General features: G+C 37.7%; 1 protein-coding gene, 1 long non-coding RNA gene and 1 pseudogene across 2 annotated transcripts; 1 reads left to right on the top strand and 2 right to left on the bottom strand.

Moving 5' to 3' along the window:
* The first annotated feature begins 20,872 nt into the window (after nt 1-20,872).
* Nucleotides 20,873-20,972, top strand: LOC130471027 (uncharacterized; annotated as a pseudogene).
* Nucleotides 20,973-38,422: 17,450 nt separating this feature from the next.
* Nucleotides 38,423-38,878, bottom strand: LOC110801318 (vacuolar protein sorting-associated protein 32 homolog 2-like). The gene is made up of 2 exons (XM_056839192.1): nt 38,636-38,878; nt 38,423-38,533 (listed from the first exon to the last, which is right to left on the bottom strand). Exons 1-2 carry the CDS (start codon nt 38,876-38,878, stop codon nt 38,423-38,425), a joined length of 354 nt encoding a protein of 117 aa, XP_056695170.1.
* A 15,599-nt stretch (nt 38,879-54,477) lies between these two features.
* Nucleotides 54,478-55,783, bottom strand: LOC130469080 (uncharacterized). The gene is made up of 3 exons (XR_008929459.1): nt 55,537-55,783; nt 55,027-55,124; nt 54,478-54,718 (listed from the first exon to the last, which is right to left on the bottom strand). It is a non-coding gene; the product is annotated as an uncharacterized lncRNA (long non-coding RNA).
* Nucleotides 55,784-72,089: the final 16,306 nt, after the last annotated feature.

Below are 72,089 nucleotides of genomic sequence, written 5' to 3' on the forward strand. Positions count from 1 at the left end.
CATGGGTAGGTAGCCTCGCTTGGAGTCCGCCATCTTGAACCTATCAAGCACCTTATTGATATAAGTGCTTTGACTAAGTCCAATCATCCTTTTAGATCTATCTCTGTAAATCTTGATGCCCAATATGTACTGTGCTTCTCCTAGATCTTTCATCGAAAAACATTTCCCAAGCCAAATCTTGACAGAGTTCAACATAGGAATGTCATTTCCGATAAGTAATATGTCGTCGACATATAATACTAGGAAAGCAATTTTGCTCCCACTGACCTTCTTGTATACACAAGATTCGTCTGCGTTCTTGATGAAACCAAAGTCACTGACTGCTTCATCAAAACGTATATTCCAGCTCCTGGATGCCTGCTTCAATCCGTAGATTGACTTCTTTAGCTTGCATACCTTTTTTAGCATTCTTTGGATCCTCAAAACCTTCAGGCTGTGTCATAAACACAGTTTCTGTTAAAACGCCGTTTAAGAAAGCAGTTTTGACATCCATCTGCCATATTTCGTAATCGTAATATGCAGCGATTGCTAACATTATCCGAATAGACTTTAGCATTGCAACTGGTGAAAAGGTTTCATCGTAATCCACACCGTGGACTTGCTTGTAACCTTTTGCAACCAATCTAGCTTTGAAAACTTCAAGTTTCCCATCCTTGTCCTTTTTCAGTTTGAAAACCCATTTGCTTCCAATGGCTTGGTAGCCATCTGGCAAATCGACCAAATCCCATACTTGGTTTTCAGACATGGAGTCTAATTCAGATTGCATGGCTTCTTGCCATTGCTTGGAGCTAGGGCTCGTCATAGCTTGTTTGTAAGTCGCAGGTTCATCACTTTCAAGTAATAGAACGTCATAGCTCTCGTTCGTCAAAATACCTAAGTACCTTTCCGGTTGAGATCTATATCTTTGCGATCTACGCGGGGTAACATTTCTAGATTGACCATGATTCTCACCAGATTCTTCTAAAGATCTCTGAGTTTCATCCTGAATGTCATCTTGAGCATTCTCTAGAGTTTGTTGTTCGACTCGAATTTCTTCGAGGTCTACTTTTCTCCCACTTGTCATTTTGGAAATGTGATCTTTCTCCAAAAAGACACCATCTCGAGCAACAAACACCTTGTTCTCAGATGTATTGTAGAAGTAATACCCCTTTGTTTCCTTTGGATAGCCCACAAGGATACATTTGTCAGATTTTGGATGAAGTTTATCTGAAATCAATCGTTTGACGTATGCTTCACATCCCCAAATCTTCAGAAAAGACACATTTGGAGGCTTTCCAAACCATAATTCGTATGGAGTCTTTTCAACAGCTTTAGACGGAGCTCTATTTATAGTGAGTGCAGCTGTATTTAGTGCATGTCCCCAAAATTCTAATGGAAGTTTGGCCTGACCCATCATTGACCTGACCATGTCTAGCAAGGTTCTGTTCCTCCGTTCTGACACACCGTTCCATTGTGGTGTTCCTGGAGGAGTCAATTCTGATAGAATTCCACATTCTTTCAGATGGTCATCAAATTCATAGCTCAGATATTCACCGCCTCTATCAGACCGCAGTGCCTTAATCTTCTTGCCTAATTGATTCTCTACTTCACTCTGAAATTCCTTGAATTTGTCAAAGGATTCAGACTTATGCTTCATTAGGTAGACATAACCATACCTACTGAAGTCATCAGTGAAAGTGATAAAGTAGCTGAAACCACCTCTAGCATTTGTACTCATTGGTCCACATACATCTGTATGGATTAAACCCAATAGTTCATTTGCTCTTTCTCCAACTTTAGAGAAAGGTTGCTTTGTCATTTTGCCAAGTAAACATGATTCGCATTTACCATAATCCTCTAAGTCAAATGGTTCTAGAATTCCTTCCTTTTGAAGTCTTTCTAAGCGTTTCAAGTTTATATGGCCTAATCGACAATGCCACAGATAGGTGAGATTTGAATCATCCTGTTTGGCCTTTTTGGTATTTATGTTATATACTTGTTTGTCGTGATCTAATAAATAAAGTCCATTGACTAATCTAGCAGATCCATAAAACATCTCTTTAAAATAAAACGAACAACTATTGTCTTTTATTGAAAAGGAAAATCCCTTAGCATCTAAGCAAGAAACTGAAATGATGTTTTTAGTAAGACTTGGAACATGGAAACATTCTTCCAGTTCCAAAACTAGCCCGGAGGGCAACGACAAATAGTAAGTTCCTACAGCTAATGCAGCAATCCGTGCTCCATTTCCCACTCGTAGGTCGACTTCACCCTTGCTTAACTTTCTACTTCTTCTTAGTCCCTGTGGATTGGAACATAAGTGTGAGCCACAACCTGTATCTAATACCCAAGAAGTTGAATTAGCAAGTATACAGTCTATAACGAAAATACCTGAAGATGGAACGACTGTTCCGTTCTTCTGATCTTCCTTTAGCTTCAAGCAATCTCTCTTCCAATGCCCCTTCTTCTTACAGTAGAAGCATTCGGATTCAGAAGTGGGTTGACTGACCTTCCTCTTTACAGATTTGGCGCCAGTTTGCTTAGTTGGGCTGGCCTTGTTGCCACCTTTCTTAGCATTCCTCTTCTTTCCAGATTTCTTGAACTTGCCCCCACGCACCATAAGCACATCCTGCTTATCACTTTTGAGCGTCTTTTCAGCGGTCTTCAGCATACCGTGAAGCTCAGTGAGTGTTTTGTCCAGACTATTCATACTGTAGTTCAGTTTGAACTGATCATACCCGCTATGAAGAGAATGGAGGATGGTGTCTATAGCCATTTCCTGAGAAAATTGCTGATCCAGCCGACTCATATTCTCAATGAGTCCAATCATTTTGAGAACATGTGGACTTACGGGCTCGCCTTTCTTAATCTTGGTCTCAAGAATTTGCCTATGAGTCTCGAATCTTTCGACTCGAGCCAGATCTTGGAACATGTTCTTCAACTCACTGATGATTGTGAAAGCATCTGAGTTGATGAACGTTTTCTGCAGATCCGCACTCATGGTGGCGAGCATTAGACATTTCACATCCTTGTTGGCATCAATCCAACGATTGAGGGCTGCCTGAGTGACCCCGTCGCCTGCGGCTTCGGGCATCGCCTCTTCTAGGACATACTCCTTTTCTTCCTGCATAAGAACTATTTGCAAGTTCCTTTGCCAGTCAAGGAAGTTTTTCCCGTTCAACTTCTCCTTTTCGAGAATTGATCGAATGTTGAATGAATTGTTGTTTGCCAGATTAAAAACTACAATTGAAAAGAATAAACAAATAAATAACCATTCACAGTTTCTCTTAATAAACTTAAATTCTAGCATACATGCATAATTCAATGTTTATTAAGCATTTTATTCAAGTTATGTGTTCCGGCAGGTGTGAATAAAATGATTCCAAGATCCTAAAATCATTGAAGAACTAAGCACAATTTGTCGACATAATCCTAAAACATCTTAGGTAAGCAAAAGCCTTTTGCTAATAGTCTAGAAACTATTCTTGGTTGATAGGTACGTCTAAGAACTTATTAGGTAAACCTATCGATTTTGCCACGACATAAAAGGACTCCTTACTTATATCGTTGAGTTTCACCAAAACTAACATGTACTCACAATTATTGTGTACCTTGCCCCTTTAGGACCAATAAGTAACACCTCGCTGAGCGAAAACTATTACTAGATTGATGTAAAGGATATCCAAGCAAGTGTATATTTTGGCATGGCACCTTATAACTCAATTTTTAAGTTTGGAACTTAAGGCTCTTACTATGTTGGTTAGATTTTAAGTGAACTAAAATCCTTAATCATGCAACATAATCAAGCTTATGATCTCATGCATTTTAAGACATATTTAAAAGCAATAAATAACTTAAAACATGCATAAGATAAATGTGATCTAGTATGGCCCGACTTCATCTTGAAGCTTTGACTTCAAAGTCCGTCTTGAAAATCTCCGTGGGAGGCACCATTTTCTTCAAATAGGATAAGCTATAATTAAAACTAATTACAACTATTTGATGGTACGCAGACCATATTTGAATTGAAAAACGACTTTGGTACTTTAGACCAATTACATTCAAATTAATGGTACGCAGACCATATTTTCTATCCTATTTGGGCCATAGTAGTCACTTCATAACCTGCAAAACAGTACATATACAATATATACCATTCACCCATTCATTATCATGAATGGCCCACATAGCTGGTTAGTAAAACACATTATGCATCACGTAAACATTTGCAGCAATTAATCAAGGGCACCAATAATCTACCAATTATTCAGTCCTTATTAATTCTAATCAAGTTATTTTAACCTTAAGGATTTGTAGACCTAATCAAGAGTTTATGACTAAAAAGGGCTCCCACTCAAACCAATAAATTCATATGCTTTACTAATTTTAAACATAAAAATGTATTTCTAGTCTAACCGGAAACATACAAATTTAATTAAAATTTAAAGCTCATATAAATTTATAATTGAATCCAAAAAGTTTAATTTAATTTCAGTCGTATTTAAATTAATTCATGATTTTAATTTTAGTAAAATAATTAGAATAAATAAAATTTATTATAATTACAATATTCAAAATTAAAATCCAAGAAAATAATTTAAATTATTAATTTTAAAATTAATTAAAATTACGTAAACTGAAAATTTCAAATTAAACATTCAAAACGATCTAATCGCAACGCAAACACCCTAAGCATCGCACGCCCATGGGCCACACGCACACATCCATCGCTGGCCATGTGCGCGCAGCCCATGCGCTGCGTCGCATAGCTGCTGCTCCTACCCTTCGCAAGCAATCGCGCGAGTTGGTGCTCGCTGCGCGCGCGCCAGCGCTCGATGCACGCGAGCCATCGCTCGATGTGCGCGCTCGCCAGCGCTCGATGTGCGCGCTTGCCAGCGCTCGCTTGATGCGAGCCAGCGCTCGCTGCGCGCGCTCGCCAGCGCTCGCTGCGCGAGTCATCGACGCTGGGCGCAGCACTCGTGGCACGCGAGCTTGCGCTCGCTGCGCGTGAGGCTGCGCGCGCTTGCGCGAGGCAGTGCGCGTTGTGGCGCAGCTCGCTTGCTGCCCACACGCGACTGCCGTGCCTTGCCTTCACCCATGCCCATTCGTCCATTGCTCGTAGCCCACGACACAAGGCAGGGCTGCTGCCTTGTGCTCGTGCACCATGCCCTTGCTCATTGCATTCGTGCCGCACGGGCGACGAGCTCCCTTGCTCGTCGTCGCATGCCCGCACTATACAACACCCCTTAAGGGTAACACGTAGCGTCCATTGCTTTGTGCGTGCAAGTTATATGAACGAATCGCATAAAATTTAAAAAATTTATATTTAAAATTAATGACAAATTAATAAATTAATATTAATTTCATAATTTTAGGGCGAAAAATCGAAAATTTATTATTCAATTGATTTCCGATTAACATGGATTCAAGTCTAGGTCATAAAAATTCAAAATTATCATAAATTTACAATTTTTATGGTGGTTTTTAATCATAGATATCTAATTAAATTATAATTAATTATGAAAATCAAATTAATTCTAAATTATTCTAATTTTCAACAAATTAATCATAATTACAAATTAGATTGCATAATTAACAAGGCTAGGCATTCAAACTTGTTAAACATATACAGTAGGTCAATCAAAAATTCAAGATTTATCAACAAGAATCGCAAATATTTAATTTAACATCTTAAATTTACGAAATTTTGCATTCGAAAAACTAAAACCTTCGAAAAGTCATAGTTAGGCTTCGAATTTGAGAATTCTGGGTTCGGCCGAAAAATACTAGTTTTGTCAAAATTTTAGAATGCCTTTTACATGCGGAATTGACACAAAAATCACTCGATTTGGATGAGTAACGAAGAAACTGCCGAAAAACTGCGTACGTATAATTAAATAAACGCAATTTGCAATTAATTAACAATTACGAAAATTAATCACCCCTTTTAATTCTTGCAAATTTGTAATATTTAACCATGTTCATGCAATTTAGATTATGAAAATAATAAGAGGCTCGTGATACCACTGTTAGGTTATGATACATATGACAATTCATAAATCATGCGGAAACAACCATTAAGCCAGGAATACATATTATTTACACATAATCATTTAGCATAGTTTAGATGCATACTCTTTGTTGCGTGCCTTCCCTAGCTGCGCCCGAACCGAACAAGAACAAGTCTTTAGGACTCCAAGTGTCGTCCCTCCGTAGATAGTCCACAGCACGTCCGGATCCGCCTTAAGATTGACCAACTAGAATCGCCCTTAAGGTACTAATAATTTTCGGCACTTTTAGGCAAGATATGTGACTGAATTTTTCTCTCAAAAACTCATTTTGAATACTTGAAAACTCGTTATAAATTGTGAACCCAGGCCACATATTTATAGGGGTATGGAAAGAGAATTGGAATCCTACTAGGATACGAATTAATTAAATTAGAATCCTAGTGAAACTCTTATTTAATTAATTTATCAAATAGGATTAGGAATTTAATCATTAAACGAATCCTGTACGTTTTAGGTTTCGTATGTGAACACAAACACCCACGCACACACAGCAGCCCACGAGGGGCGCTATGCGTGCGCGCGCACAGCCCGAGCATCGCAGCCCACGACTGCCGCAGCCTTGGGCGCGCTCTGGGCTTGCCTTGCGGTGGGCCTGGCGCATCCTTGGGCTGGCGTGTTGTGGCGCGCGTTTCCCTTGCTGGACGTGGGCCTGGCTTCGTGCTGGGCCTTCGTCTAGCAAGCTCGTCCGATGCTAATTCGTACGACGCGCTTCCGATTAATTTTCCGATTCCGGAATTCATTTCCGATACGAACAATATTTAACATTTCCGATTCCGGAATTAATTTCCGTTTCGAACAAATATTTAATATTTCCGTTTCCGGAATTATTTTCCGATTCCGATAATATTTCCGATTCAGACAATATTTCCGTTTCCGGCAATATTTCCGATTCCGGCAATATTTCTATTTCCGATAATATTTTCCGATACGTACCATGTTTCCGTTTCCGGCAACATCTACGACTTGGATAATATTTATATTTCCGATACGATCCATATTTCCGTTTCCGGCAATATCATCGTTTCCGGAGTATTCTTTTTTTGCCTGTGACGATCTCAGCTCCCACTGAAACCAAGATCCGTCGATTCCGAATATCCATAGATGGAGTATTTAATGCCATTAAATACTTGATCCGTTTACGTACTATTTGTGTGACCCTACGGGTTCAGTCAAGAGTAAGCTGTGGATTAATATCATTAATTCCACTTGAACTGAAGCGGCCTCTAGCTAGGCATTCAGCTCACTTGATCTCACTGAATTATTAACTTGTTAATTAATACTGAACCGCATTTATTAGACTTAACATTGAATGCATACTTGGACCAAGGGAATTATTTCCTTTACTTGCAACATCGGGATAAATGCATATTTAGATTAAACCAACGACTCTTTATTATGTTCGAAAAAGTCTTTGAAAATTATTTGAAACTTATTAAAAATCCGAATCCTACTGTGTACAGTCCGAGGTGTCCTAAGTAAGTTGACTTATAGAAGGGTTCGTACAGGATTACATGAATGAATCAAAATACTGTTACGATTTTTGGAATGCTATCTAAGGATTTGCTGGAAGCCAGGGTGCAGGCGTCAAGATATTACTTGTGCCTGTTCGGCATATGCTTTAGGCTTCAGGGCCATCTTTTCCAGAATTGCGGGAATATAAACCGTTTTCAAATTGACTTAGATTTACTTGGCGTATGTCTGTACAAAAGGTTAAGGTATACTTAGTTCTTTCCCTAGCTCTTCCATTTCAATTTTCTTAGCCCCCAGTTGCTATTATGTCTTCCCATTAATGATGCTTTCAGATTACAATTTTAGATGCCCGTGTCATATGTCTGAGTAGGGTGAGCCTTGGTTAAGTGCCAAGTCCCATTGACAATGTCTGTTGTTTTTTTTTCAAAGGGGATTCGCAAGCATTTGAATTACCATGAACGGGTGCCCTGAGTTCGAAGGAACGATGGGGCAATGCCGTAGAACAATTCTCTTTTTTTTTTTTGCAAGCTTACTGCCTTTACTACTTGTTGGAGATCATGACTGTGTCTAGTGGTGAAAGAAGGTCTTTAAGCGGACGACTATGTCTAGTGGTGAAAGAAAGTCTTTAAGTGAGTTAGTTCGCTTTAGGGAGGGTCAAGTCGAGTACTTTAGAGGTCATGGACGCTTGCGCTAGCCCCCATTCAATTGAGGCAAAGCGATCTTTTTTTGAGTCTTGGCTAAGTGCCTAGGAGTGTGAGTGCTCCTTCCGGCAAGGGTACGTGCCCTTTATTATTTTTCGATGTGTGCTCGTTTTGGCATCTTGGTGACTTGGATTCTTCCTTTGACTTTTCTTTCGACTTGGGTTGCAAGTAATTAAATTTCAATAAGGGACTTCTATTCTTTATTCTTGTTTTTCTATAGGCTTTAATATTTTGCAAATTGGTTGGACCGAATCATGGATTGCCTACGTATCCGCCTTAAATAGATTTAATTTGGAATCAGGTCTTGCGTAGTTCTTAGCCTAGAAAACGGTTTTTTAGAATGGCGATTTTAAACAAGTACGTTCTGAAGTGAAAACATATTATTTGAAACGGTAGAATAAGTGAAGTTTATTATTATTTTAATCTGCTGCCTTGCCGTAAGCCAAAAATTTGTTTTATATTTTTTTGAGTACATGTATTTTTCTGTGGTACGTATATATGAATACGTGCTGTACCCCTCCAAGTGTTCGTTACTTTTCCGTGCATGTGCGGATAAAATGACGAGCACTTCTGGACAAAATTTGACGAGCAGAGAGAATCAGCGCCCAGGCTGGGGCGCTAAAGATTTCGGCGCCCAGCTGTGGGCGCTGAAAATTATTTCTGGGCGGATCTTTTTTTTGTGCGCTAAATGCTCCTTTTTCTTTTTAGACTAACTTTTAGAGGCGCTTTACAAAGTTTCTTTTTTTTTTTTTTTTTTCTTTTTTTTTTTAACGTTAAGCGTAGAATGTACTTTTCATTTGTCCTTTTTTATTTGTGACTCAAGACGGTTTGAAAGATGGGTTGAATGAGATAGGGTAATTTGTATAGGTATTGGTCAAGCATGAGGATTATATCTTCTAGGACTCACAATTTGCAGTCTCAAACTAGTGTCATGAGTTTACATCAACCAAGGCCAATGAGTAGCATGGGGACGGCTTAAGGGTATATCAACAGGATGTATCCAAACAAGTTATATGGTCATTATGCTAATGGTGGTGTAAGAGCAGGTTTTGGAAATAATGGGTATGACGCACGTGTCAATGGCCTTGCGTGGTTTGCGATTGACAATAAGTTCAAGAACAAGAGTCGAGGTAATGGTTTCTTGGGTTATGGCAATGAGAACATGGATGGGTTAGATGAGCTGAACAGGGGCCCCAGAGCGAAGGCGTCTAAGAGCATAAGGATTGGAAAGGGTAGACATCGTAGAATTTTATGATTTGGATTGGTTGACTTAATTCTTTTCCTTCGTTTACTTGGGTAGATTTCGCACTTTGGGAGGTACGGGCTAAGTATTTCATGGCTCTTTTCGCTCTCCCTTTTCTCTTTCCCTTTTTTTCTTTTTGCTTGGGATTTCTCCCCAACATAAATCCTTCAATCAATTTTTTGTTTGGGCTAAAAGGTAGATGGTTGTGGTCTTTGAGTCACGAGGCGAGACTGAGTGAGCCTCGTTTGGTAGGCCTATAGTGGACCTTTAATTTTATTGGGCCTAGGGTGGACCTTTAATTTTAGTAGGCCTAGGGTGGACCTTTTAAATTTTCTTACTTTGCAAGCGTATTTAGTCGTTTCTTAAAATGTGCAAATAGCGTAGATTCAAAATGTTATTTTTACCTTATTGAAATTTAACGAAAGAATTACATCGAAAATAATTTTTTGCTTCTTTTCAGATTCCCGGGATTTAATTGGAAGTTATGATTTAGATTCGAACTTTCATTAATCCTTCTGATTATAACCCGTGTATGAATACAAGGAGGTGGCCTAGACTCAAAATAATGACATAGCGTAAGCCTATAATACTTGACCAAGCGACTCTCAGACTTAGGCTAATTGGACCATAACTTTTGTTGGTTGACACTTTAGATTTTAACCCTTGGGTGTTCATTTGTCATGCGCCATTTTTCTTAATGTTGGCAAGGTAGTTAATTGGGGAGATCGAATTTCCATTTTTACAAGGCTAGAATCATTAGTGCGGCTTCTCTCTTAGTGTGTATTGCTTTACCCCAATGGTAGCCTTATGGTATGCCGATTTGGGTATTTTCATGGTTGGTCATGTTGCATTCATGGAAAATCTTTTAGTCCGTACTTAGTAGTATTTCAAGGAGCGAGTGACTCGAGAGGACTATGATAGTCGTGACCCAATGTGATTATAAGCCTTGAGGCTATTAATTTTGTGCCAATGGTATTGATACCTTAGGTTCACTTTGGGGGTTGTGCGACTATGGGGGAACGATTTTCAGAATGTGACTGTTTCCATTTTGCAAATACTATAATATATTCTTTTTATTGGTGAGAGAGAGTATTGAGGCCGTGGATTCTTAGCAAGGGATGACAATTGCATATGGGTGCTTATTGATTTAAATGTTAGGAGGGGAGACTCAATATGGTTTAACCTTTTAACTTGCAGAACGACACCAAGCATTAGGACCGATTCTATGGACAAGACAACTAAGACTTAGGATTTGGATTGTACTTTGGCATAGCCTAGTCTAGACTCAGATTTTTTTTTTTCTTGAAGACTTTATTCGAACATTATTTTTTGAATATTTTGCCCATGTGACATTAAAGGTCGTTTAATTAGCATGCTCGGTTTTGGTGCCGAGCATTGTCGTTGTAGGAGGCCTAACAACGACACAAAGAGTTATTTATTTTTATTTTTTTAGTCGCTTTTAGAGTCGAGTGCCTTTTCATACGCCCTTGCAGCAATTTTTTTCGAAAAGTTTTTTTTGCTACGTATATATTTTTTATGCGCGGGCACCGAGGCTGCTGTGCCTGACCAAAAGGCCAGGCAGCAACTTCAGCGCCCAGCAGTGGGCGTGAGAAATTTGGGCGCCCAGCCAGGGGCGCTGAAAATGCGTCCCTGACTGGTACTCGTATTCTGTTCGCGTATATTTTTTGTAGATGCGACTTAATTTTGCGTGCTTGCCTAATAACGTCCTTTACGCGTTGCAGCGTTTGTGGGATTCGTTACAGGCCATCCCGAGCGTCGCTTATTTTTGTGGCGATCGTTCGGGTTTGCGGAACACGTGTTTCGGTATAACTCTTTGGCAAATTGGTTTATGAATGTTTGGGAAATTTTTAAGGTCGTTGGTTTTTCTAGGATAGTTTGTCTAGCATTATTTGTACGCACAATCATAACATAGTCACATAGTTCGCTACACATAACTACATTACAAACATGGATTTGAAAATTAAATATGTCACGTAGTTTATGATAGGCTTCTATGGGTAGTATTTGCGCCTGGCTTGGTACCGCTTCTATCGTAGATCCAACACATGCCCCGGTCGAGGTAGTGTCTTCAACAGACGAATTTCGCTCAAGAGGCCAACCCGCAAGTGCAAGCCAAGGGGGCATGCAGGCGAGAGGGACCTAATGAGCGAGCGATTGGGTTCGGGATAGGTGTACTACCTGCATAAGTACCGAGTGGGCAACATGCGCGGCGTATGCACCCCCCTATTGGCGAAAAAAGGTATCCTTAGTCCCAACTCCCGAGGGAGCCGAGATTCGTTATGCGGTTCTGCCCGTTCACACTAATATGCTGATTTTCAGGTCGTCCCAACTTGATGGGGAAATAAACGCGGGGTAGGATCGTTTCACCCTTCGGCTATTTTGATTACCTACAAGCACGAGTATTTCCTTCACTATCCCAAGTGGAGTCGCCACTGTGAGGGGGTCAAAAAAGCACGAGGCTAATGCGTGACCTCGTCCCTCGTGGGTGTGACGATTCTTTTTTATTCAATCAAGTGTAATTGGATTTCCTGTGAGTATACACCCAATTGACTAGTAATATAGGAGTGGCCATTCAGTTTTTAACAACAATGAGAAAAACTGACAAAACCCGGTTATCGTGACATAAAGGGAGTGCAATTATGTTTGACCACGACGGCCGTAGGTTCCCTTGTGATCCCTGGTGTGGGGATCTCTCAACATACACCCGCAAGGTAGAGATTGAGGGTTCGGGGGACTGTAACTACCGAGAGGAGTACTTCGCCCGTCGATAACTCCAGAGGCAGGATATCCTTACTAGCTCAGCATAAATAATTGAAGGGACATGCGTTAACTATTAAGCTAATCTGAGTTGATTTTAGCAATATGCAACATATAATACTAGATCGATCGTGATTATCTGATTTAAATAGCATTAAGGGACCTAGAATGATAATCCAATTTCCCAAAAATATTATATTTGTTAGGCGTGGTAGAACAATCAGATTTAGTTAGTTTAACAGTTCATAAAAAGGGCGAGGAAAGCAATTAAATCATCGAGAAGGGGCACATTACGACGCACCCTTGAGAGGTGCGTCACGGTTCTCAGAAAACTAACCACTTTGACTTTGCTATTTCTCCTTTTTATTTAACGAATCTCAAATTATGGGACAGGATACGTTCTGTTCGATTTATGGATCGATTGCGACAGAACGCGTGAACAATTTCGCAGCGTGAGGCTTAGGCTAAGGGTTGGAGTCAATACTAAGAATATGAATTGTGTGTTGTGTGTTTTCACGTCGAATTTGGGGCTGTATTTATAGGGAAGAGTTCGTGGAAAGATAGAATTGTAGAACTCTAATCCTCGAGGAATTAGGAAAAAACACGTCCCAGGTATTTTCAGCGCCCAGCTCTAGGCGTCAAAGATTTCGGCGCCCAGCTCTGGGCGTTGAAAATAGGACCCATGCAATTTCAGCGCCCAGGGCTGGGCGTTGAAATTGATGTTTGGGCTATTTTTTTAGTCAGATTCGGATTCCTGAAATCCGTTGTGTTTGAGACTTAATCGAGTCTTTTAGTGCGTATCAATTTCATGACGGAATGCGTCTGGGCCCGTTACGAACTCTAGGCTCGTTAGGATTTTAATTAATACGTACTCCCTCCGTCCCGGAATACTCGACCCGGTTTGACCGGCACAGAGTTTAAGGGACTTGAATTGACTTATTTAATTTAATAGGTAGTAGTTGATAGTGGGGTATTATTTTAATGTAGTTAGTGGGAAATGTGTAAAGGGGTGGGGTTGGGGGAGAGTAGGGGTTGAATTTTTAATTATTTTTTGTATGGAGTAGGGGGTATGTGGGTTAATAGGAGTGGAGTGAGAAATAATATAACATTGTTAGAATATTTCCATTTTTAGAAACAGGTCAAGTATTAAGGGACGGCCCGATAAGGAAAACAGGTCAAGTATTCCGGGACGGAGGGAGTAACTCTTATTTCCGAATCACATTAGGAATAGGATTCTCGCAGTTTTCTATCTCATTTAGGATTTATGTTGGAGTGCAACACCTAATTCTGACAGGTTTCTATCTTTTATGACTTGCCACTTTTAACAACTACCCAATACGGCAGTTACTATTTTTAGCAGGTTTCCATAAATAGCAGGTTTCTATAAATAGCAGGTTTCGGGTGAAATGAAGAGGGTGATTGAGATTCGTTATTTTATAGGAGATGCATTGTCAAGTGGAGATTTACGTTCTCATCATCGAACCTTTCCCTTTCGGGAATGGGGACAAAAGTAGGTGTCTACAGGCATACTGATCATAGATAGGGAACATGGCCCTTTGGTGATCACTCGCGAACTCATGAAAACCGATCTCAAGCCTGCCCAACCTCATGAACGGACTCTTGCTCCTCCTCTAGTGTCGGGCCACCCTGAGGCCTCCCCTCATCCCCTCGAACGCCCCCTTCTAAAGTAGGTGCGAGGCTCGGGCTGAAACTGGTGGGGCTCTGGCTGTGGGTCAGGCTGGGGCTGTGGGTCAGGCTGTTGTTCTTGCTCCATCCCAACATATAAATAGTGAGTCTAGCCGGGTCTGAAACGGGTGCGGCCCTGAGGGTCAGGCAAGGAGAAAAGCCCGTTCCCCTCGAACATCCAATACATGGCACCCGGCCTATACCACCCATGCTCACCCTGCAAGCGGCGAAGTCCAACAAACTAGGCCAAATCTAGTAGTTGCTACCCAAAACCGGAGTCTGGTTAGCCTCAACAAAGTTTACCGTGGCCATGGCAATGTGGGTGATTAACCCACCAATGGTGATACGGGTGGTGTGCGTGCTAGTGGCTATAGAATAAAGTTGGGAGGCCATATGATGTGCTAAGTTCATGGTATACCTCTCTTCCCCCTCTAAAACATAGCCACCCAAAATCTCCAGCTCAGTACTCCTAACATTTTGGGTCTCCTCTCTACCAAAAATTGTGAACCCCAGGAACCTGTAGAATACAATAGGGACAGGGTGTTGTATCTTGGAAGCATGCAAGTGTTGCATACTACCGGGATCATCATTACCAGTCAGCTTTCCCCACATGGTACAATTATTATGGGCACTACCAGGCTTCCTACTAGGGGTAGTGGACAAACCAAAAATTCCACCAAAATCATCAATACTCAAGCTAACACTACGGTTCATCAAACGGAAGTGAACCGACGACACATTCCTATAACCATCTCTACGTAATTGCAAAGAACTCAGAAACTCCAAAGTCAAACGCCTAAAGGTGAGACGCAACATGCTATACATTCCTTTCATACCGACACCATAAAAGACTCGTTTAACATCATTCTCAATACCCATATCATTCAAAGACCTTTGACAAATAAATCGGGTTGGAATTACCTCCCACTTTTTGAGGTGGATGAATCGGTCCCGTTGCCACTCCGTAGCAAAAATAACATCCGAAAAGTCCCGATCGACTTCGAATTGGGGTGGCGGCGGTGGTGGTGTCGGCTCACGAGCTCGGCTAGTTGAAGCCTCATGCTGGTTCCTTGCTTGCACGGTGCAACTCCTCTTTGGTCGGCTAGACATTGTGGAAAATCTGAATTTTTGAAGGTTTTTGAGGTTTTTGGTGGAATTTGGGGGTTTGGTGGAGAGTGGAGGAAACTGAAATTAGTTGGGAGTAGGTTGTAGAGGATGATGAGAGGAAGATTTTGATGTATGGTGTGTTGAATCTGGCAAAGAATTGGGTGAGATATGGTTGTTTGAAGTTTTTTTGGAGATGGGGTTTAATGGAGGAAGAGAGAGAATGTAGGTTGAAGAAGAGTATGAGAGTGAAAAATAGAAGGGGGTTTCGTGCCTTATTTCGCTGAATCGCCCGATGCCCGATCGGGCGGCAGCTCGCCCGATCGGGCAAAAAATTAACCTTCAGAATTAGTCCGTGCGCGCCCGATCGGGAGCACCTCGCCCGATCCGGATCGGGCGGTTTGCGAAACCTTCTCTTTTTGACTTTTCTCAACCCATAACTCCTTCCTTGACTTCAGAATGACGTCATCAACAACCGCCCGATCGGGCATTTTACTCGCCATTCCCGCCCGATCGGGCGGACCTTCGCCCGATTCGGGCATTCCACTCGACAGACGGCCCGATCGGGCACCCATCGCCTGGTCGGGCAGAATATGAATCCCTTTACTGATGTCGACACGCGCTCGATCGGGCAGAATATGAATCCCTTTACTGATGTCGACACGCGCCCGATCGGGAGCACCTCGCCCGATCCGGATCGGGCGGATTGCAGTATGCTCCGTATCAACTAGAATTTCACTTTTTCGAACTTGGAGCTTTAGGCCTGCACACTATTAAACACCCAAACAGCGTAATTCCCTCTTCTCACCTCTCTAACACCAAAAACTATACTGAAGCACACTTAGGTAGGGGAAAACACTAACAAAGCACACAAAAGAAAGCGAAAATTGAAACATTATACTACTAAAGCAATAAAATACGGGTTGCCTCCCGCAAAGCGCTGGTTTATTCCTAGGTCGCGCTAGACCTCATTACCTCGAATATGCAGCTCATAGGGCGGAAGGATTAAGGTGTTGAACCTCAACCACTCCTACAGTATCCCCCTCGTGGTACAACTTCAGACGTTGCCCATTCACTTTAAAGCGCTCACCACTGGTGTTCTCTACCTCAACTGACCCGAACTTGCTGACCATAGTCACGGTGAACTGCCCAGACCATCTAGACTTGAGTTTTCCAGGAAACAACTTAAGTCTAGAATTGAATAATAAGACCTTGTCGCCCACCGCAAACTCTCTATGTAAAATGCGACTGTCGTGCCACCGCTTAGTCTTTTCTTTGTAAATCCGGGCACTATCATAAGCTTGTAAGCGGAATTCATCTAGCTCACTCAATTGAAGTAACCGCTTCTCACCGGCTAACTTTGCATCCATGTTGAGCTGTTTGATTGCCCAATAAGCCTTGTACTCCGTTTCCACCGGTAAATGACACGCCTTGCCATACACCAACCGATACGGGGAGGTACCAATAGATGTCTTAAAGGCGGTTCTATATGCCCACAGAGTATCATCCAGCTTATCGCTCCAATCCTTCCTAGACTTCGTAACCACTTTCTCAAGGATAGCTTTGATCTCCCGGTTGGAGACCATAACTTGCCCACTCGTCTGAGGGTGGTAGGCTATCCCAATGCGGTGATAAACCCCATACTTGCGCAGGAGCGCATCCAGATGCTTCTCATGGAAGTGTGACCCTCCATCACTAATCAAAGCTCGCGGAACTCCAAATCTAGGAAAAATGACTTTCTTGAACAAAGAAATGATCGTCTTAGCATCATTAGTAGGTGAGGCAACGGCTTCCACCCACTTGGACACATAATCTACAGCAACAAGGATATACAGGTTACCCTTGGACGATGGGAATGGTCCCACGTAGTCAATTCCCCACACATCGAAAACCTCAACCTCAAGAATCCCGTTCTGTGGCATCTCATACCTCCTCGAAATAGTGCCGGCCCTCTGGCACGCATCACAAGCCATAATGAAAGCTTGTGCATCTTTGAACATCGTAGGCCAGTAAAAACCACACTGCGACAACTTAGCATTAGTCTTTGACGGTCCATGGTGTCCACCATAAGGTGAAGAATGACACCTACTGCTGATACCTTGGACTTCCCATTCTGGAACACAACGCTTGTACAATCCTTCAGCAGTCTCACGAAACAAATAAGGGTCATTCCAGAAGTAGAACCGAACATCATGTAGGAACTTCTTCTTCTATTGATATGCAAGATCGGCCGGAAGAATACCCCCTACAATGTAGTTAGCAAAATCTGCGAACCATGGTGACTGACTGACAAGTGCAAGTAAGTGATCATCTGGAAATGAATCATCGATCAGTGTAGACACTTTACCATCATCATACCTCAATCTAGACAAGTGATCTGCAACCACATTCTCAGCCCCTTTCTTATCGCGAATCTCCAGATCAAACTCCTATAGCAGTAGTATCCATCGAATAAGCCTAGGCTTGGCTTCCTTCTTTGAGAGAAGATACTTAAGAGCCGCATGGTCAGTATAGACTATCACCTTGGACCCAATCAGATAAGTGCGGAATTTATCCAAGGCATAGACTATGGCTAGAAGCTCCTTCTCAGTAGTAGCATAATTGACTTGAGCTTCATCTAGGGTCTTACTTGCATAGTAGATGGCATGCAAGACTTTTTCCTTTCTCTGACCTAAAACTGCCCCAACTACGTAGTCACTTGCATCACACATTATCTCAAACGGAAGATCCCATTCGGGAGAACGAATGATAGGAGCCGAAATCAGTGCCTGTTTAATCCTGTCAAAAGCCTCAAGACAAGCATCAGTTAACACAAACGGGGCATCCTTGAGGAGGAGCTGGGTCAGTGGTTTAACAATTTTAGAAAAGTCCTTGATAAAGCGGCGATAAAACCCCGCATGACCAAGAAAACTTCTAACACCATTCACATTAACTGGAGGGGGCAATTGTTCAATCACTTGGACCTTAGATCGATCCACCTGAATGCCCTTATCAGATATAAAATGCCCCAACACCACCCCTTCAGTAACCATGAAATGACACTTTTCCCAGTTCAGGACTAGATTACACTCTTCACATCTTTTCAACACTTTAGTCAAATTTAGCAAACAAGAATCAAAAGAAGTACCATAGACACTAAAATCATCCATAAACACTTCCATGATAGACTCAATAAACTCAGAAAAGATGCTCATCATGCAACGTTGAAAAGTAGCAGGTGCATTACACAGACCAAAAGGATCCTACGATATGCAAAGGTACCATAGGGACAGGTGAAGGTGGTCTTTTCCTGGTCGTCTAGATGTATGGGAATTTGAAAGAAACCAGAATAACCATCCAGATAACAGAAAAACTTGTGACAGGCTAGCCTTTCTAACATTTGATCAATGAAGGGAAGGGGAAAGTGGTCTTTCTTAGTAGCCACATTTAGGCGCCTATAATCAATGCACATGCGCCAACCTGTGACTACCCTAGTTGGTATCAACTCATTTTTCTCATTTCTAACCATAGTTGTCCCCCCTTTCTTAGGCACTACTTGAACAGGACTCACCCACTTAGAATCAGACACAGCATAGACAATACCCGCATCAAGCAATTTCATAACCATAGCTTTTACAACATCTTGCATGACAGGGTTCAAACGACGCCGGGGTTGAATGCATGGTTTATTATTTTCATCTAGATGTATCCTATGCATGCAAAAGTCAGGGCTAATACCCTTTAAAGCATCAATACTGTACCCAATGGCCTTTTTGTGCTTTTTCAACACAGTAAGAAGTTGGGACAACTGGTCTGCATCAAGTGCAGTACTGACGATTACAGGGAAAAGTTGTTCATCATCCAAAAATGCATATTTAAGGTTAGCAGGAAGAGGCTTAAGTTCGGGTTTCTTTACCTCTTTAACAGGACAAACCGGCCGAACTAACCTCTTCAATTTGGTGCTCTCTGGTTCAGACCCTTCACCATCAAGAGCCAACTCTAGAGCATCCACTTCAGCACTCCAAGAACTGCTATCACCTGCAGAAGATTCACAACAAAGCACTGCCTCCAAAGGATCTCTTTCGAGAACTTGGGAGACATTATCACGCATAATAAAATCAACCACATCAATTCCATAGCATTGTTCTTCCTCTAGCATGGGACTCTTTAAGGCACTATTCAGATTAAAAGTCACCTTATCATCCCCAACAGACAAAGTCAACTTTCCACTTTTAACATCAATGACCGCCCCGGCCGTGTGAAGGAAGGGTCTACCTAAGATAATGAGAATTTGAGAGTCCTCTTGTATGTCCAGTACCACAAAGTCTACAGGTATATAGAATTTACCTACTCTAACAGGGACGTCCTCTAAAACACCTAAGGGGTATTTGACAGAACGGTGGGCCATTTGTAGAGTGATATTAGTAACCTTAAGCTCACCCATATTCAGTTTAGTACAGACAGACAAGGGCATAACAGACACACTAGCACCTAAATCACATAAAGCTTTATCAATAAATACAGTGCCAATGTCACATGTGATGGAAAAACTCCCGGGGTCTTTAAGTTTAGGTGGAGACTTATTTTTCAAATAGGCACTACATTCCTCAGTAAACGCTACAGTCTCTACCTCACAAAAAGCACGTTTCCTGGTCAAAATGTCTTTCATGAATTTAGCATATGCATGAACCTGTAAAATCAATTTAGTAAAAGGAACCGTTACCTGCAAGTTTTTGACCACTTCCAAGAATCTTCCAAACTGCTTGTCTAGCTTATTCTTGAGTTGCCGGTTTGGGAAGGGAAGTACAATAGGTGGTACTTGAATATGTGTCCCCTTCTTAACCTCAGTTGTAGCCTCATTCTTACTGGATACCTTTTCAGCTTCCTTATCATCCATGACTATCTCTGGGACTTTCTCACTAACCAGACCACTAGCAGACACCCCAGAATCAACCTCAACGGGCATAGAAGGACCATCATAACCCATACCACTCCTCAATGTAATAGCATTTGCAGTTTCCCTATTTACAGGCTGTGAAGGGAGTTGGCCAGGGGACCGCCCTGCAATAGTAGTAGCCATCTAAGCCAACTGTGTATCAATGATCTTGTTGTGAGCAGTAAGAGCATCGATTTTCGCATCCTTTTCACTTAGAGATTTTTGCATTTGTAGCATCATATTTCTCATCTCTACTAGCATAGGGTCAGGCTGTGTGGCTTGAGGTTGTGGTGGTGGAGGTGATGTGTGTTGTCTAGGGAACCCAGATGGTCCACTAAACTGTTGGTTGTAGTTGTTTCGTGGTTGGTAGGGTTGTTGTTGTGGGGGTTGGTATGGTTGTTGTGGTGGTGGGTGTTGGACTTGATGAGGGTTCTGGATATTGTTGCTCCTGTAGGATAGTAGAGGGTTGTTTTTGTAGCCCTCATTGTAAGAGTTGGAGAATGGGTTATTTTGTTTGTAGGATTGCAATGCGTTACAGTGTTCAATAGAGCTCCCACATTCCTGTGCATAATGACCAGACATTCCACAACTTTCACAAACAGTAGCAGGTTGGGCACTCATTGCAGCTACACTAACAGGTTGGGCAGATTGAGCATTTGCTGCTTGCATATTATCAAACTTATAATGTAAAGCAGTCAATTGGGCAGTTAATTGTTCTATATAATTCAAATCATGCTTACCACCCTTGTTAGATAGACCTCTAGTATTCCCATACTGGGCATTATGAATGGCTATCTCCTCAATCACCTCCATAGCTCTAGCCACCTCAAGTTGCATAAATCTCCCACTGGCAGCTGAATCCAAAAGACACCTAGACTCATTACCCAGACCATTATAAAACTGCTGAATCAAGAACCAATCATCCAAACCATGGTGCGGGCACTCTCTCTGCAAGTCCTTGAATCTCTCCCAGACCTCGAACAAACTCTCATCTGCTTGTTGAGAGATAGAAATTATCTGACCCCTCAGACGAGCCGTCTTCTCAGGTGGAAAATATTTAACATAGAATGCAAGGGCCAAGGACTCCCAATTACTCCCTCCGTCCCGTAATACTTGACCTGTTTTCCTTATCGGGGCGTCCCTTAATACTTGACTTGTTTATAAAAATGGAAATATTCTAACAATATTATATTATTTCTCACTCCACCCCTATTAACCCACCTACCCCCTACTCCATACAAAAAATAATTAAAAATTCAACCCCTACTCTCCCCCAACCCCACCTCTTAACCCACCTCCCACTAACTACATTAAAATAATACCCCACTATCAACTACTACCTATTAAATTAAATAAGTCAATTCAAGTCCCTTAAACTCTTTGCCGGTCAAACCGGGTCGAGTATTCCGGGACGGAGGGAGTAGTGATTTTCATAGCCGCCCGATTCAACCCATTAATCCACAACTTAGCTTTCCCACTCAGAGAGAATGGGAAAAGTATCTCCATAGTCTGCTCCGGAGTCAATCCCTTTTGCTTGATGGTGGAACAGTATTGGATGAAGGACTGAATGTGAAGATTCAGATCTTCACCTGGTTCCCCACCGTACTGCCGTCTCTCAATCATGTTAATCAATGCAGGCTCAATCTTGAAGGTCTCAGCTGCAATAGAAGGCCTGATTGCCTTTGGTAGCACAGACAGACTTGGCTTAGAATAGTCTGTAAGCCGTGGGGTAGGTGGCGGTGGTGGAGTTTCGTTACCCATCTCTATCTCTGGAACTGAATCTGTATCTGAAGGAAAAAGATCACCAATATTATGATCAGAATCAGAGTGATTCCCACACTGTGCAATGAAAGTTCTTCGTCTACGAAAGGTTCTTTCGGGCTCAGGATCAAATGGAGTAAGATTACTAGTACCTACGGTCCTGGGCATAGACAAAGAAACTACAAAAACAATGTGAGATCCGGTCTCAAGGAACGTGGGTTCCTTGAGTAGTAATAAACAATAATCTAGGATAAACAATCAACAATAGAAAATAAAACCGTCTCCCCGGCAACGGCGCCAAAATTTGATAGGCTAAAGTCGTATCACCTAATCAAAAATAAACCTAAGTCCACTAGCTAGGTAGCAAGGGAAGTCAGGATCGAATCCACAGGGAAACAGGCGTTCTTTCTACTATTAATCAATTAATCTAGACTATTGGGAACAAGAGTTTGGTTGATGGTTTGCTAAGACTACGGCGATAATTAAACGATTAAGAATCAAGATATTAAGAAATCTAGGGCATAGGTTCACCAACAAATAATAATCCAGGACGATAAACAATCACGACAATCAACAAAGTAATTAATTAGACTAGCATGCTCTCTCGAATCGATACTAATCATAGACTTAGAATTAACGGGCTCTCTCTACGTATTAACTCTAATTCCACCTATTGACACAAGCCTAAACATCAAATTGCATCTCTCGAATCTTAACTTGATATTGCATGACTATCACAATTAAACCTGCACAAATCTAATTGCATAGTGAAATAAACCAATCAATAGGAATCAATTAAATTGCCAACAATCACAATTATTCAATCATCCCTTCATATTATTCATGGATCCCCAACCCTAGAAATTAGACTACTCAAGCATATTAATAATAAACAAAGTGATAATCATAATTGAAAGCATTATTAAAGCAAGACAATGAATTAAAATAAGAGCAATACCTAATTCAAGAACAATGGAAATTGAAAGCTTCGATTTTTATTAAAAATTAAACTAAGTCTTTGCATAAACTTTGAGAGAAAACTAAAGCTTAAGGAAAATAAACTAAGGTTCAATACTCGAAAATAAAGGTACCTCTAAAAATAACTAAGGCTAGTTTATATAGTTTGCCAAAATAAATCCTAAAAAACGTAAAAGAAAACACGCGAAAAGCTGGAGAGGTTAGTCGGCCCGATCGGGCCAAATTCCGCCCGATCGGGCGGTTTGCGAAAGCCCAGAATACGCCTAAGTTTGGGCGCCCGATCCGGACCGGGCGAAGTGCGCCTGATCGGGCGCGTACGGAGGACTTTAATTCCTTCTTCTTTCCGCCCGATTGTCGCGTTTCGCCCTCAGCTCACAGGGCGATTTGCAATCATCAACATCCTTCTCCCATATCACTGAGTCTAACTCCCGGGGCTCAACCATAAGCATCTAGGGCTCCCGAAAATCGACGATAATGGTCCCGAACTTCCTCGGGCTCGTGTAGTGGCCTAAATCACCATGAAATGGGTCTAAAAAGACCAATTTCTCACTAATCAAACCTGAAACTCAAGGCACACTCAAAAACGCATATTAGCACTAAAAACGGCTCCTAAGAGCTCATTTAACGCATAAAAGTACCAAGGGACGGGGGTAAAACACTATATAAAACACACATATAAAAAATCAAAGAAACCGTAGATTTCAAATATTTTTATTTTTTAATGTAATTAAGGTTGTGAATTTTTTAGCCTAAAAAAAACAAAAAAAAATGTTGTAGTTCCCGCCGATTTCACCAGCGTAGCATTAGGAAACAAAATAACTTCTTCCTAAAACCACGATCTCAAGCTTATCTCCAAGAACTCTGAATATGTAAAACCTAATAACTTCAATTCGATCACCTAAGAACCGAATTCACAGAGCTCAAAGCAATTCACCACCGCACCACCGCTGGCGAAGGGCCGACATGTTCTCCTTCTCGTTCGCTTTTCCATCTTCCAAATTTTTTCTAATTTTTTGGTTTGATTGGAACTTCCAGCGGTACCCCAACGACCGTCTCCACCACCACGTACAATCTCCGTCTTTGCCGCCAGTTCGTCAGCTCCTATAATTTTATGTAATACCTCTTCTCACCCTTTTTCCCTATTTATAATTTTACAATTTTCTATCCTAATATGTGTTTGAGTGTTAATTTGGTTGAAATTTCATCTGAAATTAATTTTCCTGTGATGATATGAACGATTTTTGTAAAACATGAATACAGGGGTTAGGAAAAAACCCTTTTTCCCTATTTATAATTTTACAATTTTCCATCCTAATATGTGTTTGAGTGTTAATTTGGTTGAAATTTCATCTGAAATGAATTTTCCTATGATGATATGAACGATTTTTGTAAAACATGAATACAAGGGTTAGGAAAAATTTCAGCTAAAAAAAACGGGTGAACAACAAATTTGTAATTTTCTGATAAAGCTTCAAATTTGTAATTGGTGTTTTTATGTTAGCTTTGGCCTTTTTGTGTCATTATGTGAATGCCTCATTACTTTGTGTCAAATCATTGTTCTTCTCTGCACTATTCACTACCTCAAATTCTGATTATATTTATTATAAGTTGTGATCGAATGCCCGTTTACATCACTCTTGTTTGTGTCTCCCTGTGGTTATATGTACGTCTATGATGGTTGTGAGTTGTGATCGAATGCCCGTTTACGTCTGGTTGATTTTATTCTATTAATGGATTTGCTGATTCTTGAAATATGCTTCATTGGTAATTCTTTTTATGTGGTAGGCTGCGATTTAAGTGTCATACCAGCCCGATCATTCTCTGTCAGTATACACACTTAGCCTAAACACCTCTGTCGGCAGCCTTATACCGTTTGAAAGTGCTACCAGCTAGTTTACTGTCGGTCATGTTTGTTTGCTGTCGTACTACTTCTGTCTGCTACTTTGATCTGATGTCAGTGACTCAGTCATCGTGTAATGCAGTCAGCAGTGTGCACTCTTACCAGTGTCATTTGCTATCAGCAGTCAGTAAGTCAGTCAGTTAGTAAGAAGGAGCAGTTAGTCTGTAAATCAGTCAGTCAGTTAGTAAGAAGGATCAGTCAGTTGGTCAGTCAGTCAGTCTGCCTTTGTAGCTTAGCCTATCAATAGAATAGCTTCGCGTTAGCGAATTCCTTAACCTAACTTAACTTAGACTTGAATATACATAATACAACTCCTACGGTTTGTTCATATAACTGATATAGCCTTTAAATAGCCTTTGTATGTCTTATAACCTAATATGCCTTATAAGCTCAATAACTTTCCTTATAACCTCCTATAACCTATTGTGCTATATTAGCTATACCCTCTAGATATGCTCTATTAATGGATTTGCTGATTCTTGAAATATGCTTCATTTGTAATTCTTTTTATGTGGTAGGCTGCGGTTTAAGTGTCATACCAGCCCGATCATTCTCTATCAGTATACACACTTAGTCTAAACACCTCTGTCGACAGCCTTATACCATTTCAAAGTGCTACCAGCTAGTTTACTGTCGGTCATGTTTGTTTGCTGTCGTACTACTTCTGTCGGCTACTTTGATCTAATGTCAGTGACTCAGTCATCGTGTAATGCAGTCAGCAGTGTGCACTCTTACCAGTGTCATTTTCTATCAGCAGGCCCTGGTACCATCTTACTAGCACTTGGCAGCACTCGTTTGTACCTGTGCGCAGTAGTTTCCCTCCATTCCTCCATTATTAGTCTTGCTGCAGGAATAATAATTGACCATCTTATTTGCTTAAATTATGGATTTTTTCTTACCATAAGTTCCTGTCAGCTACCATCATGTCATTAGTATCATGTTTTTTCAAATAGAGCAGAGTTATAAATTAAAGTTGGAGTATTTTCGCGTAGAGGGCTTATTATATGTTTGATTTTTCCAAAGGTGATCTCCAATTCGTAGCATGTGTCTGGTTATTTTAGCTATTATCATAGGTTTCTAGACCAGGTTGAACTCTGGGCAGTCCGAGTAAACTTATATTATGGGATCCTCATGCGGCTAAGAGTAGTATACTAGTATGTAAAATTCAGATCAAGTATCTGTTGACCAAGTATTCTGATTGTGACAACACAATTCAGTTGGCCAGTTTTGCGGGTTATCTAGGAAGCACTCTAGTAATAAGTAATGAATTTTAGTTTGTGCAGAAGCTAGTCAAAAAGACTGTTCCCATGCTCATAACTTTTAGTGTTAAATAATTCAGGTTTTTATATGTTGTCCATACGTTAATATTAGAAATTTAACCTTACGTTTTTTTGTTCTTTTCAATTTTAGGAGCCTTTTGTTGCTAGTTGGCTTGGTTCACTTGCTCGTTTCATTGGTGTCCGCGCTTCAATTAGGTGCGTATATATAATTCCTTATCCCTTTGTCTCCTCCTTTTTATTTTTATCATTTAACAATTAATAACTTGATGAATTATTTTTACTAGCATAAATTGCTTGCTTCTTGCATATTCGTAAGAATGTGTGCATGTAATGTTTTTTTTTATTTGCTGGCTGATGGTCCAAGGGAGACTGCAAACAAGAGAAAGGCTACATAAGATTGGGGTCTGTAACACTACTACATGCTTGCTTTGTGAGGCAAAAGATGAAACTCACCCACACCTTTTCTTTGACCGTGAATACAGTAGAAGATGTCTACAGGGGGTTGAGGAATGGCTAGATATTCCTACTAGCAAAGTACATTATATGGGCCTGCTGAGGTGGGTTAAATGGAAGAGCCAGTGCAGCAAATTTCAAAAGACAGCAATACACACTGCTGTCAATGCTACTGTGTATAATCTATGGAGAGCAAGAAATGATGCTCTCTGGAATCAGAAGGTTCCTACCCCTTCAACTACTATCAGATGCATTCAGAGGAGTGTGATTGACAGATTAGCTCATATAGGTGCTAAGCAATCTAGCACAAATGACCAGATTTGGTGGAAGAGCAAATGCACTATTTAGGCTTTGTTTCTTCTCTTTTCTTCCCTATGAATGTTGTCATGTTGTTTGCTCCTTAGCCTCCCTGGCTTAGGACTTTGTTTGTAATCTGGTTTTTCAAGCAATGAAATCTACTCTGACTTATCAAAAAAAAAAAAAAATGTTTTTTTTTTTTTAATTTTGAATACTTAGAGATGGATCGAAGTTGGATATCAAATTCAAAACCGGGTGAACCACAATATGAAGCTGGAATAAGGGATTTTGTCAATTTTGCGGTTCAGAATGCCGGAGATCTTTCTAGGTTACCATGCCCTTGTTTCAAATGCCATAAATTTTTGTATAGACGGATAGATGAAATTCTCGGTCATTTGAGCAAGAATGCTTTTGATAGAACATATACCCGTTGGGTTTGACATGGGGAAAACTTTGAAGGAACTCGTACAAGTGATTCTGGGAACGATGTTCATGAAGGTCCTGATGTTAATGACATCCCTAACGCTAATGAGGGTGATAGGTTAGGAGACATGATACGTGTAGCTCAAGATAAGTTCGCTGAAAATCCTGCCACATTTGAGGGGGTGTTAAAAGATTCCGAAACACCCTTATATCCAGGTTGCAGCAAGTATACAAGATTATCTAGTATACTTAGATTATATAATGTGAAGGCAGGTCATGGTTTAACGGATCAATGTTTTGATGAAGTACTTGAAGTTTTCAAAGACATGCTTCCTGATGATAATGTATTGGCAAGTGGTGCATATGAGGCTAAAAAGATATTGATCCCGATGGGCTTGCCATACGAGAAAATTCATGCTTGTCCTAACGATTGCGTACTCTCTCGAAATGAGCGTGAATCATTAAAGAATTTCCCAGTATGCAATGCCTCGCGATATAAGGAGAAGGAAGGAGTGCCGGCTAAGGTTTTGTGGTATTTTCCCATAGTTCCGGAATTTAAACGTCTTTTTTCAAATGCGGATGATGCACAAAAGTTGACATGGCATTTTTATGGGCGGAACAAAGATGGCTTATTAAGACACCTAGCTGACTCCCCGCAGTGGAGGTTTATTGATGGAAAATACCCCGAGTTTCGTAAAGAAAAACAGAACCTACGCCTTGCACTTTCAACTGATGGTATGAATCGATTTGGTTCTCTTAGTAGCATGCATATTACTTGGCCAGTGATTTTGGTTACTTACAACCTACCACCTTCGTTGTGCATGAAAAGAAAGTACATGATGCTTACATTGTTAATATCCGGGCCAAAATAGCCGGGAAATGATTTTGATGTGTACTTGGCTCCCCTCATTGATGATTTGAAGATATTATGGGAAAAAGGTGTCAAAGTTTTTGATGCGCATCAAAATGAGACCTTTAATCTGAGAGCAATGTTGTTTTGCACCATCCAAGATTTTCCGGCATATGGTAATCTTTCTGGGTATACTGTGAAAGGGAAAACTGCTTGTCCCATATGTGAGGATCGTATGAAGGGAAAGTGGCTAAAGAATTCTAAGAAGATGGTTTACTTTGATCATCGTCCGTTTTTGCCCTGTGATCATCCATACCGCAAGCAAAAAAAGGCTTTTAATGGGAAACAAGAATTCAAAAAACGTCAAAGAGACTTGAGTGGGGAGGAGGTGTTTCAAAAGGTTAAGGACATCCAGATAACCTTTGGGAAGAAATCTAGAGCAGGTATTTCTAAGCAGGGGTACAAGAAATGTTCAGACTTCTGGCGCTTACCCTATTGGAAACACTTATTTTTCAGACATTGTTTAGATATAATGCATATTGAGAAGAATGTGTGTGATAGCTTGATTGGCACACTGTTGAATGTTCCTAGGAAGACAAAAGACGGTGAAAATGCTCGATATGACTTGAAGGATATGGGGATTAGAAGTGAACTCCACGTTGTTGAGGGAAAACCCAAGAAATACCTTCCTCTCGCAGCTTATACATTGTCACGAAAAGAGAAAAAAGTGTTATGTGAATCTTTAGCTGGAGTGAAAGTTCCAGAGGGTTTCTTCAAACTTTCGCAACCTTATTTCGATGGAAAATCTGAAACTTGTGGGTCTTAAGTCTCATGATTGCCACATTTTGATGCAATATTTGTTTCTAGTGGCTATTCGCTTAATTTTACCTAAAAATGTTCGATACGCCATTATTAGATTGTGTTCATTCTTTAACGCAATTTACGCCAAAGTCATTAATCCTAAAGACTTAGGGGCCGTTTGGTTGGAGAAGGGGAAAGGGAAAGAGAATGAGAATGGGAATCAAGGAGAATGGAATGAAAACCCTTTGTTTAAGACTGTTGTTTGGTTTATCCATTCTTCTTCCCTCTCTCTCTCCTAAGTAAGATAATAAATAATAAATAATAAATAATAAATAATAAATAATAAATAATAAATAATAAATAATAAATAATAAATAATAAATAATAAATAATAAATAATAAATAATAAATAATAAATAATAAATAATAAATAATAAATAATAAATAATAAATAATAATAATAATAATAAATAATAATAATAAATAATAAATAATAAATAATAAATAATAAATAATAAATAATAAATAATAAATAATAAATAATAATAATAAATAATAAATAATAAATAATAATAATAATAATAAATAATAAATAATAAATAATAAATAATAAATAATAAATAATAAATAATAAATAATAAATAATAAATAATAAATAATAAATAATAAATAATAAATAATAAATAATAAATAATAAATAATAAATAATAAATAATAAATAATAAATAATAAATAATAAATAATAAATAATAAATAATAAATAATAAATAATAAATAATAAATAATAAATAATAAATAATAAATAATAAATAATAAATAATAAATAATAAATAATAAATAATAAATAATAAATAATAAATAATAAATAATAAATAATAAATAATAAATAATAAATAATAAATAATAAATAATAAATAATAAATAATAAATAATAAATAATAAATAATAAATAATAAATAATAATAATAAATAATAAATAATAAATAATAAATAATAAATAATAAATAATAAATAATAAATAATAAATAATAAATAATAAATAATAAATAATAAATAATAAATAATAAATAATAAATAATAAATAATAAATAATAAATAATAAATAATAAATAATAAATAATAAATAATAAATAATAAATAATAAATAATAAATAATAAATAATAAATAATAAATAATAAATAATAAATAATAAATAATAAATAATAAATAATAATAATAAATAATAATAATAAATAATAAATAATAATAATAATAATAAATAATAAATAATAAATAATAAATAATAAATAATAAATAATAAATAATAAATAATAAATAATAAATAATAAATAATAAATAATAAATAATAAATAATAAATAATTGGGAAACAGAAATTGCTATCGTTATTTGCCAATTACAGATGTATTTTCCTCCATCTTTTTTTGATATCATGGTTCATTTACCTATTCACTTGGTGAGAGAGATAAGGTATTGTGGCCCAGTTCATTTGAGAGCTCAATGGTCCTTTGAAAGGCAAATGAAAACTTATAAGGGATATGTGAAGAATGCCTATAGACCCGAAGCTTGTATTGCTGAAAAGAACTTCTATGAAGATCTCGTTGGATCGTGTAGTCAATATATATAAAATGCAAATATTATTGGGCTTCCAATATCAAGACATAGTGGTAGAATGGAGGGAAAGGGGATCATAGGTCATAAGAAACGTGACTTGTCTTATGAAGAATGGCACAAGGCCCACACATATGTTCTGTTTAACGAGGATGAAGTTACACCATATATTAACAAACACATTGATCACCTTAAGCAGTTCAATCGTAAGGCAAGTCAGAAATCACTTCTTATTCAACATCACAATTCATTTAGAACTTGGTTGAAAGATAAAGTGACGAGAGAGCTTAATGATCCACTATATGTTGTTTCTGATCGACTAAAGAGTTTAGCGTTAGGACCCAATTTTAGAGCCTCTTTTTATTCTGGGTATGTATATAATGGTTGCACATTCTATACTAAGGAGAAAGATGAAGTTAGCACTATGCAGAATAGTGGAGTTGTTGTTGAAGCCGAAGCTATGTATTTTGCAAGTGCTAAAGATAGTTCTCCTACCCATGGTAAAATGTGGTACTACGGTGTCATTGAAAAAATTGTTGAGTTGCAATACAATAATTTTGTGATACCAGTTTTTGGTTGCAAATGGGTTGATAACAACAACGGAGTTGACTATGAAGATATAGGGTGTACTTTGGTTAATTTTGACAAGCTTGGTCATAAGGAAGATCCTTATATATTGGCTAGTCAAGCAAGACAAGTGTTCTACATGACTGATCCATCCGATCAAAAAAGGTCTGCTGTTATAAAGCCAAGGTCTCGGTTTGAAATCGATGAAATTGTTGACTACCATGAATATGATGATATTGAAGAAGAGGAAATCCATTTCACTAATGGGGTACAAGTCCAAGATGTCATCAACAATTATGGAGATGATTCAGTAACATATATACGTGATGACCATAGTGAAGGAACATGGGTTGATGACACTAGTAATGAGGGTGCATCACGGAAGCGTCGACGGAAAGAGAAATGAGGTGCAAACATAAGAACTATTATCTGCATCTCTCTTTATTAGTTTTAATTATATAGAGTGTCAGGGCATGAAACTTCCCTTCAATTATCTGCTAGATACATCTAATTCTTCCGCTGCATGATTGTGTATTTGTGTGTTTGAGCTACTGGTTGACATTATATTTTGTGATGATTGGTCAGTATGTCTGCATGTATACCTGCAATTCTTATGGTTCAAAATAATGAGATTAGATGATGTACCTAATTAGATCATTGAACCTGGTATAGAGTTACAGACATAACAAACTCAAACTCAATTTCTAGTTTCTAGTATAGAGTCTGTTATGGTTTGTTTCTATTTGTACGCCTGGTAAGTATTGGATAAAGATCATCTGTGTGTTTTAGTTTTAGATAGCAAAAACCACCATCAGCTAATGCCCTTCCTTCCCTACTGTCACTGTAAGGTTGATTATGGTCTTTCTGGACAGTGGCTCTACTAGTTTTCATAATATAACAACTGTCTAGAGACTTGGCTAGCCTATTACATCATCTATTACTAAAATAATCTCAGGCTCACCACTAGTTGCCCAATGCCGAATAGTCCAGCAGATGACCACCATGCACGTAAGCCCCTACAGAGCAGTCAAACACTCAGCCTGAAGGACTAACAACGCACAAATCTGAAAAATAAAATTCGTCAACAAAGTATTATAGCATGAAGCTGACTGCACAGTAGTAGTGTTGATTACATGAAATAAATGATGCTTTAGAGTACACATTTATACCACAGTATATATTGCCAAATTTCAATATACTATTGATTAAGTAGCTTATTAACTTATAATATTGCTATCTTTTTAGGTTTATGTAGTTTTAATATTGATCTAATAATTATGTAGTTTTATTACTGCATTTCTCTTTATTAGTTTTAATTATATAGCTAATTCAGACCAAAATGTGAGTAAAATAAAATGTCTTATTTAATAAGATATCTACTGTAATATGGAGTACTCTGCTTTTATATTAAATTATATCAACACCTGCCACTGGTTATGATGTTAGTTGTTGTAAAACAATTTGCGTCTACTAACTTTGAAGTGGTTTATTTTATAGGAGGTGAGTGAAGATAGTCGAGCAAGGTCAATGCTGAAGACTTCAAGCTACCGTGGAGGCCCTCTAGGGTACCAGTACTATCAAGACCAGATAGTAAGTTTTCTTCCTAGCTACTTTGTGGAGGAAGTTAATCAAAGTTGGTAAATAATTATGAACAAAATGATTCCATCGGGTCTTATGTACTATCTATTTCTGAGCTCTGTACATCATTTTGATCGTAAAAGTCTCAGGTTAGGGTGTAAAACTAAGGGTATCCTGATCTAGTAACAGTTGCAGGGGAACAAATCTAGTAACAAAACAGCAAACAGTTGAATCTTCAGTTACTGAACACCCAACGGTTCACTGTAAAGTTCAGAGGCCGCCTTATCCTGATCTAGTAAAAGTTTGTTTAGTCTTCATTCTGAGACAGAAAGCTCCAGATCTGTTTGTTAGGCTGCTTTAATGTCCAGTGATTAGCAATTAGCATTTACACTATTGTTCAAGTTCAATATAATCCAACCTCTTAGTGCATATATAATTAATTATACGCTGCGTGTTTTTTTTGTCAGGCAAAAGAATTTATGAAAAAAGGGATTCATGTCGATCAGGTGCCTAGACATGAGACTTGGTTGCGAGCTCATTCACATTTCAAAGATGGAAAATATACCTTTAAGAATCCAATCGATCAAGAGACTGCTGAAACAATTGTAACGATTTGTATATATCCTTTTCTTTAATCATATATGTAAACTTGTGTTGCTATCGTATAGCTAAATAGATTGGTTGCTCATTGTTGATTTCAGTATGCACTGAAAGCTCAAGCTGAAAGAGGTGAAATTTCTTTCAAGAGTCGCCGTGATGATATTTTGGCACGGGCAATAAAGAAGCCGGAGCATGGTGGAAGTGTAAGGGGCGTTGGATCAGGTATCACAAATAAGAAGTATTTTGGGTTTGCCAAACCAACACCACCTAGCCAATTGCGTGCCGAACTCACTGGTATGAGGACAGCGATGGAAATGATGAGAAACCAACATAATCTCTTAATATCTTATTTAATGTCGGGCCAAAACCAAGCCGAGGCACATGAGAAGTTGAAGCAATTGATAGCTTGTGGTGCTAGGGGACAATCTGGTGGTTCCATTGGTCAAGGGAGTGGCCAATCTGGCAGTTTTGGAACTCAATGGTTGAGTGGTGCACAACCTACTGGTTCTTTTACCGATCTACTTGCTGGAGGTACACGTCAGGGAGGCCAAGATATCACAAGTCCTCTTCTAGACACTCGACTTCAAGCGCAAGAGCAAGAGAAAGAACTTCAGCCCTACCATGTTTCATTACCGCAGTCAGAACAACCCTTCCATGTTTCATGGCCGCAATCAGAATATTCCCTTGAGCTTGGAACTCAATGGTCGAGTGGTGCCCAACCTATTGGTTCTTTTACCCAATTACTTGCTAGAGGTACTCATCAGGGATGTTAAGGTGTCATAAGTCCTCTTCCAGACACTCGACTTCAAGCTCAAGAGCAAGAGAAAGAACTTCAACCCTACCATGTTTCATTATCACACTCAGAACAGTCCATTGAGCATGAAGACCATCAACATTACTCTCCACAACACGAGAACGGTGGTATTCCTTGGCCCGAAACATACGACACTCTACCGATTAGTGCTAACCATCCTGAGGTATTAAGACCAGCTTTATCTATAGAAAGTATTGAATGCATATTTTATTAATTGCATAGAAACTATAGTCCCAAAAATTCTCCCAAAAAATCTAATGAAATGTTGGCAAAGACTCTTCATAAACCTGTAAGTGCACAAATTGATCAGAAGAACAATTATTGATCTTCAAATCAAGCTTATAAATGCTGAATTAAGTGACACTGATTCAATCAAACTTTAGAAAACTACTAGAAATCTTTATTCAACACAACTATTACTTCTAACAATTGCACCCGTACTTCTGTTTAATTACTCTTTTCTCTCTTTTAGAGTTTACTCGTCTAATTACAAAACACGCTGTACTTATTCAAGTTCTCTCCCCAACTCTGAAATACAGATTATTTAGAATAACTGTAGTACAAAGATATGCTCAAGTGTTTGGGGAACACGGAAAACCTTAAGTGGAAACGGTATATAAAAAGACTCCAACAAAACTTTAGTTAATAAGAGCTTAAATCAGATGTTTTTCCAAGTCTATAATTATTTCTAATTACATAACCAATAGATTAACAACACAACCCTATCCAACAAGGGCAACAACGAAACTCAGTGATGAATTCTGATTCTAAAAATCCTCTCTCCTCTCCAACCATATTACCCATAACTCCATAAGGTAGGAAAACAAGCAGAATACTAGAGAACTTTATATTCATGTTGTATTCTAAATCCAACAAGCAAGACCACAAAAAATGTACAGAACATGGCTTGACATAACAGAAGGCTTCTGTCTTCCTGCAACAAAAATCCCAATAAATAGAAAACGATGAGATCAACATGGACTGGCCTAGTTAAGTGCAAGACCTAGGACCGGTCCATAACTAGTTCTCCATTAGACAGGAGTACAGGACTAGCCTGTGACCACCACATGTGATCTCCTCATCCGTGTATGCCTATGCGAGTCTAAGCCCTACCAAGCTAGCTCCCATAACCCAACTCCTGACTTCATTAAGTTTAAACAAGAACGCATTTCTACTCTACTCTACTGATCTTAACACTAACTGCATTTCTACTCTACTCTACTGATCTTAACACTAACATCATTTCTTATGTATTTAATATGACAAGGGTACGTATGACTGTTGTTTGGCGATTAAGGAACACAAAGTAATCCAGATTGTTGCAACGGGATAAGTTTACATACCAGGGGAATCATTAGTGGTTAAGAATCATTTTTTGATGTGTCCCCTAATAATCGCCGAGTCTCTATAAAGGAAGATATTGTGTCTACTGCACTACTGTCGTGTCCTACTGAACAATTCAGTTTCGTTTGTCAAGCAAAGGATAGTTTTGTTCCATGGCCGACTCACTTAATGTTTCCAAAGAAGAAGGTATCCTCACTTATTCTCCTAATAAAGTGTTTATAAGTTTCTATGTGCATTCCACTTATAGTTTTTATATCTTTTTTAAAGCAACCAAAAGAAAAAGAGACCACCCCTTTCTCGCAATTGCCATCATCATCACAAGCAGCATCCACAAAAAAGTATAAGGTCACTGATGAGAATCGTGCCAAAGTGAACTCCAGTGTGTTAGTTCCAAAGAAAAAGGTATTCACACTTGTTCTCCTAATAATTTATATTATTTCTATGTGCATTCCACTAATAATTTATATTATTTGTTTTTTAAGCAACTAAAAGAAAAAGAAAGCAACCCCTTCTCGCAATCGCCATCATCATCACAAGCTACATCCACAAAAAAGTATAAGATCACTGATGAGGATCGTGCCAAGGTGACCTCCGGTCTATTAGAAGTTTTCAAGAATGAAGCTATGGGAATGAGAAAGAAGAATGAGACCATCGCATTACCAATACCATTTTTTGTGCTTTGCAAGGAGATAGAAGCTACGTTTGATTATGAAGCTATTTTTGATTGGTGCTTCCAAAGAGATGTCAGAGCATCTCACATGTCTCTTTTCATGTGGTATGTATCATGCTACATACTCTGTATTTCTTTAACTAAATTTCACTTGTACCTATGTTATTAGTAAGTCACAAATTGATTAATGTGTGTTGCTACTGGTCTGCTTCTAATGCTTCTGATATGCGTCTGATTCTATCAGTAAGTCACGAATATTCTTCAAGGTTCTGATCTGCTTCTTCTGATATGCGTCTGATGCTACTGGTTTGCTTCTAATGCTTCTGATCTGCTGGTTTTGCTTTTGTTGTGTTGCTGCCATTTCGGTTGTTTTTGCTGTTGTTGTATCTGCTATTTTTGTTGCTGCCATTTGGTCCATCTCATGTACTTGGTTTATGCAGTATGAACTTATAATGACTAGTATATAAAAAATTATGCGTGCATATATCCGACTTGTCCTGAAATCCTGAAAGCACATAGGCACCATCGTGTAAAATATCCCTTGTCTTGAAACTAAGAACCAACACTTAATATATATACTTTGATGTGTAAGGTACTTGAGCGAGGGGTGTAGAAAGGAGAGTGTATCGGGAATGTATGGCTTTTGCAATGTTAATATTCTTTCTCAGTTAACCCCGGCAGAAGAGAAAGATCGATCTGACTATTTGAGTATTGTTTTTGGGTGCAATGGAGGCAAAAATATAAATCAAATATTTTTTGCTCCGTACATTGAAAGGTTAGTTATGTTCACTTCATGAACTTTCTTAATAATTTTTTGTTTGTTGTTGGTTTCACTAATACATTTTATATAGACGACATTGGATGTTAGCTGTCATTAGTCCGTGGAAAGGAACAGTGTTTTGGCTTGATCCCACAGGACTAGAAAATGAAATTCCAGAATTCGTTCAGGGGATCATTTTGGCTAACTTGCTAAATAATACTTGCTCATACTTTTTGTATCTAACTTGTCAAATTATGCAGGGGAATGTTAAAATTTTCCGTTGTTCATCGAAAGGATATCAAAATGAAAAGAAATCCAGCAATTATGTGGATTCAACCACAAGTATGCAATTCATACCTTAAACTTAGTTCTTCTTAATACAATATGATATATTTTCCTTAAAACAGTCAAATATTTTCTAAATTATTGATTTGAAATTCATTATGAAATAGTGTCCTCGTCAAGCTCAAGGAACCAATGATTCTGGATATTATGTATGTCGTTACATGCAAGAGACAATATCAAAGAGACAACAACTGGTTCCTCCAAAGGTAACTGTCATTTTTTTGCCAAATAAAGATATATCTCACTTTGGTTTAAGATTGATGTGTTTTTTCTTAGTTATATATGTTTCTTTTTATTTCTATTCACTTTCAAGTTTTGAGTACTTCCCCGAAACTCTTTTGCACAATGTTTTTATCATGATGAGAAGTTGGCATTGTAATTCAAAATTTTTATTTTGTGGCTCTGTGCTTCCTCAAAAACAGTCACTGCTTATTGGTGAAACTTTGCTACTGTCAATAGCCGAACTGTTATTTTCTTGCATGTCATGATTGATGCCTCGTATAGGAACTTGGCAGTTTTTTAGTTTAGAAGAGATGAGTTTAAGACATTGTTCTCTTGGTTGTGATTGTTTAGGTATAATAGTACACTTTTCAATTGAGTAAGCAGGCTCTTAGACAACAGACTTCCCTGCAACCAATATCCTAATCTGTTTGCCTAGATGGAACTAGGTTGCTGATGTCTAGTGAACAATAAGCTTCTCTACAGGCAGCTGATTGTTTTGTGTAAGAACTCGGTTTTAGGGTTCTTGCTAGTCTGATCAATTAACGAATATATGTCCTTTATTCTGATTTTCTACCAGCAGCATCTGAAATGCTTTTATGGTAGCATACTAAGTGCAATTTTGTTTAAAGGAACTAGCATTAGTCATTGAAGGTTGTGGTTTTATTCATCTTAGAATCTGCAGTCTAAGAAGGGTTGGCAGAAATGACTTTTTTGCTTAAGCCTCCTCGCTACTGGAAGAATCATTATCAAAAAGCTCAAAGTAGCAGTGTGTTGCCATAGTTGTTTGGGATTTCAATTGAAAATACACATTTTCCCAGCAGCTTTGTATTAGACTGGTTTGGCCCCTCCATCCTTCGTCCTAGCTTTCTACTCAACATAAATTCAATACTACCTCTATTCCAATTTAATAGTAAAACCCTTAAGAACAGTTAATACAATCACCTAGTCACACCCACTAATACGCAGCTACTCTAGTCTTGTAAGATAACTCTTGGGATGACAAACCAAACACTAGAAAAGATGTTCATTATAAAATCTATCCCTATTTCATTTTCAGCCAACAGACAAGGCCATGTTATAAATTCCGAGGTACCTCTAGGATAACTTGGCAGTAAATTGAAAGTTAAGACGACTGTACAAAGAAAATGTCAAACCTTTCTAAGGCCCTGTTTTGTTGACTTATTTCATACAAAATAAGTTTAGTAAATTCAGATAAGTGAAATTAAGTTCGGATGGCCTTAATTGGTGCTATAGGGGCAGTGATAGCTGGCTGCAGAAGTTGTTCTTCCAACTCAGCTCCTTCAAGTTCTTCAAGCTCGACTTCCAATTCATCCTTTTATACCAACAATCAACAGAGAAAAAAGTTAGTACAAAAGTGATGCCTTTGTAGAGCTACATCTTTTTTCTAGTATTTGTGACTAAAACCCTTACGTACCTCGTCAAAATCAGCTGCACCACCAATAGGAGAAGCTAGTGCCTCTTGTATCTGTCTTAAATTATCGGTCTGCTCGTTGATCTCATCCATTGTCTGGTCCACGTCATCAATATTCCTGTAATGTAAAATGAGCAACTTTCTCATAACCAGTTCCAAATCAAGAGATGAACATTGAAGTTGAACACTAGCTAGTTTCAGCTGAGAACCAACACTAGCTACTTGTTCTAGTTGGTTTAAGTTCATTTTTGACAGGATTATAACTCGTGATCTATTTTTAAATTAGGGAATAAAGCATCACAAAAAAGAAATACAGACACTAATCATTTTAGACAACTGCCCCTATATGTACTACATTTAGATATGGAAGCACGTTATAATTATAAGATATATTGACAGCAACAGTGAGACAGGAGATATTCCCTTGATTATCCAAGTCAATTGAAAATTTCTGCTGCCAAGTGATATGCTCAAACTTGATCCTGCATCAGATTAAGAGTTTAAGATACAAATGTGAAATAGTTAGGTTGAGTACACACTGATGCAGTGCTTTAAATTCCTCTGCATTATTTCTCCCTCTACTTTAGCAGAGTATTATTCTTTTTCTTGCTTCAGTAAATTTTTTTTATGTTTAATTTTTTGAAAAATAAATAAGGGAAAAATAAATTTATCATTGCTATTACACCATAACAAATTTCAACTTCTATTTTACTGATGGCTTTACTTCCATTCGGCTTTATATCTTTTATTCTAATCGTTTTTATGTCTTGTATGCAGTACTTTCCTCAAGTTCCTGCCACTTATTCTCAAGCGATGATTGATGAGATACGGGATACTTTGATTACATATTTTTTCAAGCAAAGACAAGTTATCAATGATCAGATTGATGAAGATGAAGAAAATGATATTTTGGACGTTGATCGTGAATGATCTTTGTAGCTAGTGCATATTGACACTTAATAACAAATGTTTTGCGAATCTCATAGCAAGTTAATACATTTGAAGTATTCTTTTGGATTTAAGCCTGTGATTGGAGTTTGGAGAATGTTATATATTACATTAGTTTTATTTAATTTATTGCTTTGGAGAACAAGAAGGTACATTGGTCGGTTTGGAGTATTTTTATACATATATATAATATAGAGTTAATGGATTTTTACCATTAAATTGAGCCAATTTGGATATTGAATGGAATCTAATAGGTACCATGTAATTTGAAAATATATTATCTGTCACTAATTTATTGGTTGTAGCAGCCATTTAAAATTTAATAATAATAAAAAAAATATATCAAAGAAACCAGATATTTAATAAATCTGGTTTCTTAGGTTGCACGTTTATAATAGAGGAGCATCAAAGAAACCGTAGATCTGAAAATGCAGTCTCTTTAAAAAAATCAAAGGAACCGCACTTTGTAATAAAGTGGTTTCCTAGTACAGTCAAAGTCGGTATATTTCCTCAATTCGGTCTCTTTTTCTTTGTATTTAAATTCACAGGAAATGACCTAAGAAACCAGTTTTCTGCCAAAATCGGTTTCTTAGATATATCAAATAAATCAGGCCAAAACTCCGGTCTCTTATGCTAAGAGACCTACTACCTAGGCACCGTAGAAAGTGAGGTTTCTTTGCCTTGTTTTACCCGGTTTCTTAGGCTATTTTTGTAGTAGTGCAACTTCCTAAAACCCTTAGCATGCATAGTAGAAAAAATTTCCATATTCCTTTTCAAGAGGAGGAATGACTCATGAACATCCTACATACAAAAATAAAACTTATATTTAAGTTAACAACTTAAGTTTCTCCATTCGTATCATATAAGTTTATCATATGTATCATATAAGTTCACCAATGTATCGTATAAGTTTACCATCTGTATTGTATAAGTTACACATGTAGAGGATGGTTGAGGGTTCATAAGTTGGTTTAACCAGAAAACCAAAAATTAAATGCACTTAATAAAAGCTAAAAAAATTAAAACTTACATCTGTCGCAATATCTTTTATCTCAGAATCAGTTAGAATTCCTTCTGGAACCTCAAAACGAACGAACCTTCCTATACCAGCATCTCCATGGGCTCCAACACTCACACCAACATCCTCGCGGATACCAGATCCAAATTCATGAGTTGTAAGATTAGGTGGTAATCACAGTATTTCATTTAAGTATCTTGTATAATACTCTTAAAGTTTTGGTGAGGTTGAATCCACCTTTCTTATTTACTAAACTAACCCGATTTTTTCCACTAGTTGCAATATCGGTTTCTCTCTCACTACTACAAAAATAGCCTAAGAAACCGTGCAAAATAAGGCAAAGAAACCTCACTTTATACGGTGCCTAGGTAGTAGGTCTCTTAGATCATGTTCTGTGAATTTAAATACAAAGAATAAGAGACCGAAATAAGGAAGTATGCGTTTACTTTGACTATACTAGGAAACCACTTTGTTACAAAGTGCGGTTCCTTTGACTGTACTAGGAAACCACTTTGTTACAAAGTGCGGTTCCTTTGATTTGTTTTTTGTGTACGGTCTAAGAAACCAAATTTATTAAATATCTGGTTTCTTTGGTTTTTTTTAATTTTTTTTATTAAAACGTGTGTACTAATAAATCATTTACATACAATATATATTTTCAAATTACATGGTACCTGTTAGATTCCAAGCAATATCCAAATCAATTGGCTCAATGGTATGGTAATTAATAATCCATCAACTCTATATTATATGTATAAAAATTCTCCAAACCGACCAATATACCAACTTCTTGTTCTCCAAATCAATAAAGTAAATAAAACTAATGTACTATTACATTCTCCAAACTCTAATCACAAGTTCAAATCTAAAAAAGTACTTCAAATGTATTAACTTGCTACGAGATTCCCAAAACATTTGTTAGAAAGTTTCAATATGTACTAGCTACAAAGGTCATTCATGATCAACGTCGAGCAGATTATTTTCTTCATCATCATCATCATTCTTTGCTTGAAAAAATATGTAACTAATATCCCGTGTCTCGTCAGTCATCGCTTGAGAATAAGTGGCAGGAACTTGAGGAAAGTACTACATATATACAAGACATAAAAACGATTAGAATAGGTATATGTTAAAAGATATAAACTAATCAAGTACATGTGAAGTAAATTCTGTCAAGGATGCTTAATTCTACGGCGGAGGATATTAATTAAGATTAGGTGAATGTTTTATAATAGATTAGTTCCCGGTTCGACTTACATGAAAACAATTAAAATAAATTAAAACTTTGACTTAAAGAGACTATATCATTTAGGATCAAGTCCATGGGGGATCTGCTCGTATGAATTGCCTTCACAACCTTCATGGAATCACACTCTAAGTCAACCTCTTCATATCCCAACCTCCTGGCTACACTCAAACCAAACCGTGCAACCAATGGCTTCCCCATCTCTGCCTTCCACGACGCAATATGCCTTCTCACCCCTGAAGGAAATAATGCCCTTGGTCCAAGTATGCATTCAATGTTAAGTCTAATAAATGCGGTTCAGTATTAATTAACAAGTTAATAATTCAGTGAGATCAAGTGAGCTGAATGCCTAGCTAGAGGCCGCTTCAGTTCAAGTGGAATTAATGATATTAATCCACAGCTTACTCTTGACTGAACCCGTAGGGTCACACAAATAGTACGTAAATGGATCAAGTATTTAATAGCATTAAATACTCCATCTATGGATATTCGGAATCGACGGATCTTGGTTTCAGTGGGAGCTGAGATCGTCACAGGCAAGAAATGAATACTCCGGAAACGATGATATTGCCGGAAACGGAAATATGGATCGTATCGGAAATATAAATATTATCCAAGTCGTAGATGTTGCCGGAAACGGAAACATGGTACGTATCGGAAAATATTATCGGAAATGGAAATATTGCCGGAATCGGAAATATTGCCGGAAACGGAAATATTGTCAGAAACGGAAATATTATCGGAATCGGAAAATAATTCCAGAAACGGAAATATTAAATATTTGTTCGAAACGGAAATTAATTCCGGAATCGGAAATATTGAATATTGTTCGTATCCGAAATAAATTCCGGAATCGGAAATTTAATCGAAAGCGTATCGTACGAATTAGCATCGGACGAGGCTCGCTAGACGAAGGCCCAGCACGAAGCCAGGCCATCGCCCAGCAAGCCACACGCATCACCAACACACGCCAAGGCCTCGACCAGGCCCAGCGCAAGCCAGGCCCAGCCGAAGCCATGGGCGCGCGCGGACAGTAGCATGGGCCGAGCGCTGTGCGCTCAGCGTGGGCCGCAAGGCCTGCGCGGGTGTATGGTGCTCGTGCGATGCTCGTGTGCGAATCCTAAAGCTATCGGGATTCGATAAAAGATTAAATCCTAAACCTATTAGGTAAAGTTTATTTAAATAGAGTCCTAGCAGGATTCTAATTAAATAAATTAGTATCCTAATAGGATTCCAATTCCTTTTCCATACCTCTATAAATAAGGGCCTAGGGTCATTATTTATACACAAGTTTTCAAGTATTCAAAGCTAGCATTTTTAAGCAGAAAAATCAGCCATAACTCTTGCCCATTTAGCCGAAAATAAGTAGTACCTTAAGGGCGATTCTAGTTGGTCAATCTTAAGGCGGATCCGGACGTGCTGTGGACTATCTACGGAGGGACGACACTTGGAGTCCTAAAGACTTGTTCTTGTTCGGTTCGGGCGCAGCTAGGGAAGGCACGCAACAAAGAGTATGCATCTAAACTATGCTAAATGATTATGTGTAAATAATATGTTTTCCTGGCTTTATGGTTTTTCCGCATGATTTATGAATTGTCATATGTATCATAACCTAACAGTGGTATCAGAGCCTCTTATTATTTTCATAATCTAAATTGCATGAACATGGTTAAATATTACAAATTTGCAAGAATTAAAAGGGGTGATTAATTTTCGTAATTGTTAATTAATTGCAAATTGCGTTTATTTAATTATACGTACGCAGGTTTTCGGCAGTTTCTTCGTTACTCATCCAAATCGAGTGATTTTTGTGTCAATTCCGCATGTAAAAGGCATTCTAAAATTTTGACAAAAATAGTACTTTTCGGCCGAACCCAGAATTCTCAAATTCGAAGCCTAACTATGACTTTTAAGAGGTTTTAGTTTTTCGAATGCAAAATTTCGTAAATTTAAGATGTTAAATTAAATATTTGCGATTCTTGTTGATAAATCTTGAATTTTTGATTGACCTACTGTATATGTTTAACAAGTTTGAATGCCTAGCCTTGTTAATTATGCAATCTAATTTGTAATTATGATTAATTTGTTGAAAATTAGAATAATTTAGAATTAATTTGATTTTCATAATTAATTATAATTTAATTAGATACCTATGATTAAAAACCACCATAAAAATTGTAAATTTATGTTAAATTTTAAATTTTTATGACCTAGACTTGAATCCATGTTAATCGGAAATCAATTGAATAATAAATTTTCGATTTTTTCGCCCTAAAATTATGAAATTAATATTATTTATTAATTTGTCATTAATTTTGAATATAAATTTTAAACTTTTATGCGATTCGCTCATATAACTTGCACGCACAAAGCAATGGACGCTACGTGTTACCCTTAAGGGGTGTTGTATAGTGCGGGCATGTGACGACGAGCAAGGGAGCTCGTCGCCCATGCGGTACGAATGCAATGAGCAAGGCCATGGTGCACGAGCACAAGGCAGCAGCCCTGCCTTGTGTCGTGGGCTGTGTGCAATGGGCGAATGGGCGAGGGCGAGAGCAAGGCACGAGCAGTCGCGTGTGGGCAGCAAGCGAGCTGCGCCACAGCGCGCACTGCCTCGCGCAAGCGCGCAGAGCCTCGCGCGCAGCGAGCGTAAGCTCGCGTGCCACGAGTGCTGCGCCAAGCATCGATCGCTCGCGCGCAGCGAGCGCTGTTCTGCGTACGATGAGCGCTGCGCCCAGCGATGGCGTGCGAGTGCTTGTTGTGCGTGCGACGAGCGCTGCGCCCAGCGATGGCGTGCGGGTGCGTGTTGCGACGTGCGACGAGCGCTGCACCCAGCGATGGGCTGCGGCAGCATGCTCGTGCGTCGAGCGCTGGCGCGCGCAGCGAGCACCATGTGTGAAGCCTTGCGATGATGAGCAGCAGCGATGCGAGGCAGCGCATGGGCTGCGCGCACATGGCCAGCGATGGCTGTGTGCGTGTGGCCCATGGGCGTGCGTTGCGTGGGGTTGTTGCGTTGCGATTAGATCGTTTTGAAATTTTAATTTGAAATTTTCAGTTTACGTAATTTTAATTAATTTTAAAATTAATAATTTAAATTATTTTCTTGGATTTTAATTTTGAATATTGTAATTATAATAAATTTTATTTATTCTAATTATTTTACTAAAATTAAAATCATGAATTAATTTAAATACGACTGAAATTAAATTAAACTTTTTGGATTCAATTATAAATTTATATGAGCTTTAAATTTTAATTAAATTTGTATGTTTCCGGTTAGACTAGAAATACATTTTTATGTTTAAAATTAGTAAAGCATATGAATTTATTGGTTTAAGTGGGAGCCCTTTGTAGTCATAAACTCTTGATTAGGTCTACAAATCCTTAAGATTAAAACAACTTGATTAGAATTAATAAGGACTGAATAATTTGTAGATTATTGGTGCCCTTGATTAATTGCTGCAAATGTTTACGTGATGCATAATGTGTTTTACTAACCAGCTATGTGGGCCATTCATGTTAATGAATGGGTGAATGGTATATATTGTATATGTACTGTTTTGCAGGTTATGAAGTGACTAGTATGGCCCAAATAGGATAGAAAATATGGTCTGCGTACCATTAATTTGAATGTAATTGGTCTGAAGTACCAAAATTGTTTTTCAATTCAAATATGGTCTGCGTACCATCAAATAGTTGTAATTAGTTTTAATTATAACTTATCCTATTTGGAAAAAATGGCGCCTCCCACGGTGAATTTCAAGACGAAGTTTCCATTTTCGAGACGGACTTTGAAGTTGAAGCTTCAAGATGAAGTCGGGCCATACTAGATCACATTTATCTTATGCATGCTTTAAGTTATTTATTGCTTTAAATATGTCTTAATTATGCATGAGATTGTGGCTTGATTATGTTGCATGATTAAGGATTTTAGTTCACTTAAAATCTAACCAACATAGTAAGAGCCTTAAGTTCCAAACTTAAAAATTGAGTTAAAAGGTGCCATACCAAAATATACACTTGCTTGGATATCCTTTACATCAATCTAGTAATAGTTTTCGCTCAGCGAGGTGTTACTTATTGGTCCTAAAGGGGCAAGGTACACAAATAATTATGAGTACATGTTAGTTTTGGTGAAACTCAACGATATAAGTAAGGAGTCCTTTTATGTCGTGGCAAAATCGATAGGTTTACCTAATAAGTTCTTAGACGTACCTATCAACCAAGAGTAGTTTCTAGACTATTAGCAAAAGGCTTTTGCTTACCTAAGATGTTTTAGGATTAAGTCGACAAACTGTTCTTAATTCTTCAATGATTTTAGGATCTTGGAATCATTTTATTCACACCTGCCGGAACATTAAATTCGAATAAAATGCTAATGACTTGTTTAAATTGCATGATTGCTTTCATTTTCAAGTTAGTATTCATGATAAATGTTTAGACTTTGCATGCTTCAATGTATGTTTTAATTATTGTTTATAATTAAATATCTTACACTGCAGTAAATCCTTTTAGAAAGGTAACAGTAAATTTCCTCGATTGGTAGTGAATCCAAGAACGATTCACGGAAATGAGATAAAGTGAGCAATTTAAAATGTACGTTTCTTATAGAGACTTTTATGGTTGTTTTCGAATATCAAAGTCGAATAGCAAACCGATTGGTGCTTGTGAATTCAAAATACAATGTAGTTTTGAGATCATAAAGCATTGAGTTTAAACGCTCAGCTTTACCAATGGTTAACAACCTAAAATCTTTTTTCCATTTAATTCTCGAATGAGTCTAGTCCCTAGACATTCGAATAGATCGATGCTTAGAGAACTTTAGAAGCTTCTGGTAAGATCATCTAGTTGAAACAAAATATTCAACATAAATTAAAATGGTAAAGAACCTTGTTGGTGACATTGGACATGTCTAACAAAGTATAAAAGTCAACACTAAAGAATTCAATTCTTAAGACTATAAGAAAGGGTACAAGAAATAGGAAAACAAGGAACAAATGAAAGGAGTTTACGATTCCGTTTCTACCTATAAGTTTATGTTTAAAGAAAAGTGACCTAGCAATCAAACTTCCTTGGTATCATATACCGCTTGAGGTTCTTACTTCGGTAATAACTCAAACAATGGAAGCTAGGCTACACTAATGACCTACAAGTGGGAAATGAAGCATGGCAATGCTACATTAGTTGTAGGGTCATCTAGTTTGTTTTAAGTCCTTTCAAGGCTGGAACTAAATGGCTATTTTGTTCCATAATCAGCATACCTAAATTTCTGCTTCAAACACAGAAAGACTCACATTCAGAAGAACAAAAACAATGTTTGTTTGTTTGTTTGTTTGTTTATTTGAATGAAATGGTCATTTACGGGATGAGTCAATATGCTTGATTAAAACAAACAACTCTTTAACAATAAAACTTTACTAGGTTCAAATCAATCTCTTGATTTGAGTTCCACTAATCTTTGGCATTGTTGCTTAGACCATATCAACAAGTTAACATTCAAAAGCTCTATTTTAATGGACTTTTGAAAGTTGGTTGATTTCTAGATCAATTTAAGACAAGATAGTCTTACTTGTTGAAAGTAACAAAGAATATGAACTATTGTTAGAACGCCTAGACGATAGAGTTCAAAGCTAAAGAAAGGTTTTATGACTTTATTATTTCACATGGATTTGAGTGAATATAGGTTTATTTACTCAAATGTGATATAAGTTGAATCTGTTTGGCTAGTTCAAAGATTCAGAAGTATAAAATCCACTTGGCAAGAAATCATAAAGATCTAGGTTAGATCATGTTGATGATTACTTGAGACCAAATATGATCATCAATGATTGTGTGTTGTAATTTCACAATCTAGCTCCATAAGATATGGCATATCTAAGTTGGAATGATCGAAGTCAATTAGTACTTGATTCGATCAATGATGAATCATAAAGAATTTTCCTATAATTTCTAAAACAAATGCTCAACTACCACCAAACTAAACCAAATTCGTCAAAGCTATTGAAAAGTAATTTCAGAATATCTTTTCATAATATATCTAAAGAGTTCCTAAACTCAGTGGGAGCTTAGTGTTTGTTATTCAACAAACTAAGGCCCAAGTATAGATATATGTTTCATTGTGATTTATTCAAATGAGACACATGGGTATTGTTTCTACCACGAATTTTTGAGAACATAATGTTTGTTTGCTCGAAATGATGTCCTTTTGGAGATTCGTTTCCAAAATGACAAGTGGGAGAAAATAGACCTCGAAAGTGTTCAAGGCAAACAACAAACATAAACGGACATTCCGGAGGCTTTTCGAAGTACTTCAGAAAATCCGAACTTATTCTTTAAGGACTTTAGAAGTGGCTTTAAAGAATAGACATCTCTTAGAAGACTTTACAAGTGCTTCAAGGAGAACAGAATATTCAAAGGACTTTCAAGTGGCTATTGATATTCTATTTGTTTGATGTTCTATACCCAAAGTAGGCATAGAGTTCAAGTCATTGAAACTATGAGATTCTTCTATTAGATAGTGAAGAAACCTACAACTTGCAGTCAAACTATTATCATGTAGATTAATGAGTTTGTGACTTGTAAGAAAGCTATGACGAAACCTAGATTCCTTAAAATGGTTAGAGGCCATATATAGACTCAAATGTTTTAAATGGCTAAAGGCCATAAAACATACTCAATGTTTTGATGACAAAATTAAAATTTTGTTGATTTGCAAGAATAGTTTCACACCTATTGGTTGCAAGTTTGTTTTAAGTATAAAAACCATCAAACATGGAATTGTGTTCACACACAAAGCTAGATTAGTTGCTAAAGGATACAAGCAAATTCATGGCATGGATTGTGTTGAAACCTCATGCATAATCGTAATGCTCAAGTCTATATATCAAGCAATGATTGCATATTGGTACATATGGCAATTGGATGACAAAACTTATTCCTCAATCAAATGTTGGAATAACTATGTACATGGTATGTCATGGGATTTGTGGATCTAAATAAATGCTTGAAAAGGAAAGCTAGCTCATGAAATCTAAGTACAGATTTAAGCAAGCAATTGGGAATTGGAAGTGTATTTTAGTGAAGCTAATATGTATTTTAGTACATAATTCTTATAGATATATAAGAAGTTTAGTGGGAGTACATGAAACTTAATTGGTCCTATGTGTATCACACACATATCTCTCTATTGTGAAATAACATTCAAATGCTATTAACTTAGGTTTGAAATTATTCATCAATGGTGGACCAAGGCGAAACTTAGTACATACTGGGTATTAAGATCTATTTACAAAGATCTTATATTAATGTTTTGGATTAAGTAATGGCATTTACTAAATCAAACACGAAAGACTCCATTGGAGATATTCGACCCATATGAATAAATCTAAGTAAAGGATGTTTGAACTATGTATAAGCATTTACTAAGTTAAACATCAAAGAATCTGAGTAAGATTCTTAACCTATATTATATGTCAAAGAATTTAGCTGGATTTAGTATCTACCGAAACTAGATGAGCTAAAGTTACATGAATAGAATTCAATTGGGAATTATTCTGCAAAAGAATTTATCATGTATGATATAATATGAGGATCGCCAAAGATGTATCGTATGGCTTTAGGCATAACGAACAACATACCAGTCTCTATTGGTCTAAGTAAAGATCAACTAGATTGAGATCAAGAAAAACTTATGGTACTTGAAAAGGTACATAGGATTAGTTCTTGATTCAAGGAAATAAAGATATGCTAAAAATTGATGCTACACGCATAAACACTGGCAAAGGATCAAGCAAGATCCCTTTGGAGTTAACCATTGGCAAGGACGAGCTACAGAGCATCGTGTTTTGAAATGGCAACATGGATTGGAAACCATCAGTTGTTGCGTGGGAAATTAATTATTAATTTCTATGTTCTAAGATATAGCTGGAAAGACTTCCACATATATGTGAACTGCTTGGATAAGCAAATCCAAACAAAGCATCACTAGCAACCTAAACAGTTGAAGTAAAAGTAATTATTGCCTAAGAAGCAATGAAACAGGGTTGTTTAAGTTAAAGAGTTCTTCACTGAACTTGGGTAGATCACATGTCTGTTGACTTAATAGTTCTTCATTGCAAAATGCGTAGAACCACTATTGTAGCAAGAAAGACTAGATCACAAAATAAACATACTCAAAAGATCTTATCATCTATCTCGAAGAACATTCGATGAAAAGGATATTAAGATTGGCAAAGCATGATAACTAAACCTATGCAACAAGTGAGAAACAACACTCACATTGTGGCACTGGAAATCAAGCATAGCTTTGAATTCCATGAACTGTTTTAAAGATGGGTTTGAGGCCCATGGTTATAAAACATTGGGGTTGAACATTTATCATATATAAAATGTATTTTCATATTCCATTTAATCTTGGTTTAGTATTAAATGATGAGTCCCTTCAATTTGACGATATATTCAAGATAGACTGTCAGGACCAGTCCTGTGACTAAGAAATGTCTATCAAGTGAACTTGAATGTCAAAGGTTGAAAATGGTCCCTAGTCGGAGCTTTCTATAAAATTGGACGCATAGAAAACGTTAGACGATTAGAATGCAAGATGACTAGTAGTTCTGTTTCTTGAACTATGTAGACATGGCAATGTCATAATCATTTGCATAGATACTTACTTTGGGAAGACTAGTATCGGACAAGACCTATGAAACTTTACTGTAAGAGATGAAAATCTGTCATAAGTAAATTTCATTAAAATTATTAGACACTAAATCCTCAAAACCTGAGTGATTTGAGATTACTTGTTTGAGAACTGGTTGCTTTGACGTTGACCAACCGTCGCACCGTAAAAGGAGGCTATAAAGGCAACGCTCAGGTAATCACCTATCAAACGAAGTCTAATCTCAAGATCACAAGATTGGGATTGTCCTCCCATAAATCGGGATGAGATGCTTAAAAGTTGTACAAGGCCACTCGGAGAGCTAGAAACTTTGAAATGCATGGCCATGCTCGGATGAATCATAGGCTATGATTATCTGTTTATTTGATCAGTTGAACTCTGAAACCGAGGAACACCTCTGGACATAATAAGGATGACAACTCTTACCTTATGTTCAAGAGCAAGCATCGAGCGACAAAGGAATTAGGAAATGCACACTTGTCCCTAAGGACAAGTGGGAGACTGAAGGAAATAATGCCCTTGGTCCAAGTATGCATTCAATGTTAAGTCTAATAAATGCGGTTCAGTATTAATTAACAAGTTAATAATTCAGTGAGATCAAGTGAGCTGAATGCCTAGCTAGAGGCCGCTTCAGTTCAAGTGGAATTAATGATATTAATCCACAGCTTACTCTTGACTGAACCCGTAGGGTCACACAAATAGTACGTAAATGGATCAAGTATTTAATAGCATTAAATACTCCATCTATGGATATTCGGAATCGACGGATCTTGGTTTCAGTGGGAGCTGAGATCGTCACAGGCAAGAAATGAATACTCCGGAAACGATGATATTGCCGGAAACGGAAATATGGATCGTATCGGAAATATAAATATTATCCAAGTCGTAGATGTTGCCGGAAACGGAAACATTGTACGTATCGGAAAATATTATCGGAAATGGAAATATTGACGGAAACGGAAATATTGTCAGAAACGGAAATATTATCGGAATCGGAAAATAATTCCGGAAACGGAAATATTAAATATTTGTTCGAAACGGAAATTAATTCCGGAATCGGAAATATTGAATATTGTTCGTATCCGAAATAAATTCCGGAATCGGGAATTTAATCGAAAGCGTATCGTACGAATTAGCATCGGACGAGGCTCGCTAGACGAAGGCCCAGCACGAAGCCAGGCCATCGCCCAGCAAGCCACACGCATCACCAACACACGCCAAGGCCTCGACCAGGCCCAGCGCAAGCCAGGCCCAGCCGAAGCCATGGGCGCGCGCGGACAGTAGCATGGGCCGAGCGCTGTGCGCTCAGCGTGGGCCGCAAGGCCTGCGCGGGTGTACGGTGCTCGTGCGATGCTCGTGTGCGAATCCTAAAGCTATCGGGATTCGATAAAAGATTAAATCCTAAACCTATTAGGTAAAGTTTATTTAAATAGAGTCCTAGCAGGATTCTAATTAAATAAATTAGTATCCTAATAGGATTCCAATTCCTTTTCCATACCTCTATAAATAAGGGCCTAGGGTCATTATTTATACACAAGTTTTCAAGTATTCAAAGCTAGCATTTTTAAGCAGAAAAATCAGCCATAACTCTTGCCCATTTAGCCGAAAATAAGTAGTACCTTAAGGATGATTCTAGTTGGTCAATCTTAAGGCGGATCCGGACGTGCTGTGGACTATCTACGGAGGGACGACACTTGGAGTCCTAAAGACTTGTTCTTGTTCGGTTCGGGCGCAGCTAGGGAAGGCACGCAACAAAGAGTATGCATCTAAACTATGCTAAATGATTATGTGTAAATAATATGTTTTCCTGGCTTTATGGTTTTTCCGCATGATTTATGAATTGTCATATGTATCATAACCTAACAACCCCAACTGCAAGTAGCTCACCCGCATCAGACCGAACAACCATCCCCAATCCAACTCCCCCACCTATGATGCAATATCTTTTTCAGTGGCCTTTCAAGTTTTCAAAGAAACTAGTCAATTAAACGACTACTTGTAACCAATCATATACCATAAGAAGACCTCTTTTCTGCGACAACTTATATATTACGTTTCTGTTGTGGCTTTTCATCTGATACTGTTTATATTGGGACAGCCGACTACATTAGCTTAGTATGAGAACTGAGGAAAATAATAAGGACAGTGAAATTATATGTAAATTACATATGAAATGGAATTCTAAGTCATGGATAGTTTTTATAGCCAGGACTCAAGAACTTGTGTAACTAATTGAAACCTATTTAACTCCTAAAGAAAAGGCATGCATAAGTTGAATCTAAGTAAACAAAATATTGAGCAACAATCCACGAAAGTCAAGGTACCCCTTCATATCCTAGATGGGGTTTCCTGGGATGAAATATCCTAGGATGGTTTGAAGTTACCAAAATTGGTGGACTGGTGGTTGTAATAATTCTGTTACGTGGAATTTTTACTAATGAAATCCCCTTCTTGATTTGATTTATGTTTTAAGTAATCTTTCTAACTATTAGGGAGGGATGGAGGGAGGGGGGAAACGATTTAAAAATAGAATATGCAGGACTCCAAGTAAGTAAGAGAGAAGATAATTGGAGAACTTAAAGGGCGATCTATTATTTGATGTTTGAAATATGGTTCCTGTTAAATTTTAGAAAGTTACTCTTAAAATCTTTTGAAAAAAAAAAGGAAAAATAGCATAAAAACGAATTATAGATCCTAAAGAAAAATAAATTGCAACCTTTACACTTGAAACTTGCAAACCTTTTGCATAGAAATGGTTGTTTTCTCCCAGAAGAATAGTTCTTCTTTTACTACATTTGTGCTTTAAAACCTGATGTGGCTGGTTAACGTAGTAAATACGCTATGCACTAAATGACATACAACCTGTTCGACTATAGTATTTGTGATGAAACACATTGTGTTCTTATCAGAAGAGCCAAATCAAACTGTCAAACAATTCAAATGTTTAGAGCTGTCAATACCATAGAGAGAGGTAGAGCCGCATAGCACAGAAAACTCTGTTTGGGGCTACCGGCCAGTGCCTTGTTTGTCATTGAAAAACTCGTTCTAATCAGAAGAGCCATATCAAACTGTCCAACAATTCAGACGTTTAGAGCTGCCAATACCCTAGAGAGAGGCATAGTGCAGAAGCACTTTGTTTGTGGCTATTGCTAACAGAGCATTGTTTATCATTGAACAAGGAACTCATGTATGAATGTATCATCCACTTCGAAGGCCAACATCACAATTCAGCTGAATACAGTAATATTTTTTTGGTGTATGCTCTATATGGAGCCACAAATAGCAGTGATGTAGACGGCCTTTGATCCCAAGTCTTGGTACCACCTCGACAACCCCTCATCCCCAAAGAATTTAATGAACAGATAAGCTATAGCTGAAGATGTTCTATTAGATAACAAAGAAGAAGAGTTAACCAGAGGGAGAAGAAAAAAGGATATGACAACCTTCGTTTGAAGATGTTCATTCTACCTATGACTACTCGCTCAAGTTGTTTTAGGAAAAGGTTTTAAGACTCTTTGTCAATATCAAATGTGAAAGTCACGAGCAGCTGCTGTGAGCTAGCCACCAATATTCTGAGAATGTACTTTCAATTATTCACCCTCATCCATGTCTAAATTGATAGTTGATAAATACAGGATTTGAGACCATCTATAAGGTAACTTTGAATTTATTAGTCAGGCCGTGATCTATTAGGTGCTCAAACTAACGCAAATCAGCCTCGGTATCACAATGCACGGACAGAACAGAATGAACAGAATAGAATGCACAGAACAGCAACAGAACAACACAGAACAGCAACGAAACAGAACAGAACAGAACAACAACTAAAACGAACAGATCACACCTGCTGCTGCCAGAACTGCTGCTAGCTCCCAGAACTGCTGCTACCAGAACTGCTGCACAGAAATAGCAAGACCATAAATAGATTAAAAACTCCCTTAGATACTTTGGTATGCAGATGGCAGGAACGCTGAAACTTTCACATGCTTATCAATATTCTTATCAATATTTGAGGTATAGATCAATGAAAATCACCCCGCCATCAATCTTATCAATATTCTTAATCTTCCTCATTATAGTCTATAGTTCAGGAGTTACAAATAAAAAAACCAGCAATTTCTTTCATCAAGTTCGAAATTCTAAAGCAAAAATTTCAGAATTGTCGTTGAAATTCTCAGCCTTCACCTCCTTTTGTTTACCCTGCATGTAAAAAGCACCCAAATTTTACAATCAACCAAAAAACAACAATGCAAATCAATTTTCTAAATGAAAGCAGAGTACAATTACACAGGTTATTCAGTGTGAAGATGGGAAATTCAATCCCCTTTTTCATGGAATATATGTGAAAGAATTTGTTCTAATTCGATTTCATAGATGAGTTTAATCTGGGTGCTAACTTTTTACTCTTAAACACCAGTTTTGGGATTTTCTTTTTTCAGCAAAATTTTGATCCTGTGAATTGATAAATTGATTTATTAAAAATCCAGAAAAATAACTGAAAAACTTACTTTGAAGCAATCATTGTACGAGTTCGCCCACTCACTTCAAGCTTCTCCGGCTCCCACGCAGTATGTCGTCATCGCCGCTCTTAGACAGTTCATATCTCCTGAAGTTGTAAGTTACATTAACATATCGAATAGTAGAAAATAAATTAATAAGTAGATTCCACCTCTTGCCATTTCTTGATATAAAACAAAAGACTCACAAACACCCATAAACGAAAGCTAACCTGAACAACGCCCGATTATTTCAACCAAGCAAATCTAAAACCTTGAAGAAAACTCATATAATTTCCATAAAATCGTCTAATAACCAACTGCTAAATGTTTGAAATTTCACTGGATAAGAGTTGGACATTAACTACCACAACATTGCAACAAGCATAATTAACTCTTATAATTCAATATACTTCAACAGAATCCAAATCAATTATACAAGCCAGCTTTAAATGAACTAATAATCCCAACAAAAAAACAAAAACGGGGAACAAAAACACACAGTAGTATGAAGAAAAGAACCTCATTGAATTCTTCGACGGGAGGAGGAAGAAGCTGCTTCATTTTCATGACATCGATAGTAAGATCGATGTCGCATTGAGGACATTTGAAGCGAGAGAGGCCATGAGGGACATTGAGTATAGCCTTTCAGTTAGCACAAGGGAGCTGCATCTTACTCGAATCAATGCCTTGCGCCTGGACAGGAGATAGGCGTCTACGCTTCTCATGTTGCACACAAAAGTAAAAAAATGTGGTCTTAGTAATACATAATACTTGCAGTTATTCCTTCCTCCTTTTAAAAGTTAATAACTCAATATTTTCATTCATATCATTGATAAGTGGTAGTTTTGTCAACTATTAAGTGTCTTTTTCCTCCCATTTTTATCTTTTTTCCATCCTCATTGTGCATTTCCTAGCGTATTTTGCTTAGTTATAGATAATTGTTATAGTTGTAGGTCTTTTATAAATTTTAGTTAATTTTGTCACTTTTCTAGGATTTGGTACTGCTCCATTTGAAGGAAATAATGCCCTTGGTCCAAGTATGCATTCTATGTTAAGTCTAATAAATGCGGTTCAGTATTAATTAACAAGTTAATAATTCAGTGAGATCAAGTGAGCTGAATGCCTAGCTAGAGGCCGCTTCAGTTCAAGTGGAATTAATAATATTAATCCACAGCTTACTCTTGACTGAACCCGTAGGGTCACACAAATAGTACGTAAACGGATCAAGTATTTAATGGCATTAGATACTCCATCTATGGATATTCGGAATCGACGGATCTTGGTTTCAGTGGGAGCTGAGATCGTCACAGGCAAGAAATGAATACTCCGGAAACGATGATATTGCCGGAAACGGAATTATGGATCGTATCGGAAATATAAATATTATCCAAGTCGTAGATGTTGCCGGAAACGGAAACATGGTACGTATCGGAAAATATGATCTGAAATGGAAATATTACCAGAATCGGAAATATTGCCGGAAACGGAAATATTGTCAGAATCGGAAATATTATCGGAATCGGAAAATAATTCCGGAAACGGAAATATTAAATATTTGTTCGAAACGGAAATTGATTCCGGAATCGGAAATATTAAATATTGTTCGTATCGGAAATGAATTCCGGAACCGGGAATTTAATCGGAAGCGTATCGTACGAATTAGCATCGGACGAGGCCTGCCGGACGAAGGCCCAGCACGAAGTCGGGCCATCGCCCAGCAAGCCAAACGCGCGCCCAGCCAAGGCAGCGCCCAGGCCCACCGCAAGGCAGGCCCAGCGCGCGCCTAAGGCCATGGGCCTCGCTGCGTGGGCTGCTGCTCGCACGCACGCATGGGCGGCCCTCGTGGCTGCCGTGTGTGTGTGTGAGTTTGTGTTCATGCACGATTCCTAAAACTATTAGAATTAGTATATGATTAAAATCCTATTCCTAAAAGGATAAATTAATTAATTAGAGTTCTTGTAGGATTCTAAGTTTAATTAATTCGTATCCTACTAGGATTCCAATTCCCTTTCCATAACTCTATAAATACGTGCCTAGGGTCACAAATTTTCAGAGATTAATTCAAGTATTCAAAGTGAGTTTTGAGAGAAAAATTCAGCCATATTTCTTACCTAAGAGTGCCGAAAATTCTAGTACCTTAAGGGCGATTCTAGTTGGTCAATCTTAAGGCGGATCCGGACGTGCTGTGGACTATCTACGGAGGGACGACACTTGGAGTCCTAAAGACTTGTTCTTGTTCGGTTCGGGCGCAGCTAGGGAAGGCACGCAACAAAGAGTATGCATCTAAATTATGCTATATGATTATGTGTAAATAATATGTATTCCTGGCTAAATGGTTGTTTCCGCATGATTTATGAATTGTCATATGTATCATAACCTAAAAGTGGTATCACGAGCCCCTTATTATTTTCATAATCTAAATTGCATGAATATGGTTAAATATTACAAATTTGCATGAATTAAAAGGGGTGATTAATTTTCGTAATTGTTAATTAATTGCAAATTGCGTTTATTTAATTATACGTACACAGTTTTTCGGCAGTTTCTTCGTTACTCATCCAAATCGAGTGATTTTTGTGTCAATTCCGCATGTAAAAGGCATTCTAAAATTTTGACAAAAATTGTATTTTTCTGCCGAACACAGAATTCTCAAATTCGAAGCCTAACTATGACTTTTCGAAGGTTTTAGTTTTTCGAATGCAAAATTTCGTAAATTTAAGATGTTAAATTAAATATTTGCGATTCTTGTTGATAAATCTTGAATTTTTGATTGACCTACTGTATATGTTTAACAAGTTTGAATGCCTAGCCTTGTTAATTATGCAATCTAATTTGTAATTATGATTAATTTGTTGAAAATTAGAATAATTTAGAATTAATTTGATTTTCATAATTAATTATAATTTAATTAGAAACCTATGATTAAAAACCACCATAAAAATTGTAAATTTATGATAAATTTTAAATTTTTATGACCTATGCTTGAATCCATAATAATCGGAAATCAATTGAATAATAAATTTTCGATTTTTCGCCCTAAAATTATGAAATTAATATTATTTATTAATTTGTCATTAATTTTAAATATAAATTTTAAATTTTTTATGCGATTCGTTCATATAACTTTCACGCACAAAGCAATGGACGCTTCGTGTTACCCTTAAGGGGTGTTGTATAGTGCGGGCATGCGACGACGAGCAAGGGAGCTCGTCGCCCGTGCGGCACGAATGCAATGAGCAAGGCAGGGTGCACGAGCACAAGGCAGCAGCCCTGCCTTGTGTCGTGGGCCACGAGCTATGAACAAATGGGCATGGGCGAAAGGCAAGCCAAGGCAGTCGCGTGTGGGCAGCAAGCGAGCTGCGCCACGACGCGCACTGCCTCGCGCAAGCGCGCGCAGCCTCGCGCGCAGCGAGCGCAAGCTCGCGTGCCACGAGCGCTGCGCCAAGCGTTGAACGCGCGCAATTGCTCGCGCACAGCGAGCGGTGGCTCGCGCGCACAGCGAGCGATGGCTCGCGCGCACAGCGAGCGATGGCTCGCGCGCACAGCGAGCAATGGCTCGCGCGCACAGCGAGCGATGGAGCGCGCGCAGCGTGCGCTGGCGAGCGCGCACAGCGAGCGATGGCTCGCGTGCGTCGAGCGCTGGCGCGCGCGCAGCGAGCACCACAGCGTGCGATGGCTTGCGATGGAAGATGCAGCAGCTATGCGACGAGCGCATGGGCTGCGCGCACATGGCCAGCGATGGATGTGTGCGTGCGGCCCATGGGCGTGCGATGCGTAGGGTGTTTGCGTTGCGATTAGATCGTTTTGAATGTTTAATTTGAAATTTTTCAGTTTACGTAATTTTAATTAATTTTAAAATTAATAATTTAAATTATTTTCTTGGATTTTAATTTTGAATATTGTAATTATAATGAATTTTATTTATTCTAATTATTTTACTAAAATTAAAATCATGAATTAATTTAAATACGACTGAAATTAAATTAAACTTTTTGGATTCAATTATAAATTTATATGAGCTTTAAATTTTAATTAAATTTGTATGTTTCCGGTTAGACTTGAAATACATTTTTATGTTTAAAATTAGTAAAGCATATGAATTTATTGGTTTAAGTGGGAGCCCTTTTAGTCATAAAACTCTTGATTAGGTCTACAAATCCTTAAGGTTAAAACAACTTGATTAGAATTAATAAGGACTGAATAATTGGTAGATTATTGGTGCCCTTGATTAATTGCTGCAAATGTTTACGTGATGCATAATGTGTTTTACTAACCAGCTATGTGGGCCATTCATGATAATGAATGGGTGAATGGTATATATTGTATATGTACTGTTTTGCATGTTATGAAGTGACTAGTATGGCCCAAATAGGATAGAAAATATGGTCTGCGTACCATTAATTTGAATGTAATTGGTCTAAAGTACCAAAGTTATTTTTCAATTCAAATATGGTCTGCGTACCATCAAATAGTTGTAATTAGTTATAGCTTATCCTATTTGAAGAAAATGGTGCCTCCCACGGAGATTTTCAAGACGGACTTTGAAGTTAAAGCTTCAAGATGAAATCGGGCCATACTAGATCACATTTATCTTATGCATGTTTTAAGTTATTTATTGCTTTTAAATATGTCTTAAAATGCATGAGATCAAAAGCTTGATTATGTTGCATGATTAAGGATTTTAGTTCACTTAAAATCTAACCAACATAGTAAGAGCCTTAAGTTCCAAACTTAAAAATTGAGTTAAAAGGTGCCATGCCAAAATATACACTTGCTTGGATATCCTTTACATCAATCTAGTAATAGTTTTCGCTCAGCGAGGTGTTACTTATTGGTCCTAAAGGGGCAAGGTACACAAATAATTGTGAGTACATGTTAGTTTTGGTGAAACTCAACGATATAAGTAAGGAGTCCTTTTATGTCGTGGCAAAATCGATAGGTTTACCTAATAAGTTCTTAGACGTACCTATCAACCAAGAATAGTTTCTAGACTATTAGCAAAAGGCTTTTGCTTACCTAAGATGTTTTAGGATTAAGTCGACAAACTGTGCTTAATCCTTCAATGATTTTAGGATCTTGGAATCATTTTATTCACACCTGCCGGAACAATAAATTCGAATAAAATGCTAATAACTTGTTGAAATTGCATGATTGCTTTAATTTTCAAGTTATTACTCATGATAAATGTTTAGACTTTGCATACTTCAATGTATGTTTTAATTATTGTTTATAATTAAATATCTTGCACTGCAGTAAATCCTTTTAGAAAGGTAACAGTAAATTTCCTCGATTGGTAATGAATCCAAGAACGATTCACGGAAATGAGAGAAAGTGAGCAATTTAAAATGTACGTTTCTTATAGCGACTTTTATGGTTGTTTTCGAACATCAAAGTCGAATGGCAAACCAATTGGTGCTTGTGAATTCAAAATACACTGTAGTTTTGAGATCATAAAGCATTGAGTTTAATACGCTCAGCTTTACCAATGGTTAACAACCTAATATCTTTGTCCATTTAATTCTCGAATGAGTCTAGTCCCTAGACATTCGAATAGATCGATGCTTAGAGAACTTTCGAAGCTTCTGGTAAGATCATCTAGTTGAAACTTAATATTCAACATAAATTAAATGGTAAGAACCTTGTTGGGGTGACATTGGACATGTCTAACAAAGTATAAAAGTCAACACTAAAGAATTCAATTCTTAAAACTATAAGAAAGGGTACAAGAAATAGGAAAACGAGGAACAAATGAAAGGAATTTACGATTCCGTTTCTACCTATAAGTTTATGTTTAAAGAGAAGTGACCTAGCAATCAAACTTCCTTGGTATCATATACCGCTTGAGGTTCTTATTTCGGTAATAACTCAAACAATGGAAGCTAGGATACACTAATGACCTACAAGTGGGAAATGAAGCATGGCATTGCTACATTAATTGTAGGGTCATCTAAGTTTGTTTTAAGTCCTTTCAAAGGCTGGAACTTAATGGCTATTTTGTTCCATAATCAGCATACCTAAATTTCTACTTCAAACCCAGAAAGACTCACATTCAGAAGAACAAAAACAATGCTTGTTTGTTAGTTTATTTGAATGAAATGGTCCATTACAGGTTGAGTCAATATGCTTGATTAAAACAAACAACTCTTTAAAGAACTTTACTAGGTTCAAATCAAACCATTGATCTGAGTTCCATTAATCTTTGACATTGTTGCTTAGACCATATCAACAAGTTAACATTCATAAGCTCTATTTTGATGGACTTTTTGAAAGTTGGTTGATTTCTAGATCAACTTAAGACAAGCTAGTCTTACTTGTTGAAAGTAACAAAGAATATGAACTATTGTTAGAACGCCTAGACGATAGAGTTCAAAGCTAAAGAAAGGTTTTATGACTTTATTATTTCACATGGATTTGAGTGAATATAGGTTTATTTACTCAAATGTGATATAAGTTGAATCTGCTTGGCTAGTTCAAAGATTCAGAAGTATAAAATCCACTTGGCAAGAAATCATAAAGATCTAGGTTAATTAGATCATGTTGATGATTACTTGAGACCAAATATGATCATCAATGATTGTGTGTTGTAATTTCACAATCTAGCTCCATAAGATATGGCATATCTACGTTGGAATGATCGAAGTCAATTAGTACTTGATTCGATCAATGATGAATCATAAAGACTTTTCCTATAATTTCTAAAACAAAATGCTCAACTACCACCAAACTAAACCAAATTCGTCAAAGCTATTGAAAAGTAATTTCAGAATATCTTTTCATAATATATCTAAAGAGTTCCTAAACTCAGTGGGAGCTTAGTGTTTGTTATTCAACAAACTAAGGCCCAAGTATAGATATATGTTTCATTGTGATTTATTCAAATGAGACACAAGGGTATTGTTTCTACCACGAATTTTTGAGAACATAATGTTTGTTTGCTCGAAATAATGTCCTTTTGGAGATTCGTTTCCAAAATGACAAGTGGGAGAAAATAGACCTCGAAAGTTTTCGAGGCGAACAACAAACATAAACGGACATTCCGGAGGCTTTTCGAAGTGCTTCAGAAAATCCGAACTTATTCTTTAAGGACTTTAGAAGTGGCTTTAAAGAATAGACATCTCTTAGAAGACTTTACAAGTGCTTCAAGGAGAACAGAATATTCAAACGACTTTCAAGTGGCTATTGATATTCTATTGTTTGATGTTCTATACCCAAGTAGGCATAGAATTTAAGTCACTGAAACTATGAGATTCTTCTATTAGATAGTGAAGAAACATAGAGATCAGGTCAATGAAACTATGAGATTCTTCTATTAAATAGTGAAGAAACCTACAACTTGCAGTCAAACTATTATCATGTAGATTAATGAGTTTGTGACTTGTAAGAAAGCTATGACGAAACCCAGATTCCCTAAAATGGTTAGAGGCCATATATAGACTCAAATGTTTTAAATGGTTAGAGGCCATAAAACATACTCAATGTTTTGATGACAAAATTGAAATTTTGTTGATTTGCAAGAATAGGTTCACACCTATTGGTTGCAAGTTTGTTTTAAGGATAAAAACCATCAAATATGAAATTGTGTTCACACACAAAGCGAGATTAGTTGCTAAAGGTTACAAGCAAATTCATGGTGTGAATTGTGTTGAAACCTCATGCATAATCGTAATGCTCAAGTCTATAATTCAAGCAATGATTGCATATTGGTACATATGGCAATTGGATGACAAAACGTATTCCTCAATCAAATGTTGGAATATAATATGTACATGGTATGTCATAGAATTTGTGGATCCAAATAAATGCTTGAAAAGGAAAGCTAGCTTATAAAATCTAAGTACAGATTTAAGCAAGCAATTGGGAATTGGAACTGTATTTTAAGTGAAGCTAATAAGCATTTTAGTTTCATAAAATATACATGATTCTTATAGATATATAAGAAGTTTAGTGGGAGTACTTAAAACTTAATTGGTCCTATGTGTATTACACACATATCTCTCTATTGTGAAATAACATTCAAATGCTAATGACTTAGATTTGAAATTATTCATCAATGATGGACCATGGCGAAACTTAGTACATACTGGGTATTAAGATCTATTTACAAAGATCTTATGATATTGTTTTGGATTAAGTAATGGCATTTACTAAATCAAACACGAAAGTCTCCATTGGAGATATTCGACCCATGTGAATAAATCTAAGTAAAGGATGTTTGAACTATGTATAAGCATTTACTAAGTTAAACATCAAAGGATCTAAATAAGATTCTTAACCTATATTATATGTCAAAGAATTTAGCTGAATTTAGTATCTATTGAAACTAGATAAGCTAAAGTTACATGAATAGAATTCAATTGGGAATTATTCTGCAAAAGAATTTATCATGTATGATATAATATGAGGATCGCCAAAAACGTATCGTATGACTTTAGCCATGACGAACATATACCAATCTCTATTGATCTAAGTAAAGATCAACTAGATTGAGATCAAGAATACTTATGGTACTTGAAAAGGTACATAGGAATAGTTCTTGATTCAAGGAAATAAAGATATGCTAAATATTGATGCTACACGCATAAACACTGGCAAAGGATCAAGCAAGACCCTTTGGAGTTAACCATTGATAAGGACGAGCTATAGAGGATCGGGTTTTGAAATGGCAACATGGATTGGAGACCATGAGTTGTTGCGTGGGAAATTAAAATAATAATTTCTATGTTCTAAGATATAGTTGGAGAGTCTTCCACATATCTATGAACTGCTTGGATAGGTAAATCCAAACAAAGCATCACTAGCAACCTATACAGTTGAAGTATAAGTAATTATTGCCTAAAAAGCAATAAAACAGGGTTGTTTAAAGTTCTTCACTGAACTTGGGAAGATCACCTATCTGCTGGCTTGATGGTTCTTCATTGAAAAATGCGTAGAACCACTCTTGAAGCAAGAAAAACGTCTGCTAACTTGATGGTTCTTCATTGCAAAATGAGTAAAACCACCATCGAAGTAAGAAAGACTAGATCACATAATAAACAAACTCGAAAAGATCTTATCATCATATCTCAAAGAACATTCGATGAAAAGGATGTTAAGATTGGCAAAGCATGATAACTAAACCTATGCAACAAGTGAGAAGCAACACTCACGTTGTAGCACTGGAAATCAAGCATAGCTTTGAATTCCATGAACTGTTTTAAAGATGGGTTTGAGGCCCATGGTTATAAAACATTGGGGTTGAACATTTATCATATATGAAATGTGTTTTCATATTCCATTTAATCTTGGTTTTGTATTAAATGATGAGTCCCTTCAATTTGACGATATATTCAAGATAGACTGTCAGGACCAGTCCTGTGACTAAGAAATGTCTATCAAGTGAACTTGAATGTCAAAGGTTGAAAATGGTCCCTAGTCGGAGTTTTCTATAAAATTGGACGCATAGAAAACGTTAGACGACTAGAATGCAAGATGACTAGTAGTTCTGTTTCTTGAACTATGTGGACATGGCAATGTCATAATCATTTGCATAGATACTTACTTTGGGAACACTAGTATCGGACAAGACCTATGAAACTTTACTGTAAGAGATGAAAATCTGTCATAAGTAAATTTCATTAAAATTATTAGACACTAAATCCTCAATACCTGAGTGATTTGAGATTACTTGTTTGAGAACTGGTTGCTTTGACGTTGACCAACCGTCGCACCGTAAAAGGAGGCTATAAAGGCAACGCTCAGGTAATCACCTATCAAACGAAGTCTAATCTCAAGATCACAAGATTGGGATTGTCCTCCCATAAATCGGGATGAGATGCTTAAAAGTTGTACAAGGCCACTCGGAGAGCTAGAAACTGTGAAATGCATGGCCGTGCTCGGATGAATCATAGGCTATGATTATCTGTTTATTTGATCAGTTGAACTCTGAAACCGAGGAACACCTCTGGATATAATAAGGATGACAACTCTTACCTTATGTTCAAGAGCAAGCATCGAGCGACAAAGGAATTAGGAAATGCACACTTGTCCCTAAGGACAAGTGGGAGACTGAAGGAAATAATACCCTTGGTCCAAGTATGCATTCTATGTTAAGTCTAATAAATGCGGTTCAGTATTAATTAACAAGTTAATAATTCAGTGAGATCAAGTGAGCTGAATGCCTAGCTAGAGGTCGCTTCAGTTCAAGTGGAATTAATAATATTAATCCACAGCTTACTCTTGACTGAACCCGTAGGGTCACACAAATAGTACGTAAACGGATCAAGTATTTAATGGCATTAGATACTCCATCTATGGATATTCGGAATCGACGGATCTTGGTTTCAGTGGGAGCTGAGATCGTCACAGGCAAGAAATGAATACTCCGGAAACGATGATATTGCCGGAAACGGAAATATGGATCGTATCGGAAATATAAATATTATCCAAGTCGTAGATGTTGCCGGAAACGGAAACATGGTACGTATCGGAAAATATGATCGGAAATGGAAATATTACCAGAATCGGAAATATTGCCGGAAACGGAAATATTGTAAGAATCGGAAATATTATCGGAATCGGAAAATAATTCCGAAAACGGAAATATTAAATATTTGTTCGAAACGGAAATTGATTCCGGAATCGGAAATATTAAATATTGTTCGTATCGGAAATGAATTCCGGAACCGGGAATTTAATCGGAAGCGTGTCGTACGAATTAGCATCGGACGAGGTCTGCCGGACGAAGGCCCAGCACGAAGTCGGGCCATCGCCCAGCAAGCCAAACGCGCGCCCAGCCAAGGCAGCGCCCAGGCCCACCGCAAGGCAGGCCCAGCGCGCGCCTAAGGCCATGGGCCTCGCTGCGTGGGCTGCTGCTCGCACGCACGCATGGGCGGCCCTCGTGGCTGCCGTGTGTGTGTGTAAGTTTGTGTTCATGCACGATTCCTAAAACTATTAGAATTAGTATATGATTAAAATCCTATTCCTAAAAGGATAAATTAATTAATTAGAGTTCTTGTAGGATTCTAAGTTTAATTAATTCGTATCCTACTAGGATTCCAATTCCCTTTCCATAACTCTATAAATACGTGTCTAGGGTCACAAATTTTCAGAGATTAATTCAAGTATTCAAAGTGAGTTTTGAGAGAAAAATTCAGCCATATTTCTTACCTAAGAGTGCCGAAAATTCTAGTACCTTAAGGGCGATTCTAGTTGGTCAATCTTAAGGCGGATCCGGACGTGCTGTGGACTATCTACGGAGGGACGACACTTGGAGTCCTAAAGACTTGTTCTTGTTCGGTTCGGGCGCAGCTAGGGAAGGCACGCAACAAAGAGTATGCATCTAAATTATGCTATATGATTATGTGTAAATAATATGTATTCCTGGCTAAATGGTTGTTTCCGCATGATTTATGAATTGTCATATGTATCATAACCTAAAACCATTGTGTTTAATGTTGTAGGTTTGGATCTTGCACGTCTACATGCCACGCACAAAGAATGGAAGGGCGCAAAGGAGCGAAATAAAACCATTTGGAAGAGTTTTGCAAGACTTGTGCACAACATACACACTAAAACGAGCATAACTTTTTGTCTACTTAATATTTTCTTGTGATTCCAGTTGGAGATGAAATCTTATTCCAATATCTTTCCAACGAGTGGTCACAACTCACACGCCTTATTTGGACGAGTAACGAGGAAGTTATGGTCATTTGAAGCAGGCTATGTTCGATTCTCCGCGAGAAAGCTCATCCCGCCCGCGACAAGGCATCCCGCCCAAGACGAAATTCACCCCGGGCGGGATTTCGCTACTGGAAGTTTTTGCAATTTTTGCCCAGCTCTCTCGTCCCGCCCGGGATGACATGTTCTGCGAACACTTTCTTTTGACGGAGATTACTATGTTGCTTGGTATATATACTAATTGTACGACATTTTCAAGGAAGGGAAGCCATGTATTAGCAGATTTTAGCTTAGGTTAGGGTTTTTAGAGAGAGAAACTCTCGTTTTCTAGAGAGAGAAAATGAGAAAAACTTGTTGAATGCTTGGATTTTGAAGAATCTAAGAAGGAAACTTGAAGATTTGGAGGCTCCTTGCAATTTCAATAAGAATTTCTTACTCTGTCTCTTGTTTTATTGTTTTATTGTTTATTTTACTTATTTTTGTATTGTTTCACTTTTAATTACTTTTTTGTCTTAGATTAGTGTTGGATTTCATGTTATTAGTTGTAATATCTTCGTTCTTTCTATTTAGAATGATTTGTGAGTAGTTGTTTTACTTGGGAATTGGTTGAAGCCATTGATAAGATTATGAACCTATAAATTGAACATGGGATTTTCACTTGGGATGAATTTGGTTGATTGATTTGGTATTTCATGAATGCTTGCGTGGTTGGCCATCATAAAAGCATTATTTAGGTACCCTTAGTGAAAGATCGAAAGATGAAGTTAAGGGGTTGCCTCAAATCGATCATTAGACTTGGAGGACCATGAAAATAGGGACTACATAGTCTAGGGGACTTTCTTTGATTGTTTATGTTCATCATGTATATGGATATGCTTAGTTGAATGCCTTAGCCATGAAAATAGGTCTTTGGTGGATATTAGGCCAATCTAACTAGCTTGAAAGTGTAGTTAGAGTACTCTTGGATAAACGATTCCCCTCAATTGATCCCCTTTGTTTCTTTCTCATTTTGATTGCTTGGTTTGTGAATTATTTGATTGGTGGAATACCCTTTCCCAAAGTTTTTTTTTTATTGTTGTTCATTTTAACCCAAAAATCATCACCCCAAAAAGACTTGGCCTAGCTTATCATAGTCAATATTTTAACAGTGCTCCCCTTAGTCCCTGTGGATCGACCCTTGCTTGCCCCTTTCTAAGCATTAGAGAGACCAAGTTAGGTTTTTTATTTTTTGGTAGGCTTGACGACGACCCTATCACTCATCCAAAATCATCAAACTTATAACTCTCGCTCCAATGCAAGAGTGTGTATTAAAATTGAAGGACCTTAAACATGGACATAAAGAATTAAGAATCTCCCAAACATGGACATTATAGTTATGTTCTTATGCTGTCTATAAGAAGCATTTGGGAGATGTTATGTTTGTCTGGATAATAATAGAAGACCCAGCTGATCAAATGTGGTGTATGCTTTCGCCTTTTGGTCGATGAAAACTTTTTAACTTGAAATGTTAGGGGTTTCATATGTACCATCCATGCCTCACTTACTGTCCCTATAAACTAGGCTAATCAGATTAAGTTAACTTACAGTGTTAGGTTTAGGCAGACGTTTAAATATTTGAAGGGTAAGTTATATCTCCTACCAAAGAATCCACAATGTACAACCTACAAAATCTGACTAAACACACGGTTCAAAGCTGTATGAACAAAAATAAATCAGCATAGCTATACAAAGGGACAAACTCGACTAACACATGATTAATAAAGGCATGCATAAGCTCAACAGACCGGACAATCAACTAAGTGTAAACCAATACTTGGATTCAACATGTTATAGCTTTGGTCAGAACTCAGAAGATTCAATAAATATTCATCTTAATGCAGGAATATATAGACACAACTTCAATCTTGCCACTCAGTGACAAGGATGAGAAAAACATGATATGATTCCATATTTGAAAAGCTAAGTCAATAGAAAAAGTAAGACATCATTCTTATAAACTTCTCAAGCTGTACCAATTTGATCAACAGCTCAGCCTTTCCGTAAGAAGTACAAACAAATTGGAGACAGGAATTCAAGTTTATCTTGGAAGCATAGTTAGAAAACAAATCAAACCTAAATATAGTCGAGTTTGATTACAGAAGTTTTATGGCGACGCAAATGAGCATTTTTGTACTAGTGCTAATTGGCACCCTCCATACAACCATCATAGACGTACATATAACCACAGGGAGACACGGACAAGAGTGATTTAGATGGGCATTCGATCACAACTTATAATATATACAATGTAGCATCACATAATCAGAATTTGAGGTAGTGAATAGTGAAGAGAGAACAATCATTTGACTTAAGTTATGAGGCATTTGCATAATAACAAAAAAGGCCAAAGCTAACATAAAAAAACCAATTACAAATTTGAAGCTAATTATATCAGAAAATTACAAAGTAGTTGTTCACCTGTTTTTTTTAGCTGAAACTTTTCCTAACCCTTGTATTCATTTTTTAAAGTTCGTTCATATCATCATAGAAAATTTAATTTCAGATGAAATTTCAACCAAATTATCACTCAAACACAAGTCAGGAGAGAAAATTGTAAAATCATAATTAGGGGAAAAGGTGAGAAGAGGTATTATCTAAAATTACAGGAGCTGAAGAACTGGCGGCAGAACGGAGGTCGTACGTGGTGGTGGAGACGGTGGTTGCGGTAGTGGTGGAAGTTCCAATCAAACCACAAAGTAGAAGAAATTAGGAAGATGGATAAGCGATTGGGAACGAGAACGAGTCGCCCTTTGCCGGCGATGGTGCGGTGGTGCGGTGGTGAATTGCTTGAGCTCTGTGAATTCGGTTCTTGATGAATTGAAGTTAGGTTTTACGAATTAAAGGAAAAAATTGAAGAGAAGATAAACTTGAAATCGTGGATTCAGGAAGAGAAGTTATTTTCTTTCCTGACTGTGCGTGGGTAAGGTTTAGGCGGAAATCCAAAAAGGGAAAAAAATTCACAACCTTAATTACATTAAAAAATAAATATGATAATTTTATATAATATATTAGTAAGAAACTGGATTTGAAAGATCTACGGTTTCTTTGATTCTTTCTTAAATATAATATTATCTAGGGAACCAAATATTTCAGGTATGCGGTTTCTTATATTTTTCCTAAGAAACCAAAGTTCTAAGATAATTGGTTTCTTCACCAAAGAAACCTAATAAGTGACTTATACGGTGACCTGGCAATGGTTCCTTAGCCCGTTTTTGTAGTAGTGCCTCATCAGCATTATTAGGTGGTCCATCAGTGTCTTCATCTTCATAACATGTTTGAACTTGAGCTGCTTGATTTAGGTGCAACATATCAGACACCGGATAAGTCACCTTATCCAAGAGACCTTTACCAAACCCACCCGCTTTCAACTCAAGTGAAATTCTCTCTTTCACTTTTGAATCTGTCCACTGTTGGATCAAAGGAAGACTGGAATTCTCTACATGACCTTGAAATTTCAAACGATGGAAATACAAAATCTTCAACAACAACAAACACCCAGAGACATGCTTTTGTGTAGTTATCTTCTTATATTCAACAACGCCTTTTTTCAACCTTTTCAACACGTAAGAACACCAGTCATATTTCCTAATCTGATCTGTTAGGTTATGATACATATGACAATTCATAAATCATGCGGAAAAACCATAAAGCCAGGAAAGCATATTATTTACACATAATCATTTAGCATAGTTTAGATGCATACACTTTGTTGCGTGCCTTCCCTAGCTGCGCCCGAACCAAACAAGAACAAGTCTTTAGGACTCCAAATGTCGTCCCTCCGTAGATAGTCCACAGCACGTCCGGATCCGCCTTAAGCTTGACCAACTAGGATCGCCCTTAAGGTACTTAGAATTTTCGGCTATTGTAGGCAATTATATGACTGAATTTTTGCTCTCAAAAATCACTTTGAATACTTGAATTGTATCTATAAATTATGACCCTAGGCACCTATTTATAGAGGTATGGAAAAGGAACTGGAATCCTATTAGGATACGAATTAATTAAACTAGAATCCTAATAGAATTCTTATTTAATTAATTCATCTTTTAGGTTTAGGAATTTAATCATATGTTGAAACCTGCTGATAGCTTTAGGATTCGTATAGCACACAAACACACACACGCACGCACAGCAGCCCACGAGGGGCGCCATGCGCGCGCGCAGCCCGCGAGCTCGCAGCCCATTGCCACGAGGCCCACACGCTGCCGCTGCCTTGGCGCGCGCTGGGCCTGCCTTGCGGTAGGCCTGGCGCAGCCTTGGCTGGTGCGTTGTGGCGCGCTGGCTTGCTGGGCGATGGCCCGGCTTCGTGTTGGGCCTTCGTCTGGCAGGCCTCGTCCGATACTAATTCGTACGATACGCTTCCGATTAATTTCCCGATTCCGGAATTCATTTCCGATACGAACAATATTTAATATTTCCTATTCCGGAATTAATTTCCGTTTCGAACAAATATTTAATATTTCCGTTTCCGGAATTATTTTCCGATTCCGATAATATTTCCGATTCTGACAATATTTCCGTTTCCGGCAATATTTCCGATTCCGGCAATATTTCCATTTCCGATAATATTTTCCGATACGTACCATGTTTCCGTTTCCGGCAACATCTACGACTTGGATAATATTTATATTTCCGATACGATCCATATTTCCGTTTCCGGCAATATCATCGTTTCCGGAGTATTCATTTCTTGCCTGTGACGATCTCTGCTCCCACTGAAACCAAGATCCGTCGATTCCGAATATCCATAGATGGAGTATTTAATGCCATTAAATACTTGATCCGTTTACGTACTATTTGTGTGACCCTACGGGTTCAGTCAAGAGTAAGCTGTGGATTAATATCATTAATTCCACTTGAACTGAAGCGGCCTCTAGCTAGGCATTCAGCTCACTTGATCTCACTGAATTATTAACTTGTTAATTAATACTGAACCGCATTTATTAGACTTAACATAGAATGCATACTTGGACCAAGGGCACTATTTCCTTCAGTCTCCCACTTGTCCTTAGGGACAAGTGTGCATTTCCTAATTCCTTTGTCGCTCGATGCTTGCTCTTGAACATAAGGTAAGAGTTGTCATCCTTATTATGTCCAGAGGTTTTCCTCGGTTTCAGAGTTCAACTGATTAAATAAACAGATAATCATAGCCTATGATTCATCCGAGCACGGCCATGCATTTCACAGTTTCTAGCTCTCCGAGTGGCCTTGTACAACTTTTAAGCATCTCATCCCGATTTATGGGAGGACAATCCCAATCTTGCGATCTTGAGATTAGACTTCGTTTGATAGGTGATTACCTGAGCGTTGCCTTTATAGCCTCCTTTTACGGTGCGACGGTTGGTCAACGTCAAAGCAACCAGTTCTCAAACAAGTAA

This window comes from Spinacia oleracea, chromosome 3 (genome assembly GCF_020520425.1).
Source record: "Spinacia oleracea cultivar Varoflay chromosome 3, BTI_SOV_V1, whole genome shotgun sequence".
In the NCBI taxonomy this organism is placed as follows: domain Eukaryota; kingdom Viridiplantae; phylum Streptophyta; class Magnoliopsida; order Caryophyllales; family Amaranthaceae; genus Spinacia; species Spinacia oleracea.

What these genes read in the sequence shown, in the direction of transcription:
- LOC110801318 (XM_056839192.1), bottom strand. Translation starts at nt 38,878, where the DNA reads ATGAACTTAAACCAACTAGAACAAGTAGCTAGTGTTGGTTCTCAGCTG. An exon ending in GTGCAGCTGATTTTGACGAG is followed by an intron (nt 38,534 to 38,635) that starts GTACGTAAGGGT and finishes TTGGTATAAAAG; the next exon opens with GATGAATTGGAAGTCGAGCT.